This window comes from Grampus griseus (assembly GCF_964374135.1).
Source record: "Grampus griseus genome assembly, chromosome: 10".
NCBI lineage: Eukaryota > Metazoa > Chordata > Mammalia > Artiodactyla > Delphinidae > Grampus > Grampus griseus.
Window position 1 is genome coordinate 85,529,610 of NC_139004.1, and position 72,089 is coordinate 85,601,698.

The window sequence follows — 72,089 nt, forward strand, 5'->3', positions numbered from 1 at the left end:
TACCCAATGAATATGTGTCTGTTATCATGTAGGCCTTCTAGAAAACTCTTCAGAGGAGGCCCACTTAGATGGCAAGGACGCTTTTGCTCTTCTTTTCTTTTCCTTCTTTCTGCCTGGAATGCCGAGGAAATGGCTGGGGTGTCAGCAGCCTACTGATCACGAGGAAAGGGCTAAAAGATTTTCAGAGACTCAGACTTACAGCCAATAATTCCACGCCATTAACCTCCAGACTTCTTGTTTTATGAAGAAAAGAAACTCATGTACATTTTTGAGCTACCATTATCAAAATGCAATTCCTGACCAAAACACTCTCCAAAATCTAGTTCTCTTTTCTGTCAACAAATATCTGTAGACTTGCCTGGTCAGCCACTTGTCCCTGGCCACTTAGGGGTCCTAAGTCAGGCCCTCATTGGCCATCACTTAGATTTTTACAAAATGTCCAAATACCCTCAAGGTCCTTGCTAGTCCAAGTGTGGTCTGTAGACCAGAGGCATTAGTGTCACCTAAGAAATTACTAGAAAGGCATCATCTCCAGCCCCATCCAGACCTACTGAATCAGGATCCCCAGTGATTTCTGGGCACGTTAAAGGCTAAGGCTCTGGACTAGCCTTCCAGACTCTGCTCTGTCATTCCTCTTAAACACTACTGTCAAAATAATCTTCCTGACGCACATCAGTCGTTTTCTAATCACAGCACTTTCCTCAAAAACCTCCAAGGGCTCCTGACTGCCTATAGACTAAAGTTTAGACTCCTCAGTCTGACAAGGCTTTCTGTGATCTTGTGTCATCCTAAAAATGCCCATCACAGTGCCTGCCATGCCAATAAATAATATTCTGCATAAAACAAAGCAAAACATGAGTGTACCTGAGAAAGAACATATTTTTAAATTCTGGCTTCTCCATCCTAGGCATGGGGATACAGGGTTAGGAAAAACCAGACACAGTCGCTTGCCTTCCTGGAGCTTAGAGATCAGCTGAACCGACAGGATCTTCAAAAGCAATAAAAATACATAATACCAAATATTAAGTGCTAAGAAGGAAATGAATGGGCAATGGTACAGAGTAAGCTAAACTGGTCAGAAGAGTGGCCCAGAGGATGGGGAGCCCGTTGAGGGGCTGGTCCAGGCAGAGGGAACGGCCTACGCAAAGCCTGGAGAGAATCTGGTGCAGCTGAGGATCAGAACAGGGGCTGCCCTTTCGGGCTTCCCAGAAGACTGACACCCTGGGAGGAAGGTGGCATGGGATTCACCTTCCAAATCAAGGGAAAATGCTGAATTTCTTTTCCCTGACGTATGCCTTCACTGGGACCACGAATGGGGCAGAGAGCAGGGTATGCTTCAGGGTCGCTGGTGAGTCCAGCCGTGGAAATCAGACCGAGTGAAATTTGAATCTCAGCTCTACCACTTACCGGCTCTCAACTCCCTTGACCTCCAAGCCTCTGCTTCCTCAGATATAAAGCGGGTTTAAGCATAGAACCAACTTTGTATTTCTGTGACCGCTGAGGGCGTAAAGCTCCCCAGAACACTGCCGCCCACATCCGTGCTGACCTGAATACTAGAGGTTACAAGGCTGTGATCACGACGATGACTGTGAATTACTATGAGCTTGCGGGCAGAGGGCTCATCCCAGATCCTCCGGTCCCACACCCCGCCCCCACGCCCCGAGGCCTCCCGACTCTGCCATCCCAGGCAACCTCCCCCCCGCGCACGGCCACCTCAGTGACCCCAGGGCGGGCGCCGGGCACCGCCGCCGGACCCCCGTTACCTGGGGCCAAACGCGACCTGCCGCCACCTCGCGTCCTGGGCCCTGCCTCCCTCCCGGCCGCCTCCCGGCCCCGCAGCTGCTGCGGCGGCGCCCCCAGCCCAGCCCGGCCCGGGCGGCGCGGGAAGCCTCGGCGGGGCTGGCGGCGGCGGCCACGCGGCGCGCTCCGGCGGAGGGGAGGGGGCTCCGCGGCAGCGGCGGCGGCAGCGGCAGCGGCGGCGGCTGGCCCGGCGGGGGGCAGAGCCCAGAGGCGCAGCGGCGGCGGCGGCGGCGGCGGCGGAGGAAGAGGAGGAGGAGGAGGATGCAGGGGCTGCGGGCGGTGGCGCGGCCCGGTCCGCAGTGAAGCCCGCGGCGCCCGAGGCGCAGGGAGTGGCCGTCGCCTCCTGCGCGCACCATTCCTGAGATGGCGGCGACGCGGCGGCAGCTCGGGGAGCCGAGGAGGGGTTACCCAGGCGCGGGCTGAGCCCCGCCGGCCCGGGAGCTCGCCAGAGACCCGCGCGCTTGGTTGAGTTCCGGCCGGCCGGCAGGCCTGCGGAGCGGCGAGGCCGGGGTCGGCCCCGGAGCGGAGCGCGGCGCCCGGCCCGGGGAGGCCGCGATGGCGAACGCGAGCGAGCCGGGCGGCGGCGGCGGCGGCGGCGAGGCGGCCGCCCTGGGCCTCAAGCTGGCCACGCTCAGCCTGCTGCTGTGCGTTAGCCTCGCGGGCAACGTGCTGTTCGCGCTGCTGATCGTGCGGGAGCGCAGCCTGCACCGCGCCCCGTACTACCTGCTGCTCGACCTGTGCCTGGCCGACGGGCTGCGCGCGCTCGCCTGCCTCCCGGCCGTCATGCTGGCGGCGCGGCGGGCAGCGGCCGCCGCGGGGGCGCCGCCGGGTGCGCTGGGCTGCAAGCTGCTCGCCTTCCTGGCCGCGCTCTTCTGCTTCCACGCCGCCTTCCTGCTGCTCGGCGTGGGCGTCACCCGCTACCTGGCCATAGCGCACCACCGCTTCTACGCCGAGCGCCTGGCCGGCTGGCCGTGCGCCGCCATGCTGGTGTGCGCCGCCTGGGCGCTGGCGCTGGCCGCGGCCTTCCCGCCCGTGCTGGACGGCGGCGGCGGCGGCGACGAGGAGGACGCGCCGTGCGCCCTGGAGCAGCGGCCCGACGGCGCCCCCGGCGCGCTGGGCTTCCTGCTGCTGCTGGCCGTGGTGGTGGGCGCCACGCACCTCGTCTACCTCCGCCTGCTCTTCTTCATCCACGATCGCCGCAAGATGCGGCCCGCGCGCCTCGTGCCCGCCGTCAGCCACGACTGGACCTTCCACGGCCCCGGTGCCACCGGCCAGGCGGCCGCCAACTGGACGGCGGGCTTCGGCCGCGGGCCCACGCCGCCCGCGCTCGTGGGCATCCGGCCGGCCGGGCCCGGCCGTGGCGCGCGCCGCCTCCTCGTGCTCGAGGAGTTCAAGACAGAGAAGAGGCTGTGCAAGATGTTCTATGCCATCACGCTGCTCTTCCTGTTCCTCTGGGGGCCCTACGTCGTGGCCAGTTACATGCGGATCTTGGTGCGGCCCGGCGCTGTCCCCCAGGCCTACCTGACGGCCTCCGTGTGGCTGACCTTCGCGCAGGCCGGCATCAACCCCGTCGTGTGCTTCCTGTTCAACAGAGAGCTCAGGGACTGCTTCCGAGCCCAGTTCCCCTGTTGCCAGAGCCCCCAGGCCACCCAGGCCACCCTCCCCTGCGACTTGAAAGGCATCGGTTTATAAGTGGCTCTCCCTTCACCTGCACCGCAACCCGGCTTCTCCCTTTGGCTTGGACAGTGACGTCTTTTCTCCCCCTTCTGCCCCCTTTTTAATTTTCTGAGCTGCCTTCAAAACGGCTCTCGAAGTGCATCATCACTAGGATTGTACAGACTCCTTTTGGGGGGAGGGTTTCGAAGTCCCAGCCCCACCCCAGCTCCTTGCGATTGTTCTCCTAAATATATTTTCATCCTGACAGCAGGCCCTGGAGTCTTTGTACTGGCACTGATGTCTTTTATTCCATGAGTTACTCTTTTTTTTTTTTTTCAATAAAGGCTAAACTAATCTTTTTCATGCAACCTTTCCTAAAGACCATGGCCAGTTTTCTACAGAAGCTATTTTTGACAACCTCAAGTGGCATTACATTTTGCATTGAGGTAGAGGAACCCAGGGGGACTTCACAAGTTTGATTTCTTGAGGGTCTTCTGTTGGCAGCAGGAGAAAGAGGGAAAGTTGTCTCAAGTTCCCTCTGAATTGCCATCGGTGGGGTCAGTTGGACTGCTGTGGTTCTTTGAAGGCGTTGAGAATTTTGTTCAGTATTGATATTGAAGTTAAAGAGCAGAAATGGGAACGAGTAGCAAGGCAGTCATTTTTAATCAGTAACAACACAAGATTTGTTTCCTACCTTGCTTTATACTACTAGGAAATGCCCGTCAGCGACAACTGCTCTTTGTATCATACCAATCTTGAGTGGAAACATTTCTGTAAAACTGTACCTTTCAAAAGAGTAAAAAGTGTTTTGGTTAGTAATGGTGTGGAGAAAATACAGTATTGCATGTTTTTGTATGTACTGATTGTGGTTCACGGATTGGGAGGGCTCAGAGACAAGCAGAGTGCTAAATCAAAACTGTTTAGGTATTTTTTGCCAATAAAAATTAAAATAATTTTAGGGGAACAGTTTGTGCTTTGAAGAGCCCAGTTTTATTCTGTCTTATGAAAGTAATTGCCACTTTGAAAATTGTTATTCTCTTGTTCATGGTATAAATGGATGGAATATAATGATACTCTTCTATGAGACAAAGCATTTCCTTAAAATGTTTGCTAGGTTAAGCTGTGCTGTTCTCCTGATGGTTATTTTAAATTAATAATGAGAACTATAATTTTAAGTACTATTTCTTTGTTAGACACGTTGTAACCTTAAGTTGAAAGACTAAATTCTGCAAGTACTGTATTTTTTCGCTTATAATGCTACATTTTTATTAACGTATCTTCCGTTTTGAGGATTTATATCTGTATTTCTCTTTGCATTATATAAATATACCAGTATTTTCATTCTGGAGTGGGTTTTTGTTCCTGTTGTTGTTTGAGACTGTGACAGGTGGTAATATGCGTCTAAGTAAGGTACTCATGTTTTTATTATCCTTTTAGTGCATGCTGTTTCGCTGACCATAATTTCTAAGACATTTGGAGGCTTGTTAACTTAAAATGCAAGATAAAAAATCTGCAGATCTTCTCTTCAAGGGAAGAAGCAGTATATGTATATACTGCTTCAAAACTTTTTTATGAACATAGAAAACATGAATGTAAGCAAAGTAACCACTTTGATAAAATAATAATTAAAGTGGGTACAGTAAATATATTGAAATTTGAGTTGCGCATAATATAAACTATTAAATATTCGGTCCAAGATGGATAAGTCATAATAAGAGGGTGTGGCCAATTTATTGCAGGAGAATGGTCAGCATTATTTTATTTTGTCCGTAAATGTCAATCAGTCTATGCAGACAGTCTCCTATTTGGAAAGTATGAGTAACTATCAGCCTGTTTCTCCCCAGATCATACGACCGGGTAGACATTAATTATCCAAGGGCCACTCATCAGAAATCTTAGCTTATCTAAAGACAAGCCAAGGAAGTAAATCTCTCCTCATCCAACATCCCCCCACCAGCCACAAGTGATCCAGGTTCAAAAAACAGAAGTCACTAAGCCTATGTGATGGTCAGAATTTGTAGCACCTGCCATGGCATAGGAACTAGGCTGTCAGGGCTAACTCCTGTATTTTGTTTTGCTTTGTTCTGACTGGATGGGAGATTTCTAATGAGAATTCAAGTGACAAGTAATGAGAAATGACGGCCAACTGTAAAGGAAAAAGAAGAACCAAGAGATGCAGAGGAACTAGCTGTCCAAAGGAATACTGTGCAGGAGCAAAACTCCCCTTGCACCTCAACAGCTACTTTCATCACTGAATTTATTAGCCTGTACTTTGATTGTTAATTATATTAATAAAGAATCATCAAGAGAAGGTTACTTGTATTTCAGAATACTCTACTTCTTGTACCAGGACAGGAACAATGTATTTGGGGAAAACTTCCATTAAAATAGCTCATTTTCTGTCATTGACAAGTTAATTTAGCATAACTCCTCCGCCACTCCTCCCCAGGTGAAATTAATGGGTTATGTCTATACTTGAAGCAAAAGAAAATAGATTGCTTGTCTATAAATCTGTGCATGTCCTGGCATGGAATGATTGGGTCAAAAATGAGCATCTTTAGGTCTTTTGACACCATATGTCAAATCGCTTTGCAGAAAGACTTATATCTAATTTTAGATTTCCACCTGACCATGTTCACTTTTTACAAATTGAAATATCTCAAAGTGGGGAGGCGAATCACAAGTCAATAACCATGATGATGAAGAATAACCTCCATACGCACCATTCAGCCTTGCCAGACCTTGTCAGTCCTGCCATATTGGTTTCTACCTTTCCTTTTTTCTTTCCTTTTCCTTTCTTCCCTTTTTCCTCTTCTTTCTTCCCTTCCTCCCTCTCTTATTCCTTCTCTCCCTCCTTTCCTCCTCTATTTTCTTCCTTCCCTCTCTCTTTCTTCCTTTCTTTCTCCCTCTTTTTGAAAGAAAGAAAATACAACACAATCATTTCTGCCAAGGCTTTGGGCTCGCCATCAGCCATCTACAGTTTCAAACGCCCTGCCCCTAAGAGGTACCAGGGTCCCAGGTCCTGGGGCTGAGTCAGGATGGATCATTGGGTTGGCAAGATTGGTTCTACCCTTCACTGTCTTTCCATGACCCATACGAGTGCAAAATTCTGGTTTGCCACAGAAGGCCTTTTATGGTCCGGCCCCTCCACCACCCTGGCCTCATCTTCCCCTTATATTTCCACCTCTCCCTCCTCTGGTTACCTTTGTATAAGCTCTCCCTGGAAAGCCCGTCCCCCTCCTCTGCCTGGGGACTCCCTCACCACCTCCTCTAGAGCAGAGGCAACATTCACAATATGTAATAACTGGGATGACACGGGCATAACTAACCTGTACAGCTGTACCCCTGGGTCTTAGCTGAATATCAGGTTTGTGCTGGACTCAGATCCAAGACTTCTGGAAGGCCTTCTTGGCCCAGTCACCCCTCTGCTGGGCTCGCACGGTGCACACCTGGGCTCCTGGCTCCCGCGCTGGTCTCACATCCTCCCACTCCCTACTCAGGCTCTGTGCTCCAGCCACTGCAAGTCACTGGCAGTGCCCTGAACAGACCATACTGGGTCACACCAACATGCCTTTTCTGCGTTGTTTCTTGCGTCCAAAGTCCTTACTTCCTCTTTTCCCAACTCAACCGCTGTTAAGCTTTCAAACATACAGGCTGAACTCTTAGACATAAAGGGTGAACTAACCTCTACAGAGAAGGGGAGATTGTCCCCATGCAGGTCCTGAAAAATTTCCAAGTCTCCAAACACAGTCATTAGATCTGAGTGCCACGGTGGGCTGAGTAGCAGGCTTACTGGCATTTCAAGTTGTCCGTGAACTGAGATGGCTGAGGTTGTAAAATGCAGTGGACTCAAAACACTGTTCTCCATTCACCTGGTAGACGGGCCACTCTGTGTGACCCTCCAAGACCACTGGACTTCAAGACCCCCTCTGTGAGGGGCAAAGGAGGTAATGGGAAACTGTCTCCACCCATCCATATTCTAGACCCATATCATTATCCTTTGCATTGTTTATTAGCTGTTTCTCGAGTAAACAAAATTAAAAGCAAACTTGATCTGAGTCCACGGGGTTCTTTAGGCTTTTTCTCCAACGTGGACAAGACTTTTGGGATCTACCTCAGCCTAAGAACAGAGCCCTCTTCCCCTCCCTTTTCCTTCCTTTTGGGATATTTTTGATGAGGCTGTAATGCTTGGAGCCACAGCAGCCATCTTGCAACCATGAGAAGAGATACTGTCAACATGGTGAAAATAGCAGACCAGAAAGATAAAAAGAGCAGACATCTGTTTTAACATTGTTGATCTACTTACCCAAACATGCAACCTCATATCTCTAGATTTTAGATTTCTGGTCTTGAAATAAAAACTGCTATTGCTTCAGGCACTGATATTCAGAAAGCCTGTTATTTGAAGCAACAATTAACTGCAACAATAGTTAAAACAATTCCATCCTCTCCACTCCCTTGACAGATATGCCTGATATGCTGGAACTGTAGTCACAAATTTTTTTAAATTAGGCTTATTTAATTCAATTCACATTTCCAGTTATCAGATCATTCAGCCGGCTGTTAACTGTCAGATTAACCTGGCTCTGGAAAAAAATAATAAAATAGATTTGACTTGATTTCTTAGATTGAAATAAATCGAGAAGATTTTTAAAAATAACTATTACAAGGCTGGTTCTATTTAATTGCACTTTATAAAAACTGTTACCATGATCAGTGTATTTTTAAGCTTTTAGTATGACAAATTTAGTTATAGATATCTGGAAAACCACCTGAATGAATCCATCTAATCCACAGGTATTTTTTTTTTAATAAGTTTAATTTTATTGTTTTACAAGAATGACTGAAGCAGCCAGGATTCTTTTTGTTTTTCTTTTCTTTTTTTTTTTTTAACATCTTTATTGGAGTATAATTGCTTTACAGTGGTGTGTTAGTTTCTGCTTTATAACAAAGTGAATCAGTTATACATATACATATGTTCCCATATCTCTTCCCTTTTGTGTCTCCCTCCCTCCCACCCTCCCTATCCCACCCCTCTAGGTGGTCACAAAGGTATTTAAGTGAATAAGAAGCCAGTTTCTGTGTTGGGAAGTGCAGGGGAACACAGAGGATAAGAAAGGTCCAGTTCTCTTGCTGATGAGTTAGCAAGGTAATTGGAGAAACCTGGCCAATGTGCCCCAAACCATAAATCAAGGCAGAACATGAGATACGCCAGAAGAGGGATCGAGGAAAAGAGCTCCGGATAATGAGGAGAACGGACCTCACAGCTGATTGCCCGGAAAGGGCCCTTAGGCAGACTCTCTCTGGTTGCCCTACTGAGGAAAGCAGGAAAAACCAGAAGACGGAACAAAAAATTGTCCAGTTTCCACCTTCCCCATCTTTCTGATTCCCACATTCTCCTCACTCTGGGGTCCATTTTCAAAATAAGTGTTTCTAAGGGAAATAAAACCACATAATTCTCTCTTCAAAGTTTTCTGTTCCAACTCTATGCGAATGCTCAAGTGCCAGTAAGGGATGTGGTCGTTTGAATGGAGAAAGTTTGTTACCTAAAATCTTTTTGCAGGGAGAGCCAGCAAGTCAGATTAGAAATGTCAGAACCGAACAGAAATCAAACAGGTAGCTCTCCAGGAGACCACTCTCCTCTCTTTCCAAAGGAAGGAGGAGTAGTAGGCTCACCCTAGAGAAAAAGGTATTTCGAGCTTTTGCTCAAGGGAAAAGGAGAAGAAAAGTCTTAGTAAGTATTCGATTCACCCTATATACTGGTTGCAGGCATTTAAGATAAATAAACAGCTTGAAATTTATATCTGAAAGCCTGAAGACTCAAAGTCACTTCAAATTACACAGAGAAAACATGCACAAATGTTTTAAGCTGCAACGTCAAGGCATAAATGCAACTGTCTTATTTCTCAGTAACATTAAGGAGACAAGTAAATTAAAGCTATTTTACCACTTAGCTTCTAGGAGGAATAATTTAGTCATTTACAAATTAAGTTTTAAGTGGCCAGCCTATTCTGGGTAGAGAAGATGTAAACTGGTAGGAAAGTGTACATTTAAAAACATCACTCGAGATATTTTTATTACCTGAGTTATGCCAGTCTGCGTAGCTTTCTGGGATGAAAATCTTGCTTTCTGCCAGGATGTGATATCTGAGAAGCACACACTGTTTTTCGGTTAGAACCTGTGTTGGAACCTGGAGGGCGCAATAAATGGTTTCACTTTCTTGAAGATACGTAGATGTGCTGTAAGTTTGAAAGGCTTTGAAAAATTATTAAAGTTGCAACGCTGACTTAATACATGCCTTATTAAAATATTCTCTAGAGATCATAAAATTTAAAATGCATGAGGGGATGAAACTTGTCCTCGCCTTTTTCATTTAACATATTTATTCCCCCCCCCCACCCCGTTATATTTTCCCCCATAGTCCCTGAGTCCTGACCAATTTGCATTGCAATGTGCTTAGCAGAAGAAAAAGAGAACATGTTAAAAAAAAAAAAAAAGGAAGAACAGATAGGAAAGAACCCCTGTCACAGGTATTCATTCCGGAGAGTGACATACTAAAGAGTTTAACCGTATAGTGTGTAATTCTTTTAACCCACAGTCACGATCCAGTTCATTTGCATATCTATCTTGAGGAATTATGGGATACCAAAGCTATTTCTAGAATTTGATTTGCATAATTGTTCTAATCCTTTATGAGTAGGGTGACATGTGGTCTGACAGAAGATTTTTTTTTAATTTGTAAGTTACTTTATAAGTTTTATAAAGATATTAGAATTCAACACCTTTAGATATATATTTAATACCTGCTTCTATTAAAAGGAACACAATTATACAAAGGCGTGATTAGTCTTCTGCTAACGGCATGTTACTTTACTTTTTGCTAGTTGGAAAAACAGCTTCGTTCACTGAAAGTCTGTCTTTTGAAGTTTATTCTTTTTTTTCTAGTACCTCTTGGTGAGATTAAAATTCATTTAAACGTCATAAGAAAATGTGCGGTTGTAATGAGCCTCAGTGACTCTGTCTCCCAAATTTCTTAATCCGTGGGTAGATGACATATTTGAGTTTGAAACAGTAGCATCAAGAAATACATTTAGGGGCTTCCCTGGTAGTGCAGTGGTTGGGAATCCGCCTGCCAAGGCAGGGGACACAGGTTTGATCCCTGGTCCGGGAAGATCCCGCATGCCGCGGAGCAATTAAGCCCGTGCGCCACAGCTACTGAGCCTGCGCTCTAGAGCCCGCGAGCCACAGTTACTGAGCCCTCATGCCACACCTACTGAGCCCGTGCGCCACAACTACTGAAGCCCACGTGCCTGGAGCCCGTGCTCCGCAACAAGAGAAGCCACTGCACCGCGCACCGCAACGAAGAGTAGCCGCCGATCTCCACAACTAGAGAAAGCCCACGCGCAGCAACAAAGACCCAACGCAGCCAAAATAAATTAAAAAAAAATACATTTACACATTTTCCTAGTGTATGGAACAGGAATGCTCTTGTGACCAAAGAATGTGAATTTAACCATTTCTGATTTGAAGATTCTTCTTCCATTTGGCTATCAGTTTCTCATTATGATATTTTTTCAGGATTGCAATAAACATGAAAACTCCATTCTGGATGTTTAAGCACTGACCACACTCCAGCCTCACACTCTCCTCTCCGTTCTTCCCCACCCCAGCAGGTAGGAATTCTCACCCAGCCCTGCCTCCTGACCATAATAAAAGCTAAAACGAACCGAACTGCCTCGCTGTTGCCACTTTGGGCTGACGTGCACCTGCTCTGTTCTCACCAGAAAATCCCACGACGTGAGTCATCAATGTTGTCACGTCTTTCCAGTGTGTGTGGCAGCATCTGTCCCAATATCCAAACCAATTTGGGGGGTTGGGGGTTGAGTCCACCTTCTGCAGGGCAACCACTCACTGTGCAAGAACACCAGAACAAACTTTTTAAGATCACAGAAAGAGGTATTAACCAAATGATGCACTTCTGAAAAAATGATGCCGTTCATATTGATTAGGGGAGAAGCGGAAGTGTTTGAACAGAGCCCTCGAATCGGAGTGGCTGAACTGCTTCTCTGGGCTGCTGGGTGACTGCTTCAGGAAGTCGTTCAGTGACCCACTGGTGGGTTAGCCCTACCTTCACTCTCTGGGTCCAAAGGAGCCAGATTCACTGCTGCATCTCCCGGCTGGAGAGGAAGGGGAGTGCAATTTACTTTTAAGGCAGTGAGGCATATCACTTCTGCCCACGCTCCATTGCTAAGTCACATCTGGCTAAGGGTTGCTGGTAAATGCAGTCTCTAGATGTCCAGATGAGTGACCCGGTACCCAGGTAAAACCTCTTGGGGGAGGGGCAAGGGGAGGGAGAGAAAGAAGGGAGAAAGGAGGGAGGAGGGGGGAGGGAGGAAAGAGAGAAAAGAGAGGGACGGGGGAGGGGCGGGGGGAGAGAGAGAATTTGAGAATGGATGAATGAATTGTGGAAGACAATTGGAGTCTACCAGCCATAATTTCCATTCTGGGATTTTCCCCCTCCCTAACCGAATCCAGGAGAATTAACAGGGAATATTTAACATCAGTTGTCCAACGGACTAACGATAGCAGACAACATTTAACTCCCCGAACCCAATCACAATACATAGTTAGCAATATTACTGTGAAAATTTCTTACTTTGAGCAGCAAATATTTTCTTTTAAAATTTTATACAAGAGTAAATATTCATTCATATATGCACATCCTGGGTCTGAAAATATTTTGCTCCTCCATTTTGAACTCCAACTTGAGATTTCAAAAATATATCTTAAGAGGAAATGTTTAGGAGGACAGGCTGATCAGTGAAAGGGCCTTGGCAACATCTAAGCAGAGAGCCATCATAAAAGAAGGATTGATGTTACTACCAACACACAAGGCTGTGCCTGTCCATCTCACAGTGGACCCTATGGAGAAGGGATGAAACTGATCTGATTCGAGACAAGACAGGAGAGGTGAAGGTTTGAGGGTGGGGCGGGAGGTGGGTAGAGGTGAAACAAGACTGGCATGGAGATAATTATTGATAAAAAGCTGCATGATGGAGATAGAGGCTTCCTCATACAATTTGGTTTAGATTTGTTGATGTTTAAAAATTTCCATAAGAAGTTACTGTTTTGCTTGTTTGCTTTGAAGAATGAACCACACACACTCATGCCAGCCTCAGTACTGTCTCTAGGGAACAGGCCTGTTCCCAGTCATGTGAGAAAACACCACTTGTGAAAACCATTAAAATGGTGCCTGACTTTATAATCTTGTGAAAAATGAAGTGAGAAAAGAGTCGGGTGAGATTTCTGATAACAGAACCAATGCTGAGTAGAGTCTGTTTATGTGTTTCACCTATCACTGGTCTGGTTTGGTAAAACAAAAGACACAGGGATATGCTGGGAAGGATGAAGGTTTTCAGTTAGATAACCGGGTTTGTAAGGGCACAGTTTTGGCACACACTTTTCTACAGTTAAAAAAAATGCTGCTCTTAAAAAAAGGCTCAAGTCAGACATGACAGTTTTTATCAAAATCAATGTTTGCCAAGAAATCCAAAGGTCCATTTGAGTTTGGTCAGTAGCTGCTGGCATAAGGTCTATTTCTACCTTAGACAGGACGGAATCCATTCACAATATTTATATCAGACTAGATAGTTGACTTAAGTTTTCTTGCATAAATTCTCACTTTACCTTACTTTTAGAAATTCTGGCCTACGAAGTTCCAGCTTCAGTGAGAGACTGTCCCAGGGACTGGAAGAAACAGCACCACCATCTTTATAGCCCAAGACTTTGTGTGCTTTGCACAGAATTATTTTAAAGGCTCTCCATGAAGCATGATCACAAGGTTTTTGAAACAATGGTTTGATAGGTGCTAACTTTGGTAACAAGTTAAAAAATAATAACCAAATAGAAGGGTACACTCCTCAGTAAAAATAATAACGATGGAGAGAGGTAACAAATGACAAAGTTCTGTGTTTCTTTGGATCGTAGTGAGTCAGTAGGTACAGTTCTAAGTTTTCTACACAAGCTTGACATTGGTTCTCTTGGCTGTGTACATGCAGTCTAAGTTTTTAGGTAGCGATTTAAAATATTAAGTTGATATATATAAAAGCAAAATTTTATAAAAGTTATAAGTCTTTTAACCTGGGGGGAAACGGACGATGGACCCAATCAAATTTTCACCACTTATGAAAAAGGACATGTTGAACGTTATAGAAAAAGAGCATTGAGCAAAAATTACCCATAATTCCACTTGAAGTCTATTTTTCTTATCCAACAAACTGACTAAGGAATGTTTCTTGAACCCAAACTAAACTGAACCTAAATTAATCCTTCTAGGACCAAGTATGGTACTTAGTACAGCAAAATCCCATACACTTATGGGACACATTACTCCAGAGGTAAAGTTACACATAATGTGCATTTGTAAGCCCTGGATGAATAAATAATTACAAAATGGACAATTTTTTTTTGCAACTGTTAGTGGGTTAGCACAGCCACTTTAGTCAGTTAAACACATTCCAGAAGTTGTTTATTTGCAACGTTGAATCCATTTACAACACTTGGTGGGTTTTTCAAGGCCAGGCTACACTGGCATCGCTGTACGGCCAGCACCTAGCACCCTGCCTAACCACGCATGATCGACACCCTGTTACTATTTGCTGAATCTAGACAGTGAAGTCCTGTGAGTCCATTCCTGATCACAGTCAGTTTTGCACGTCATAATTTTCCTTCATGCTCCAAAACCTCACTGATTTAACACATTATTTTTATACTACCTTAAAACTCATGCAAACAGAACCTTCCAGTACATAAAATGAAAACTTACACACTGTTAGTGCTATATTACCGACTTCGGAGTCTTTACCCATTTTAGAACGTGGGCTATATAGAAATCCGCTTGTAATACGAACTGACAGCTGTGACAAAAATAAGCATATGATATTAAAAATAAATCAAATGATATATAGTACCATCATTATTCTGATACAGAATTTTTACACAGCAATATTGATACAGGTACAAATGACGGGATGTCAGGCAATCCATTACAACAGACCTTTGGGTTACAAATAAAGTTTAAATGACAACTTAATACCGATTTAAAAATGATAACTAGTGTTATACCAGATTAAAATCAATACTTCCTCTTCAAGTGACATTTTCTAGAACATCTCTAACTAGGAGACTTTCGTTAAAAAAAAAAAAAGCAACTTTATAAAAAGGAAAAGAAATAAATGTAATATTATACTGGAAAAGTCTTTTAAAAAAATCCCAAATCTAGGAATCTGGACTAAATTAATTTGACTTCCATTCTTTTTGTCCTCATACTAGTCAAACTGCAGACCTGAAACCCACTTGCATAAGCAGGTTCAGTTAAAGTTCAGAAGCACCCCTGCCTCCACTCCATATAAGAGAAGTTTGGGGGGTCTAGTTCAACTACACATTCTTTTCACTGTTTAAGTATCAGGCAAAAAGCTTGATTCTCATCAGTGATTCTGCCAGGAAGCTCAAGGATGTGGATCCCCACTTTAAAATGCTAGAGGCTCAGAGGGAAATGCCAAACAATAAAATGAGAGTCTTAAAACTCACTGAGGAGTGAGGGAAAGAGACCAAGGTGTGTGTGTGTGTGTGTGTGTGTGTGCGCGCGCGCGCGCACGCGCGCGCGTATGCGTGCATGTGTGCACACACAGTGGGGCAGGGGGTGTTTTAAGAAAAAGAAAGTTTCTGTACCAAAATATCAAATTCCTATTCTCCACACTTCTGTGAAAATGGACAAGTTATTGGCATTAAAAAAAAGCCAAACCGAAACACAAACAGGGAAATGAATGAAAACTGGCTCCATAATGCCTTGCACTTTACATTTCTATTCAAAACATAAATCCGCTTTCGATTAAAAAAAAAAGAAAAGTAACACATCACTTAAAAATCAAAGAGAAGGGCTTCCCTGGTGGCGCAATGGTTGAGAGTCCGCCTGCCGATGCAGGGGACACGGGTTCGTGCCCCGGTCCGGGAGGATCCCACATGCCGCGGAGCAGCTGGGCCCGTGAGCCATGGCCGCTGAGCCTGCGCGTCCGGAGCCTGTGCTCCGCAAAGGGAGAGGCCACAACAGTGAGAGGCCCGCGTACCGCAAAAAAAAAAAAAAAAAAAATCAAAGAGGAAAACGTTACTTGGAAAGTTGAGGAAGCAATAGCATTTCTTTCTGGCATATTAATTGTTTGGCACAATCACAGGTAAACAGACTTTACGGACATCGTGTGGCTGTTCACATTTAAAGTTTCTCCTCTAAAGTGGTTACTTTCGGGCTAAACAAGTATATCGGTTAAACGAAGTCCGTGAACAGGCTAAGCCGGGCAGGCATGGACACGTGTGATGCATTCTCCGTCCAAAAAATGGAACCTAAAATAAAAAAGAAAACTGAGTCAGAGCAGGAAATGTTAAAAAAACAAAAACTTTGTTGAGAAATCTCGTTGAATAATAATAGCTAGTGTTTACTGAGTATTAACTATTCATCAAACAACAGGCTCAGCATTTTTTTTTATGTATTATCCTTTTCCATCCTTACGACCACTCTGTGAAGATGGCAAATACTTTAATTTACCCATTTTACAGACAAGAGACTGAGGCACAGAGAGATTAGGAGCTTGCCCAAGGTCACATATCCAGAACTTGAAGCTTGGCTGGCAGGGGGAGCTGAGGGACCAAGTTTTTAAGCAGCAAGCTACACTGCCTTCTACTTGTTCTCATTTTAATTCTTTTTAGAGCGTCCTGTGACTGCAGCTCCTTGAGAAGAACATAACATTATGGGCACAACCACATGTATACAGTGAGCAAATAAAAATTCACTGATAATGAGAAATATATAAATTCATACATTTGTGCAAATATGTGAGGGAGTTCCCTGGTGGTCTAGTGGTTAGGATTTGGTGCTTTCACTGCTGTGGCCTGGGTTCAATCCCCGCTCAGGGAACTGAGATTCCGCAAGCCGCACAGCGCGGCCCCACCCCCCCAAAAAAATCTATAAAACCCCCCCCAGAAACCATTCCTCCCCCCTACCACCAAAAAAAAAAAGATGTGAGACGAAGTCAAAATTCTGGGTGGGGCAAGGGGATAATAAGAGTAAAATTAGGGAAGGAGGCAAGCTCGATTTGCAGAAATACAATAAAGCAAACCTGGGCTTAGGGAGAACCAGCAGTGAAAGGTCAGCTTCATTCCAAGAGCTGTTCAATTGCTATTTCTAAGAGCCCTGCTCATCATGTCTTGGGTGAAGCCGGGTTGAGGAGGGTCAACCAGCAACTGGGGTGGTGGTTCTCTGTGCCACGGCAAGTGGAGGACCCTCAAAACACGTATGCTTTCTAGAGGCAAAGAGCAAAAACCATTCTTCCCCCTGTAGGGGTGGTGCTCTCTTGAGAACCTGCGTGCTTTTCAAGTGATAGGGAGAAAGTTTAACCCCAGGCCTGGAGGCAATGGATATTCAATGAAATGGGATGACAAATTACCCGATCCAGGGTAATACGAGAGAGGCCAGCTCTTACACACTCACGCCTCCGGGATCCTTCTACAGTTTCCGCAAGGCACGGAAATGCATCCTTCCCGCCTCCCAACTCTTCGGTATCACTCTAGCGTATTTCCTATTCTTTCCACCAAAAGAGGCCGCCCCACACCAGTAATCTGTCCTTAGGGGAAAACTGAGATGCATCTTCCAGATGCCCTCTGAATCATTTCTTTATACATCAAACAGAAGGCTGTCTGCAGACAGTGGCAGAACCATTCTAACCTTATTGTTAGGGTGCACTGATTGGATGGACCCAATTCTATGGGTGTCCAACAACGGTCAAGGCTGATTACTCTGGGCGTTATCTTTGGGTGCTCCCATGCTCGTGTTCTTCTTACCTCCTTTTTCCTTTTTCTTCTCTTCCTCTTTCTTCTTTCCTGCCTTCCATTTCCAAAATGGTTCTGGAAGGGCCAGGGAGATGGTTGAGATCATAAATACACAGGGAAGAAAGGGAAGCAGTAGGACGGCAGGGGAGGTATGAGGTGGACAGGCAGAGCCATTCCAGTTCCGCTGTCTTTTTGCAAGAGCATTATTTTCAAGGCTCTAACGACAGCGTCTACTCGGGGGCACCTTGGCCATCGGCTCCATGCAGACGCGTGCTAGAATGGTTCTGTCACTGTGTGTGTCGAAAGGCCCACGGATAGCTGGCTCATGTGTTGCCCCCGAGACTATGTCAGAGGAGGTGGAGGCAGCAGGAATGGCCTGGACAATTACAAGTGGATGGTATGAGATGCCATAACTCATGACCTTTATGATCCTTTCGTGACCCTGAGATCTGAGAGATTCCTTTCACCGAGCCCCAAACGACTACACGAACCAATGGTTCTCAATTTGGGGTGATTCTGCCCCCAGCCCCCCAGGGGACATCTGGTAACGTCCAGAGACATTTTTGTGTGTCACAAATGAGGGGAGGGGGCAGCACTACCGGCCCCCAGTGGCTACAGGCCAAGGATGTTGCTAAACATCCCATAACTCAGGGGACAGTATCCGCAGCAAAGAATTATCTGGTATAAAAAAATGCCAAAAAAATGTCAACGGTGCTGAGGTTGAGAAAAATGAACACAGACAGCGATATCCAAGGAGCCTGGAACGAGTGAGCTCTAATTGTAATAAGGGTGTCAAACTGTATCCGTGGAGAACGCCAAGCATGTGTCTTTTATTCATTCATTCAACAGGCATTTACTGAGTGTCACCAACATATCAGACCCTACTTTAGGTGCTGCAGATACAGTGACGAACCAAACAGGAAAGGCCTCTGCCCTTCATGGAACTTAAATTTTAATGACAGATACCCAGTAAGATAGTTTCAGGTACTCAGAAGAAGTGTCCTCTTGGTTTCAGTGTGGTGCTCTGTGCATCTCGACACCATGGTCACTCTTTGGCTTGTCACGTAGGTCGTCCTCAGCAAAAGTAGCAGAAAAAAGAAATTAACGCTGGCGGCCTGCCACGGGCCGGGCCACATCAGGGCATCATGTATGAATGTCACACCAAAGCGGGAGCCAGATTTCTGCCTCGCTTTGACACAAGCCAAGTGGCCTCCTCTTGAGGTGAATTAACGCACCTGACTGAGGTCAGCCAGCTAGAAAAGGAACGTGTCACAGTCAAACCCAGCTCCATCTTCTTCCAGATACCACCAGGCCCAGACTCCAGGCTCTGGGAAGAAAGGGACTCTTGTCTCTGAGGACACAGCACTCTGCTTGGTACACAGGCATTTAACAAATATTTTCTCGAGTGTGTCCTAACTCCTGTGCCCACCACAAGCTGTGACCTCCCTGAAGGTAAAGGGGTGACCTTCTCAGGTCCTGGAGCTCCCCCTTCACCCCGAGACCCCCTGCCTGGCACTGATCAATGCCACCAAACTCGGAAGCCAAAGGCTCTCGCTTACGTAGGGTCCCTCCAGGGCCTAGGAGGGGCCCTGGCAACGTGCTCACTAGGTCGTGTGCTTTTGTGAAACCTTCAAAAATATCTTTGTGTTATTCTTTTTCTTACTGAGAGCACCAAGATTGTGGAAGCGTCAACCTAGATCTGCTCCAACTGAACTTAACATAATGATTAGATTGTCCTGCAGGTCCCTTTATACCTGAATGCCCTTTTCTTATTTTTATGCTTTTTCAAGATCCAGTCTGTGTTTCTCCCTCCTTCCTCTGAGCCCTTCTTCACTGGACCAGCCTGTAGCAGTTTCCTCCTCCATCTATGAGCTCTTAACCACACAGACCACGACTTCTGACACGATACACCCCACAGATAACTTGCCCGTTTCTTGACTGGTCCATTCACAGCTACTTCTACATTCACTGTATGACAAACCTAATAGGTGTCTGACAGTCACACATGCATGAGAAAGTGTTCATGGAAGATGCATCTTCAGATGTACAAAGAGAGCCAAGGAGCTCGTCACTCAGTACCAACTTGATGGTTTACTTTACAATCAACTATACACTCAAGCCAATGTTTCTATTAGTCTAGGTTTCCAACCAGCCAATTCTAGAAGTTACCGAGGCAGAACCTTCAGCACTCTTGAGAAGGCATGATTCCCAATACATTCGCAGCACTTTTAAAGAGAAAGCAGTCCTGATACGAAACAGAAGTATTATTCGTGCTGTCTCTCGAAACAGAGTCAATTGTGTAAAAGAAGGAAACATAATGGGACACGTGCAGAAAAGCCTAGTCACGTGACATAAAGAGTACTGGCCCTATTATAATTTTAATCTTAATAAAATCAGGCTTGCTACAACTTTTTCAATAGAAGTACACAGCTTAAAAAAATTCAAATGGTATAACAGTGCATAAAATAAAAATGACAAGTCCCACAGCTTCTGGTTTTAATAGCTACGCAGAGTGCCACCGTATCTTAATTTGGTAAAGTTCTAAATTGTTTCTTCTAATTTTTTTGGAGTAGGTATATACTCACATGACCCTAAATCATGCAGTATGTTATCTGCTCCCATCCTGTGAGTAGAGGGTTAACCTGGGGCCTGGGTTGATGGAGGCCGACCTGACATGGACCTGGGCCTCCCACTGCAGTGTGTCCCCAGAGAAAGTAAAGAAAAGCAGGGGATGGTGGGTCAGCCTCACTGGTTGGGTGAAACTGCACTTGAGTTGGGGGAGCCTTGAGCCTCTGGAACTAGGGGGATCATAAAAGATTTGCAAGAAATGAGTGGCAGTTTCTATGAGTCAAGAGGACACCCCCGACACACACACACCCTGGCAATCACGTATGGCAGCCACAGCACCTGTGTGGACGAGAGGGCAAAAGGAGCTGTGCGCTCAGGGAGCTGATGAGTTCCCAAGGAGGCGAAGATGCTGTACTTCCTACGTTGTGTCCTGTAAGGCTAAGTAAATGAAGTATTAGACAGGTGTGCTCAACCGGGGTGATTCCAGCCGCCTCCAACACCCCCGTCCTCCCTGCCCAGGGAACACGTGGCAATGTCTGGAAGCACTTTTGGTGGGCACAACTGGGACGGGGTGCTACTGTCATCTAGGGGGGTAGAGGCCAGAGCTGCTGCTAATAAACATCCTACAATGCACAGGGCGGCTCCTACAACAAAGAGTCATCCAGTCTAAAATGTCAAAAGAGCCCAGGTTGAGAAACCCCGTATTAACCTAAAGCGTATTCATGTCCTGTGAGTCTCTCTGCCAATCTGAACCTGTAATCACGGGCATGAAGCTGTCCTGAGAGAGCAAATGCAGACAGTGACTCTTGACATCTGTGACAGCAAATGAGCATACTTTGTTTCTTCCACCCATCTTTCGCTAAAGTTTGCACTTATATTAGTTATATTTTAGTCAGTATTAAAAAAAAATTTATACTCTATTCGGAAATTATAATGTTTCACCATAAGTTGGTTCTGAAATAGAAACAGCTAATAACTTTTTAATTCTTCCTTTTTTTTTTTTTTTAACATGAACAAGACCCAGGTTTTAATCAGAATTTTTTTGCTTCAGGAAAGGAAAATGTATTAGTCAAGGTTTAAAGTGCAGCTCAAAAATAAAAATAGAAAATCAAAATGAGGGCTAAAAATGTTAACATAAAAAATGGAATGAAATTTAAAAACAAGATTAATTGTTTGAAGGAAACATAGTTGTTAAACTTTTTTGATAAAATAATAAGCAATAAGAATAAAAGTACTAGTCACATAATTCTAAACTTCCAAAGCCAATGGGTAATCAGAATGGGATGGACATGGCTAATCTTTATAAACTCTAGAAGTGTGGGTATTAATAGAAACGAATGTTTCTTAAACAGCAAAGTATTCCCAGTAGACATACGATTTAGTAATGCATTCTTAATTGTTAAAAATCAATACATGTTAAAACTATTATTTGCCTAAAAATGTGTTTAGAAAACAGGCATCCTATTCTTTTTAAGTAGACATATTTTATTCTATTTTTGAATTATCAAATATGAAGTTAAAAACTTTACAATTACAAAACCGTAGCCTAGCAGTGACTGTAGACTCTACAAGTTAATTGATACATCTGAGAAACAAAACAGTAAAATGAACTCAGGGGCCACCAGTTTCTACTTAAAGGTCTCAGTTTCATTCATCAAATACTGTTCACTTTATCAAAATAAACAAACATCTGTGGCTAATGTCAAGACCAAACCAGAATGGAAAGTTTAAAATTTGAGTAGGTGTAGTCCTCACCTATTCACAGCCCGTGTTTTTAAAGCACCAATACCTGGGACCACAGTCAGAGTTAATCCACTTTATTTTTTAACCAAAGAAAAAGAAAACAGGGAGGTAAAAGTAATAAACACATCGCATTAAAAAGAATTTTCTATCTACGTTTTTACCATCTACTAATGAGCTCTAAAACTTCAGAGTGGAGTTTCACCAGGATATGTTTATTAAAAAATGTTTGTTCTTGAGTTGTTTTGAATAGAATATAATTGAAAGATACTCTGGAAGAACTAGATTTTCACCGGGATAAATTTCGCCCAAGACAAGTAACAACTCTGGGACTAGAACTCGGTCATTGAAATGACCTATGAAAATGTGTTTTCAAGACAGAAAAATAACCAATATGAAAAGCTGTAACATAGAGGTCTAGAAACACATTTCAAGTGGGCATCTGAGAAGGGGGTAAGTTCAGATCTGACATTAAAATCTTATTTTTTCAGTACTTCAGTTCTTTTATCACTTAATTCTATTAGGAAAACCCTACTCGGTTATTACAGACTTCGTTATTAAGTGTGATAAAAACACAGCACAGAGATGTCCCTGGGTTTACGGCAGGAGAACGACTTTGTTTCCTTTCAGAACTGACCTTGCACTAAACCTCAACTAGAAACTAGACGAACCCGGGGAGGCAGAATCTGGTTCTCTTGTCAAAATATCTCAGGTTTGGAAAACTCATCGGAACTACAGGATGAGACAGGGGCCAACTCTGGACCACTGTCCCTCATCTCAGTGAGCATCTTCCCCACACAAACCAGTTCGGGTTAACTGCACTGAAAAACATGTTCAAATTAAACACGACGGCAGCTTTCACGGAAGCAGAAGAATATAGTGGTTAAGACCACACAGACAATGGAGCATCAGACAGAAGTGAAATCCACAGCCTGCCCTCTGACCTATCACCTTGGGACCTCAGCCACTCACTGAGCCCCTCTGCGGCCGAACGTTGTTGCATGGAAAATAGGACAAAAGTAAATCTTTCTTCGCAGGCTTCCTGTGAATATTACCGTGAGAAACACATCCACAACACTTAGTATCCAGTGTCTGGTACACCACTGCATCCAACGAGCAGCAACTAGTACTGTGATTCATACAAAAATAGTCGCCCAGAATGTGTCACTCTTCACTCGCTTTAGCAAACTGGCCCCAAGATTCTCGTACCTGGGGCACACGTGAGGTTATACTAACACTGTACGAAGACAACGTAAGTCTTAAAGGAGGGTGAGTTAAGAGTCAACTTTTCAGCAACAGCGACTCCAATGGACAAAAGATGACTCTCGTTGGATAAGGCAGATGATAAAAACTGAGATCAAGGTCAAAGGCGGCTGGGGCTTCACCATCCCTCCCCACCTGGGGTGTGGAGGGGTGGAGTCTGGCACAGAGCCAAACAACTAATGGTTTAAAACATTTCCTGTCTCAAAATGGCCAAGAATAAAAGGTGCATATCATGCTTACAAACGACAAGACCGGCTCACAGGGAGGAAAGGTCTAAACACAACAGGAAGTATTTCTCAAGGAAACCACAGGAGAGCCCAATGCCGTCTTCAGATGGGTCCAATCAACCAGGGGCCCCACTACAGCGCACAGAGCGAAACCCAAGCCAATATACATCCTTCCTTATTTCATTCCAAGAGAGTCAAAATATTAGCTGTTATCTGTAACTCTGGAGGACGGGAAAGATGTTTGGCACTACTACAGTTTTAAACCCTAAGCCGCATGTGGGGGGAAAAAAAAAAAAAAGAAGCAGAAGGTGGAATCTAGCTTGCTTTGAAAACATTCAACCTATTTTAAGACGAGAGGATACCACGTGTAGAGAGAACACTGCAGGCGACTGAACTCGCCGCCAACGAGCCACCAGGCCTGGGACTTGTCCTTCAGCACGCACCCCTGCCCCTGCACCCCACGTAACTGTTGGGTAAATGAAGACGTACCACTAGAAGAGCAAGGCGCCTGCAACCTGGCATCCCTGGGGTATCTGGCTGTACTCATACTGTATTTCAAACGTTTTGAATCTGAAGGGCAATGATTCTCCAGGCTCCACAAACTTCTCTGCTCTCTCCTGCCTGCCACCCACCCCCTTCCAGATGTCTCGTACAGCTGCCCGACCCCTGCAGTCAAGAGAGCCTGCAACCCCTGGGGACACAACCTCTAAAGCCCTGTCCAGTCCTGCCATTGGTCCTGCCACTTCTTGGCAATCACTTTTCAAAAGTGGTGTTCAGGGCATTGTGATATTGATCTGTTAGATAATAAACTGGCACGTTAAATATCATGAACCTCCACGGTTGTGAACAAGGCATCCTGTGGAGAGAGTCAAAATAGAGGACTTTCAAGTGAAGATACAAGAGTGACTGCATCATGGATGATTTTCTGCAAAAACCAAAACACAAACTTATTTACTTCTGCCTTTTCGGCAGGTCTGATGTTAAACATCTTTTCAAGAGCGTGCATACTCTGATTTCTGCAAAGAAGCATAAACTATATATATATCTATATATCTATATATATAGATATATATATATATCTCCTGAAGTTTTTTAAGCAAATTTAACTGTTTGAAATTATTTTCATGAAATGCTTCTAATGCCACGAGAAGCATGATATGTAAATGATTAATAGAATAAGGATGGTAAAGGATACAATTCTCTCAAATGGAAAGGGAAAGGAGTGAGGAAGTGGTTTTCCACTTCAGCTTCTGATTCCCAACTTCTAGCACGTTACCCTGGGTTTCATGTCACACAGGCCTTGCTCAGAGTTGAGTTACTGCAATGTAAGAGAAGCACCAAGAACACAAATATATATACTAACTTTACGAGTCAGCGGATGGCAGCTGTCTCCCACTTTGCCCATCGGTGTGCAAATCCGTATGCTCTTAACCCAGATACTAACAGCACAGCACATGCCTCCACCACACTGGGGGTCCTTGTCGCAGGCCTGAAATGTAATAAGCAAACACATAAATACAGATAACAGGAATGACTCAGGCTAAGGGGATCTAAAATTAGCAGCAAAAAAAAAAAATGCCCTTTTAATATCCAACCGCTATGATTTTAAGAATCTTACATATAAAAAAAGAAGTGTTATCTTCATTTGCTTGAAGATATTTACAACAAAATCTGACCAGAAGTGACTTTCCCACTTGGGTTAAAAAAAAAAAAAAAATCACCTAAATAATGGCCCACACATTATGAAAATCTTAAACCACAAGATTTTTAAAAAACAAAATGAGCTCTTTTTTTCTTGCGCTTTATGGATGAACCGGCTCTGAATTTGAAGAACGTGTCTATATTAGTCTTTTACCATACATGGCCATTGGGAACTCCATAAATCGAATCACAAGATTTTATAACTATTAACTGCAGAATACATTGGGCCCAATTTTAAAAAGGGATTTAAATGGTCTCTAAATCTGGCATGAAATACTCCAGACCCATAAAGGCACTGATGTCGATTTTTGAAATACTACTCATTTTCTCTTTCAAATATTTGCATTTTGGTTCACGAGATTTGATGTTTCTCACACCACTGACTTGATTTTCACCACTTCCTTTTGAAAGAAAGAAATCTCACAGGTTGAGAATGGACAGACCAAGACTTTTTGCCTTATATTACTCTTTTCTGGGTGAGTAACCTGCAAAAAGGAAATTATTGGCTTCGGATATACATATGTGTACATTACAAAATTACCTGAACTATCCTATAAGATCCATCAGATTTAGAAATGCAAGCGACAGATGCAATTATCAACAGTGATTACTCAAGACTGTTGTTCCTGATATAAAAACTTGTAAATACATATAATCAAAGAATTAACTATGGAAGAATTTCCATACTTGACTAAGTAGAAGTAAATAATGAAGTCTAAACTTATTTGCATGAAAATAGATCTGAAGAACTATTCTTCTCTCCTAAACCAACCATAAATAGGATGCTTTGTCTGAATGGTGTGCAGTAATGTTTTGCTAGTGATAAGGTAAAAGCAACCTGTACTATATACGTAAGAAGCTAAAAAGTGTATAATTTAGACACAAATTTTAAATGTAGATTTCATGGAAACAACTAAAACACTTCTTCAGAGTTCTTGGTTTTGGGGACAGCTATAACTTCTCAAAATGGAAATATATGGGCACACTCTTATTCACTATTTTTTCGTTAAAAGTGATCAGCTATCTTGCTTTAGAGTTGGTTTTCTTTCCTCCATAAGAATTTTTTCTCGAGCTATTTAAAACAAATATCTGGATTTAAACTACAATTTTCATCTTGGGGTATTTGAACATTTATAGGAAAATATATAAACATTCCCACTTTTCCAATTTTTATTTGAATGCCAGAAATCACACATATGTAGCCATTTTACATTCCATAAATGAGACGTTCAATACTCGATCTTTTCCAATACTGCCTTAACAAATTTATGTGGCCATATAAATCAATCTAAAAATAACTACATATACTACCCCCCCCCAAAAGTAAATATTTAAGGTGGAGGTTTCAGGCAATATTTTACTTCAACAGATGCTCAAGAGCAGGAATTCTGAAGCCCCACTAGCTCTTTTAATAAGACAATCAAAATTCAGCCAAAATCTCTTAAAATTCAACCAATCACTTGGACGTTTAACAGCCTAGAGATGACATATCTAGATAAGTTATTGAGTTTTTTATTTGACTCCAGATGGTTCCTGTCATGGAAACATAACTACATTTCTTTATTGCCATGTTGTTTTAGAGAAATTTTTTAAATTCTTTTTTTTTTTGGTAGCACTGATTTAAAACAAGAAGAAAAACAGCACACATAATTATATAATAAGCCCAGTCTAAACCTTAACAGATAAACATTCAATGTGATAAAATTTCATTTTGTAACACAAAAAGCTTCAGTTCTCAGACACACAAAGAATTGCATAGGTTTATATATTTTTAATTAGACAGCTGTTTCCTAATGCCCTTCATATTTAACCCACTGCTGATCTGTTCAAATAGTGTTGTCTTGTGAATGGAACAAAAAGATACTTATATCACAAAGGAATCTGGGACTCAGAGGATTAGGAGAAATTTAAAATGAGCCAGCAGGGGAAGAGGGGGGAAAAAAACTCATCAGGTTTCAATTCTCATGTATTCGAAAGACCTGTAAAAACTCTTTTTCAACCACAGGGACTGACAAAGCTATTCAAATACATTTGTAAAAATCTCTACAAACTATTCTAATAAATATCACAATGCTTATAATTAAGCATCTCTTGGCTGTCACCCAAATATCTATTGGCTGTAACCACATACTGTTCTAGTATGAGGACTTTCAATGTGCTATAAGCCTATTAACCAACATGGAGACAATAGAGCTTAATTTTCTCAAGACGATGACATTTCCCTTAAATTTAAATGTTATTTCATTATCTACGTATCATCATTTCAAACACAGAAGTTTTATTTAAACCCTATTGTGTGCACTTAGCTATCTGAAATAATTTAATGGAGGTGTAAAATAAGTTAAGACTTAGAAGAGTAAAGCATTTAACAATCAGGAAATCGTAGCGATTTTGCATTGTTGACGTAGACTAGACATTTTTATCTTGTGCTGTAAACTCATCCTTCGGATCCACACAAAGAAAACTGTTGGTGGACGCAGAAGAGACCTGAACTAGTTCCTGCTTGTACAAATGATGAAGACATCTCTCTAAACTGCAACATCTACATGGCAACCTACTCCAGAATTAAACCAGAGCGCTGGAGGTGCTTTACCAATAACTGGAAGTGGAAAACTTCTACAGGGAGAACCTCGGGACGCTGGAAAAACAAAAACAAACAAACCAAAAAACCTGGAACCCAGAAGGCAGCGTCCACATTGCTTTTCAAAGTGCACGTATGTCCTCAGACCAAGTTATTTCCAAGGGTTTTTGCGGAGGATGCCTCGGGGAGCAAACTCCTTGACTACAGAATTCAGGCTCCCGGGATTTGGGGGTACTGGTCTTGCCCCTCTGCATTTCAGGACACTAAAATTTTAAGGATAGAGGCTGGAACGTCTGGGGAAAGTGCTTGAGAAAACCGCGAAAGGAAACTTCTTTCAGCTTAAGAGAAAAACAGACCAAACACGAGGAGAGAGGGGGAAGCAAGCGGGAGAAGGTGGTGATGAAGGTGATGAGGTGAGACTGTGGTCACTTTTTCTTACAGGGAGCGCCCGATGTCCCGGCCGTCCGCGGCTTTGGGAGCAGGGTACTTTTCCAAGTGCGCCAAAGGGCGACTGGAGCAGGAGTCCCCACCCGGGATGACCCTCCCGGTGGCCCCCGCCTCCCCGTTGCGGTCGCCACCCCGCCCCCCACCCGGTGCCTCTAGGGCGCGCGCGACCCGGGCGGACAGGTGCACCGGGGGCCGCTTACCCCGGTGATGACGGCGGCGTCCCCCGCGGGGGGCTTGAGCAGCAGCGGCGGCAGCAGCAGCAGGAGCAGCAGCGGGGCGCAGCGCGGGCTACTCATGGCGCCCTCGGGCCTGGGCGGCGGTTGGGGGGCCGTTGGGGGCGCGCGGGTTGGATCGCGGAGCGGCTGGCTGGCGGGCCGGCGTCTCACGCGAGCCTGCCGGCGGCTATAAACACAAGCTCCGCAGTGACTCACACCGCCACCCGGGCAGCCGCACGCGCGGGGGCCACGGCGCGGGCACACCTCCCGCGCCCACCCGGCCCGGCCCGGCCCGGCCCGCGTCCTCACCGCGCACGTGCTGCCGCGGGCCCCCGCGCCCCCGCCCCGGGCGCCACGCAGGCAGCGCCCGCCGCAGCCTTCCGCACGCGCCCGCATGGCTTTTGTGGTCGGGGACACCCTCCTCTGCTGTCCTGGTTTCCCCAGTCCCACGTGCTCAGCGCCGCAAACTTGCAGCTCATTTGCTCTCCAGATGTTTAAGGAGCGCCTACTACGTGCTAGGCGCTGTGGACACGGGGGGGGGGGAGCAAGGGAGGTGATAAGAACCGCTCAATTCGTTCATTTTTGTATGTCACCTACTGACCCTGGGTCCGTCCTTAGGGTCCAATAATCGAACAGAAAAAGACATCAAACAAACGCCCTGGGAACTTGGAAGACGGGGGTGGGGGGGGGAGAACAAAGGGAGGGCAAAATTATCCCACATCCCTGACGACACTGAGGGGGTCTGTGCTTCCAGCTGTGGGAGTCCAATTTCTTTCTTTCATTTCAAATGCTGTTCCTTTCTGCTCACATCTGTTCCCGACCCTCTGCTCTCTGATTTTCCTCGCATGCATTTTCTCTCTTTAACATCGCGCCAGCTTCAGGCAGAGCAATTCAGAATGATGCCAAAGCGGAATGAGATCGCCAGGCTTCGGATGCCAGCCTGAGGCCCCTTAAGCTCTGGGTAGGCAGCTCTCTCTTTTACTTCCTAGCCCAAGATAATCACCCTTCAGTCTTTGTAAGATGCGATACGGCGGTACTGGGATTCGTTCATTTGTGTCAACATGACTTGAGTGCCTACTGGGTTCTAGGCCACCTACGAGAGGACCAGTGACAGATTTGCCTTCCACCTGTGACCTCGAGCCTAGCTCCAAGAATCTCAGACTGTTCTTCCTCAACGAAATTGATTTCAAGAAATCCTAGGTGTGACCATACCAAACTTGCTGCCACCGAAGTTTTGGGAAGCCCAACTTTCTTCCTGAAACCTCAGCTTTCCCTGGTCTCAAAAGGACCACAAACTGTTGAAAAGCAGATGCGTCTTCCAGCCTCTGTAATAAATGCAGTGAGGAGAGTGGGGACAAAGTTACTTTCAGACTGTGGGGCTCCCCCATGGCAAAGCATTCAGACTAAACGTGGAAAAACAAAACAAAAAAAACCAGGCAATTATCCTAATGAAAACAGCTGAGTATTTGGAAAACTAGATCTTTGACTGATTTTAGAAAGCTTTTTCATGCGTGTTTTTATGCTTGAGAAACGTCTTGAAAGAGAAAGCAAAAAAGCATCAAACTTTTTTTTTATGTTTTAAAAAATTGTTAAAATTGGATCCACGGTAAAATAAGTGGGAACAGTAGCAAGTGACAGATTGGTGGAAAGTTTCCTTTTCCAGTCTCCATGCCAACGCTAGCATTGGAATGCTGCCGGGTAAACGTAAAAACCAGTCAACAAGGATTTTAACATTCCTACAACTTTTTTTTAATGGTCTATTTCATATTTGTTACTACTGAACGCCAGCTTGGGTATTCCCTGCTTCTCCAAGCATAGAAAACCAGATACGTATTCATAGGAAAATCAGTTTTCAAAAGTAGATGTCTTCATACACTGCTGTTTGGAAAACAATCCTCATAAGGCTGTTTTGAAACAAGGTTGGAAACACTTAACAATAGGGTTGGTTTGGTTTCATATTGATTCTTTTGATCCTGCTGTTTCTTTTAATTGTTTTAATGCTTTAGAGGAGAAATGAAGGCCTCTGATAGGACAGATCTTTGCATCCATGGCCAAGTTAGAAAATCGAAGTCTGAAAGGTAGTTCCATCTTAGAAAGATGAAAGGCTGAGTTTAATTAGTTCATAAATATCAGCTAGGAAGGCCATTACCAAACTAGAAATTGATGAGTAGTTTAACTATTCTGTTCTCTTCCTTACTGTTAATTGTACCACATGTCAATGCAGCCGTGGGATAACTATAGAAGGAGAAGCCAACTGTGTGTAGTTCGGAGTGTAGCCTCCCGTGTTCTAGCAGACCATCAAGGCTCAGCTGAATTGAAGGGGCAGTACAGGAAAGTCCACAGATGCCAGGTTTGTGAATCAGACTGACCTGGACTGGAATTCTCAGTGACGAGTGGACAAGTTGCTTAACTCTTTTAAAGCCTCTGTTTTCTTAGTTATAAAATGGATAAAAAAATACCAACCTCAAGGTATACAACCTCCATGGGGTTTAAAGATGATAATACCTTAAAGTGCTTAGCACAGTCCTTAAAACATACCGGGAGCCCTGTTAAGCACTGCCTCTTACTAAGTCTCTTCCTTGGGTGTCCTCTGATAATGTCAGCCAACACTGATAGTCTTTTCTATCTCGCCCCAGACTAGATGATACACTCGCTGGGCTAAGGATCCTTGCGTCTAATTTAGCACACACTCCTCTTGGCACACAGGCATTTGGCAGGCCCTCGGGAACTGGTGACCACTGAGAGTATATCCTATGGACGACAGTCTGGAGACGGGTTACAAGAAAGAGATATACAGTGTGGACACATTTAATTTACATGAGTCAATTAAATTTACTCATCAAAAAGCTAGAAGGATACATGCTTTACCTGGGGCAGTTGATTCAGCCTGCCACTCTACTCGGGGGACATGTGACTGAAATGAGGCAAACTAGGAGATACAAACCTCTGGTTACAGTCACTCTGGGACTCAGGCTGACCAAGCCTCCATCTCAAGATGTGCTTCATGATTGCCAGCGTAGGGTGGTGTCATGGGTTAAATTATGTCCCCACCGGAAGCTGTTTTCAAGTTCTTACTCCACGGTACCTGTAAATATGACCCTATTTGGAAGTAGGGTCTTTGCAGATGTAATCAATTTAAGACGAGGTCCTACCGAATTAGGGTGGGCCTAAATCCAATGACTGGTGTCTTTATAAGAGAAACAAGAGGGATACTTGGACACAAAGATACACAAACAGAAGGCCAAGTGAAGATGGAGGCAGAGACTGGAGCGATGCATCTACAAGGCAAGGGAGCCCCAGGGATTGCCAACAGCCACCAGAACGTGGAAGAGGCAAGGAAAGCTTCTTCCCTAGAGCCTTCTGAAGAAGCAGAAGAAGCACGGCCTTGTCGACACCTTGATTTTGGACTTTTAGCCTCCCAAACCGTGAGAGATTAAGTTTTTGTTGTTTTAAGCCCCCCAGTGGTGGTAAGTTCTCATGGCAGCCACAGGAAACTAATCCAGGTGCATGGAGCTGGAGGGTTGCACACCAGCTCTCAAATGCCTCTGCCTGGAATTGACACCTATCACTTCTGCTCACGTTTTAATGGACAAGGAGAAGTCCAAGGACTTAGTCTGTCTTCAAGGTGACAGACAATGCAAGTCTGTAATACACTCTGGTTTCTGAGGAGAACCAGAAGTCTGGTGGGCAGCACCATATTTTACAGGAAAGGAATCCTTCATGGCTTGGACTCCTTAATGAGCACGTAATAGGGAAGAACCTTTGAATTCTATGACAAGTTAATCACTAAAGGGATGTTGCCTATAAGCTTCAATTATCCATGACGGCCCATATCTGGGAACCCTGCCTTCCAGGTAATGAGCAGTAAGCTGAAATACCTTTGTTTAGCTCTCAGGGAACATCCTGACCAGGCCCACCCACGAATGACTGCAGGGAGGAAGAAATTAACACATCCCCTCCCAGAGGCTGACCGGGACCAGGAAATGTTTGACTTTACTCCCTCCCCTTTTAGTATAAAAGAAGCCTGAATTCTAACTCAGGCAAGAGGGTTCTTCGGGATACAAGTCCACCATGTTCCCGGTGTGCTGGCTTTCTGAATAAAGTCACTATTCCTTGCCCTAACAACGCATCTCTTGATTTACTGACCTGTTGTGCGGCGAGCAGTACAACTTTGGACTTGGTAATAAGCATAATGAACTTTGAAGGATACTAGTAATTATTATAAATGATAATGTATTATTTCCTTTGTGTTTTTTCCAGTTCAGTATTCCCTATACTAGAATTATACAAAGACTCTGAAAAAAAGTAAACGTAAAAACTATTTTCTTTTAGGCGGGTGGTAAACTGAAATTCATTTATTCAACAGACATCTACTGAGTACTTACGATACGCAGATATTGTGTAAGGCACTGGAGGTACAGTGGTGAGCAAAGCATGTGAATCCAGCGCCCTGGGATTTTATAGTCTAGTGGGAAGAAGGACATGAATCAAATAATCATACAATTATGTAATTACAGGAAACATGTAGAGCACTAGGAGAGAGCATATGGGGAGACCTGGAGGTTTCCTTAAGCTAATGGTGTCAAAGCTGAGATCTGAAGCTTGAACAGGATTTAACTGAGATAAACGCGGGCAGCGGGAATGCGCGGTGGCTGGCATCATTCCAGGCTGGGGAATTGCTTACTGGAGACTGGAAAGAGCATCCGTGTTCAAGGAGCTGAAGAGAGGCCAGTGTTGCCCAAAGAACGAGTCTAAAGGGAAGTCTGGTACAAATGTGAAGCCAGAGCAGTGGCAGGGACCCAATACACAGCCTTTTGTAGGCCACGCTGAGGATCTTAGTCTGAATATGGCTGGGGAAGAGAGAAAACCTAAGGATGGACCAGGCGTGACGCAAGTAGCTTTTGGAAAGGAGACTCTTTTCCAGCACCAAACTCCTCGTGCCCCTACCCCGAAGCTCTTTGGGTGAAGGCAACTCCAACCTTCTGAGGATGACCTTGGGGCCACCGTTGACCTTCTCTTTCTCCCACAACCCCTGTCCAATCCATCTGGAATCCGACCACTTTTCCTTTTGTCAGGGCCACCCTTCTTCCTTTTTTCTTTTTGGCGGTACGCGGGCCTCTCACTGTTGTGGCCTCTCCTGACACGCAGGCTCAGCGGCCATGGCTCACAGGCCCAGCCGCTCCGCGACATGTGGGATCTTCCCGGACCGGGGCACGAACCCGTGTCCCCTGCATCGGCAGGCGGACTCTCAACCACTGCGCCACCAGGGAAGCCCAGGGCCACCCTTCTTGTTTGGAGCCATCATCATCTCCAGCCTGGATGACTAGCATCGCCTCCTTACTGGCCCCCTGGCCTCACCCTTTCACCCTTGCCCTCTACACCCTATCATCCCTCCAGCTGCCTCAGCTCTTCCACTCCAGCCATACCAGCCTCCTGGAGGCTCCAAAACACACAGGCAGGCCCCCACACTGCGAACTTTGCTCTGAAACCTCTCTTTGTCAGGACTGCTCTTCCCCACAATGATAGGAACATGACTGAACCCCTCCCTCCCTCCCCCCTGACCTCAGAGGCTTCTCCCAACCACCCTGATAAACGTGCAACTGCCCCAGCTCTCCAGATGCCCCTCACTCTACTCCTTTTCACATTTTGCTTTCTCCTCTAGCACTTAGCACCTTCTGGTGCTGTTATTTACTTATATGTTATATTTACTGTCTTGCTCCACCCGCCTCACACATTACCGGAATAGAAGCTCCACAAAATTGGGGATTTAAAAAAAATATCTTTTGTTCACCAATTTAAGTCCAGTGCCTGGAAGAGTGGCTGGCACATGGCAGGCACTCGATAAACATTTGGTGAACAAATTACTGAAAATGTGGAGAAGAGATTGGATGGATGGATGGGTGGGTGGGCGGGTAGATGGATGGACGGATGAATGGATGGGTGGATGAAGATGCGTCTGATGGGAGGCTACTGCAGTGGTCCAAGGGGCTTCTGCTACTGTTACTGGCAGTAAAGAGGGAGAGAAGTGAACTGATTCACTCAAGCAGTGAACAGGCAGAGCCTACTATTGATCGAGATAAACAGTGGAAAAGGAAAGGTCAAGATTCATCACCAGGATTCATCTTGAATACCTGATCAACAACAGGTACGCTGGGGTGCAGGAAATTACCTGGATGTGGGGAAGGGCAGCCAGACAGGCCTGGGGTGCAGAGAAGAGGCTGGGCTGGAGATAAAATTCTGGCCAGATATATTCCCTTGAAATTATTTTTTATTTGTCCACTTCATACAATATAGCCAGGGGTTGGCAAACTGTGATCTACTACCTGTTTTTGTAAATAATGTTTTATTGGAACACAGCTACACCACGATTTTGTGTTGTCTGTGACTGCTTTTAGACTACAAGGGAAGAGTGGAGTGCTTTTGAGAGGAAGATTGTATGGCCCACAAAGCTAAAAACATTTATTATCTGGTCCTTTATAGATTCTGCTGACTCCTGCTTTAGGTGATAAAGAAGAGGAGTCTGGAGTTTCTCTACTGATCTTCAGGGCAAATTTATTTCTTTTTCTTTTATTTTAGGGCAAATTCATTACCACCATATTTTCCTGGGCTTGTTATGGGCTGTACTTTTGATGATCTCTCTGTTTTTTCAGTTTAATTCATCTGCTTCCTGAGTTTGGGAATTTTCCCCAAGTGCTACCTTCCTGATGGACACCTGCCATGTTCACCTTGTTAGATGTAATTTCATCTTAGTTGCCTGTTACAAAGTAGGTGCTCAATATATATTTGTCGGTAGAATTTGAGGTAGAAGGGCAATAAATGTGTGTTTGGTCTGCCATCTTGAACTGGGAGCCTGAAACCTTTTCTCACGTATATAAACGAAGAGCTCTTTCATTACTCTTGTACGTGAAGTTCTACTTTTAAAAGTGATTCCAACTTGCTTGACAACTTACTTTTTTTGTGTATCATCTTCGTATGACTTCTAATTATCACAGCATAATAGGTGGGCCTGATAATTTAATAGCTCGGCCCCATTTTTCTTTGTGTAAATGATTTTCATTGAGATGTATTCAAAAAAAGTAAAATAGGTATTCTGCTTGTTTTTTCACCCTTCATCCTTTATCATTGTGCTATTACACAGTGGCTTTTCTTGTTAATAAACCCATAATATCCGTCTGAAATATCTTTTAAAAATAATAACCATGCTTTAAATGTGACATAAGAAAAATGGAATTGCTTTTACAATTCTAAGTAGACATCTATTTTAATCTATTTCAATGCTGATGATTTCTCTTTATTTTTAAATCACTATGCTTCAATTGGAAAGCCAATTGTCTACGGAGGCACTAAAATTATTTGGTCTATTCAAGTGATAATGTACAATAAAGTTTACCTATTTTTAAATAGTTGAAATATTAATCCAGGAGAAAGAGTTTTCTTAAAACAATTAGTATAGAATACATTTGAAATAATATGAGGGGTCAGGATGATCATTTGCTTCTAAAAGATTTAGGTTTTATTCATTATAATGCCGAATGTCTTTAAAATTCGTTTTTAGCTTGAAGAGGGGCCTAAGGCTAAAGCTTATATATCATGTATTTCATCAAAAGGGAGGGATCGTTACGCACATCTGTAGCGTATTTGGTAACTTTCCAGAGTGAAAGAGAAAGTCTCATATAGTAAAGCGTTTTTTTAAAGATAAAAGACAGGGCTAGGTCATGACTTCTTTATTATTCTAGATCAACATTTATTCATTATCCCACACTAAATTTCATTTAGCAATTTGTTTTTCTCCCCTAAATGTGAATCATATTTATTTTTCTTCTGACAGAAAGGATGTGAAATAATAAGGCATCTGGGTAGAGGAATTTTTTTTTGAATTTTAGTTTTTATACAGCAGTTTCTTATTACTTATCTATTTTATACATATTGGTGTGTACATGTCAATCCCAATCTCCTAATTTATACCCCCCCTTCCCTCCTTGGTGTCCATAGGTTTTTTCTCTACATCTGTGTCTCAACTTCTGCCCTGCAAACTAGTTCATCTGTACCATTTTTTAGGTTCCACATACATGCGTTAATATATGGTATTTGTTTTTCTCTTTCTGACTTACTTCACTCTGTATGACAGTCTCTAGATCCATCCACGTCTCAACAAATGACCCAATTTCCTTCCTTTTTATCGCTGAGTAATATTCCATTGTATATATGTACCACATCTTCTTTATGCATTCAGCTGTTGATGGGCATTTAGGTTGCTTCTATGACCTGGCTATTGTAAATAGTGCTGCATTGAACATTGGGGGTGCATGTGTCTTTTTGAATTATGGTTTTCTCTGGGTATATGCCCAGTAGTGGGATTGCTGGATCATATGGTAATTATATTTTTAGTTTTTTAAGGAACCTCCATACTGTCCTGCGTAGTGGCTGTATCAATTTACATTCCCACCAACAGTGCAAGAGGGTTCCCTTTTCTCCACACCCTCTCCAGCATTTGCTGTTTGTAGATTTTCTGATGATGTCCATTCTAGCTGGCGTGAGGTGATACCTCATTGTAGTTTTGATTTGCATTTCTCTAATAATTAGTGATGTTGAGCAGCTTTTCATGTGCTTCTTGGCCACCTGTATGTCTTCTTTGGAGAAATGTCTATTTAGGTCTTCTGGCCATTATTTGATTAGGTTGTTTGTTTTTTTAATATTGAGCTGCATGAGCTGTTTATATATTTTGGAGATTAATCCTTTGTCTGTTGATTCGTTTGCAAATATTTTCTCCCATTCTGAGGGTTGTCTTTTTGTCTTGTTTATAGTTTCCTTTGCTAGGCAAAACCTTTTAACTTTCATTAGGTCCCATTTATTTATTTTTGTTTTTATTTCTATTTCACTAGAAGGTGGGTCAAAAAAGATCTTGCTTTGACTTATGTCAAAGAGTGTTCTTCCTATGCTTTCCTCTAAGAGTTTTATAGTGTCTCGTCTTACATTTAGGTCTTTAATCCATTTTGAGTTTATTTTTGTGTATGGTGTTAGGGAGTATTCTAATTTCATTCTTTTACATGTAACTGTCCAGTTCTCCCAGCACCACTTATTAAAGAGACTGTCTTTTCTCCATTGTATATCCTTGTCTCCTTTGTCATAGATTAGTTGATGACAGGTGTGTGGGTTTATCTCTGGGCTTTCTAACCTGTTCCATTGATCTATATTTCTGTTTTTCTGTGAGTACCATATTGTCTTGATTACTGTAGTTTTGTAGAATAGTCTGAAGTCGGGGAGTCTGATTCCTCCAGCTCCACTTTCTCTCAAGATTGTTTGGCTATTCAGGGTCTTTTATGTCTGCATACAAATTTTAAGATTTTTTGTTCTCATTCTGTAAAAAATGGCATTGGTAATTTGATAGGGATTGCACTGAATTTGTAGATTTCTTTGGGTAGTGTAGTCATTTTCACAATACTGATTCTTCCAATCCAAGAACATGGTATATCTCTCCATCTGTTTGTGTCATCTTTGATTTCTTTCATCAGTGTCTTATAGTTTTCTGAGTACAGGTCTTTTACCTCCTTAGGTAGGTTTCTTCCTGGATATTTTATTCTTTTCTTGCAGTGGTGAATGGAATTGTTTCCTTAATTTCTCTTTCTGATCTTTCATTGTTAGTGTATAAGAATGCCAGAGATTTCTGTGCATTAATTTTATATCCTGCAACTTTGCCAAATTCATTGATTAGCTCTAGTAGTTTTCTGGTAGCATCTTTAGGATTATCTATGTATAGTATCATGTCATCTGCAAACAGTGACAGTTTTACTTCTTCTTTTCCAATTTGTATTCCTTTTATTTCTTTTTCTTCTCTTATTGCCGTGGCCAGGACTTCCAAAACTATGTCGAATAATAGTGGCAAGAGCGGACACCCTTGTCTTGTTCCTGATCTTAGAGGAAATGCTTTCATTTTTTCACCATTGAGAATGATGTTTGCTGGGGGTTTGTCATATATGGCCTTTATTATGTTGAGGTAGGTTCCCTCTAGGCCCACTTTCTAGAGAGTTTTTATCATAAATTGGCGTTGAATGTTGTCAAAAGATTTTTCTGTATCTATTGAGATGATCATATGGTATTTATTCTTCAGTTTGTTAATATGGTGTTTCACATCAATTGATTTGTGTATATTGAAGAACGCTTGCATCCCTGGGATAAATCCCACTTGATCATGGTGTATGATCCTTTTAATGTGCTGTTGGATTCTGTTTCCTAGTATTTTATTGAGGATTTTTGCATCTATATTCATCAGTGATATTGGTCTGTAATTTTCTTTTTTTGTAGTATCTTTGTCTGGTTTTGGTATCAGGGTGATGGTGACCTCATAGAATGAGTTTGGGAGTGTTCCTTCCTCTGCAATTTTTTGACAGTTTTGAGAAGGATGGGTGTTAGCTCCTCTCTAAATGTTTGACAGAATTCACCTGTGAAGCCATCTGGTCCTGGACTTTTGTTTGTTGGAAGATGTTTAATCACAGTTTCAGTTTCAGTGCCTGTCATTGGTCTGTTCATATTTTCTCTTTCTTCCTGGTTCAGTCTTGGAAGGTTATACCTTTCTAAGAATTTGTCCATTTCTTCCAGGTTGTCCATTTTATTGGCATAGAGTTGCTGGTAGTAGTCTCTTAGGATGCTTTGTATTTCTGTGGTGTCCATTGTAACTTCTCCTTTTTCATTTCTAATTTTATTGATTTGAGTCCTCTCCCTCTTTTTTTTGATGAGTCTGGCTAAAGTTTTATCAATTTCATTTATCTTCTCAAAGAACCAGCTTTTAGTTTTATTGATCTTTGCTATTGTTTTCTGTTTCTGTTTCATTTATTTCTGCTCTGATCTTTATGATTTCTTTCCTTCTACTAACTTTGCATTTTGTTTGTTCTTCGTTCTCTAGTTCCTTTAGGTGTAAGGTTACATTGTTTATTTGAGATTTTTCTTGTTTCTTGAGGTAGGCTTGTATAGCTATAAACTTCCCTCTTAGAACTGCTTTTGCTGCATCCCATAGGTTTTGGATCATTGTGTTTTTGTTGTCATTTGTCTCTAGATATTTTTTGATTTCCTCTTTGATTTCTTCAGTGATCTCTTGGTTATTTAGTGACATATTGTTTAGCCTCCATGTGTTTGTGTTTTTTACATTTTTTCCCCTGTAATTTATTTCTAATCTCATAACATTGTGGTCAGAAAAGATCCTTGATATGATTCCAATTTTCTTAAATTTACCGAGGGTCACAAAATTGATTTGTGACCCAAGATGTGATCTATCCTGGAGAATGTTCTGTGTGCACTTGAAAAGAAAGTGTAATCTGCTGGGTTTGGATGGAATGTCCTATAAATATCAATTAAATCTATCTATTTATTGTGTCATTTAAAGCTTGTATTTCCTTATTAATTTTCTGTCTGGATGATCTGTCCACTGGTGTAAGTGAGATGTCCCCCACTATTATTGTGTTACTGCTGATTTCCTCTTTTATAGCTGTTAGCTTTTGCCTTATGTATTGAGGTACACCTATGTTGGCTGCATATATATTTATAATTGTTACATCTTATTCTTGAACTGATCTCTTGATCATTATGTAGTGTCCTTCCTTGTCTCTTGTAGTATTCTTTATTTTAAAGTCTATTTTATCTGATATGAATATTGCTACTCCAGCTTTCTTTTGATTTCCATTTGCATGGAATATCTTTTTCCATCTCCTCACTTTCAGTCTGTATGTGCCCCTAGGTCTGAAGTGGGCCTCTTGTAGACAGCATATATATGGGTCTTATTTTTGTATCCATTCAGCAAGCCTGTGTCTTTTAGTTGGACATTTAATCCATTCACATTTAAGGTAATTATCGATACGTATGTTCCTATTACCATTTTCTTAACTGTTTTGGGGTTTTATTTGTAGGTCCTTTTCTTCTCTTGTGTTTCCCACTTAGAGAAGTTCCTTTAGCATTTGTTGTAGAGCTGGTTTGGTGGTGCTGGATTCTCTTAGCTTTTGCTTGTCTTCAAAGCTTTTGATTTTTCCATCAAATCTGAATGAGATCCTTGCTGTGTAGAGTAATCTTTGTTGTAGATTCTGCCCTTTCATTGCTTTAAATATATCATGCCACTCCCTTCTGGCTTGTAGAGTTTCTGCTGAGAAATCAGCTGTTAACCTTATGGGAGTTCCCTTGTGTGTTATTTGTTATTTTTCCCTCGTTGCTTTTAATAATTTTTCTTTGTCTTTAATTTTTGTCAATTTGATTACTATGTGTTTCGGAATGTTTCTCCTTGGGTTTATCCTGCCTGGGACTCTCTGTGCTTCCTGGACTTGGGTGGCTATTTCCTTTCCCATATTAGGGAAGTTTTCAACTATAATCTCTTCAAATATTTTTTGGGGTCCTTTCTCTCTCTCTTCTCCTTCTGGGACTTCGATAATGTGAATGTTGTTGCATTTAATGTTGTCCCAGAAGTCTCTTAGGCTGCCTTCATTTCTTTTCATTCTTTTTTCTTTACTCTGTTCTGTGGCAGTGATTTCTACCATTCTGTCTTCCAGGTCATTTATCCGTTCTTCTGCCTCAGTTATTCTGCTATTGATTCCATCTAGTGTATTTTTCATTTCAGTTATGGGATTGTTCATCTCTGTTAGTTTGTTCTTTAATTCTTCTAGGTGTTTGTTCTTTAATTTTTCTAGGTCTTTGTGAAACATTTCTTGCATATTCTTGATCTTTGCCTCCATTCTTTTTTCCAGGGTCCTGGATCATCTTCACTACCCTTATTCTGAATTCTTTTTCTGGAAGGTTGCCTATCTCCACTTCATTTCATTGCTTTCCTGGGGTTTTATCTTGTTCCTTCATCTGGTACATAGTCCTCTGCCTTTTCATTTTGTCTATCTTTCTGTGAATGTGGTTTTCATTCCACAGGGTGAAGGACTGTAGTTCTTCTTATTTCTGCTGTCTGTCCTCTGCTAGATGAGGCTATCTAAGAGGCTTGTGCAAGCTCCCTGATGGGAGGGACTGGTGGTGGGTAGAGCTGGGTGTTGCTCTGGTGGACAGAGCGCAGTAAAACTTTAATCCAGTTGTCTGCTGATGGGTGGGGCTGGGTTCTCTCCCTGTTGGTTATTTGGCCTGAGGCGACCCAGCACTGGGCCCTAGAGGATCTTGGTGGGGCTAATGGTGGACTCCAGGGGGGCTCATGCCAAGGAGTACTTCCCAGAACTTCTGCTGCCAGTGTCCCTATCCCCGCGGTGAGCCACAGCCACTCCCTGCCTCTGCAGGAGACCCTCCAACACCAGCAGGTAGGTCTGGTTCAGTCTCCTATGGGGTCACTGCTCCTCCCCGCGGGTCCTGATGCACACACTACTTTGTGTGTGCCCCCCAAGAGTGGAGTCTCTGTTTCCCCCAGTCCTGTCGAAGTCCTGCAGTCAAATCCCACTAGCCTTCAAAGTCTGATTCTCTGGGAATTCCTCCTCCCGTTGCCGGACCCCCAGGTTGGGAAGCCTGACGTGGAGCTCAGAACCTTCACTCCAGTGGGTGGACTTCTGTGGTATAAGTGTTCTTCAGTTTGTGAGTTACCCACCTAGCAGTTACAGGATTTGATTTTATTGTGATTGCGCCCCTCCTACAATCTCATTGTGGCTTCTCCTTTGTCTTTGGATGTGGAGTTTCTTTTCTGGTGAGTTCCAGTGTCTTCCTGTCGATGACTGTTCAGCAGTTAGTTGTGATTCCGGTGCTCTTGCAAGAGGGAGCACACGTCCTTCTACTCTGCCATCCTGAACCAATCTTAGGTAGAGGAATGTTAGGCAAAAACCAGTTTAACAGAGTCTTCATTCCTAAACGTAAAGCCAGCTCTCTCTATGCTTTGCATATGGATGGCACTCAGTAATTCTCAATACATCTTCTATAATAGCCGCAGTTACCCTATGGGGCAGCTATCACAATCCCCATTTTACAGACAAGGGAAGTGAGATTAGGAGACAATAATTATGTTACACAGAATCACAGTAACTTCTAAGTAGTAGAGCTGGGTTTCAACCCAAGTTGGTTTGATGCCCAAAACTTCAATATTATAGCTTCCCTTCCCATTTATGTGCTTTACTTAAATATTGCCATAAAAAATTTAGGTACCAATAACCAGAAGAAGCAATCACTATGCTATGAATTTTCCTCAAACTCATCTTAAGACTTCTTCTTTCTCAACTAAGAGATCAAGACTTAAAAACAAAATGGCAGAAAATAGGTACAATTCTGGACTTTGTGTTTAGGGGGAATTTTTCCAGAGAGTTCCCTAAAAAACAGATTCAGAAGAGCTATTATTATTTTTTTTTATAAAGGAAAGAGGCAATCAACATTTCTTCTCTGCAGTTTCATTTGTCAGAGTTCGAAGACAAGACTGGTACCTCTGGTCTCACAGGTAGCCTATCAAAGGCATCCTGCTTGTATTTTTAGGCAGAAAGATCAGCAGAGTGAGCTTAAGGTTGGAGGCTCAGGGCTCTAACACAGCATTTGCCTGTGAGTGTTCCTTCTTAGAAAAATACAGAGCTTTATGATCAAATGATTTTGGACACTTCTTAAGGGTCCACAATTCATACCAACACATTAAAGGCCCTGAGAAGTCTTGCAAGAAGACACCAGCCCAACATGGTGCGACAGAGCATTTCCAAAACAGGTGGGGTAGAGCCCTTTCCCACACATCAGAGACAAAATTTTAGGCAAATCTAAATCCCCTATCTTGACCACATGCCAGCCTTAACAAAAAATCCACTAACTTTAGAATAAGTGTTTTGAATATGTAGACAGTCTTAGATGAGCTCATCAATCAAATACAAGGAATGTTCAGATACTCTGATTCATCTAACTTGCTTTACAGAAGAGAAAACTGAGAATCCAAAAGATTTCATCTCATAGGAAAAAGGAGACAGAGCTAGGAGTAGGGCATGCTTCTCTTGCTTCCTAGTTCATGGTGCTTTGTTTTGTTTTATTTTGTTTTTTGACTACACATGAGGTATGGGTACCCATCTACAAACCAGTTATAAACATATTTTCCAAATACAGGAGACTATGTTGTAGATATTCCTGCCCTGTATGTTGAGTCATGGCAGTCGTGGGTACTATCGTTCCTACAGTAAGAGAGATGGCCAGCAAATTGTGCATTCATGTTAAAGCACCCTGGTTCTCTATCCACTGGTGTCATTTGCCTTTCACCCACTTTGGCAGAGTTTGGGTTTGCTAAATGTATACATAAGTATCATCAACATTTGGTCCATGAATTTGCAAAAAGGATAGCATAGGCTGGTGGGGGGAGGGTGTTTGTTGGAAAATTAGTTTTGGTGGGATAAACTCTCACCTGGAGAATCCTAGGCGGTAAATTGGTAACTCATTTGTTTACTTCTAAAATGTTTTTGAGTTGATAGATGCAATTCACCATAACAAAAGTATTTCCAAGCCATAGCCAATGATCCATAGTAATGGCGCCTTTATGATCTCATTACAGCAATCTCCCCCCCATTTTCTCCTGGGTTGGGCTGTTTAACAGACCGCCCTCATAACAGGTGGAGATGGAGGGAGGAGCAGACAGGGAGTGTGGTCAGAGGAGTTATGGGTGATTCAAAGTATTTTCCTTGTATAGTGGGTGGGGCTCCAGAACCCCGCCTTGTCTGAGGGGCTCACAGTCCTCAAAGCTGATGAAAAACCCCAAATTTTATCCCAGCACCAAGTGCTTCCAGCTGTTATTTAAATTAATTAATGGCCAGTCTGATTTGTACATTGATCTCCGATACACTGTTTGTGTAAAAGAGTAGATTTCAATTTTTTTTTTCTAGTGGAACAGTCAAGTTTTGATCAGAATCCTGTCAGATGAAATTCTTCCTGATTTCCTTTCTTTTATATGCAGAGAGGGCAGTGGGAACTGTGAAGGGAAAGCAGAGGGAATTTTATTCACCAGAGACCCTGCTATATGCCTACAGGGAGAAAAGTGCAGTGAGAACCAGCAACCACTGCATGTTGCTACCAGATGGTTCTTTGTGGAGCCACAGTTTCACCACTACCATGTTCAAAGCCCTAAACTGTTTCCGAAAAGAAGAGCTCATCTCTTTAAGTCCACACTCCTCTGAAAAGCATGGAAGATTCCCTGTGATTTGAACCCAGCCTTCCTGTTCAGTAGTCTCACCTTTGAATTCTAAGCAAGCAGGTTTCTTTCCTGGAGTCACACAAGCCAGGAGCATCCCTCAGCATCCCTGCTTCCGCCTTCACTCCCGCAGGGTGGTCCCTCTCCTGTCTTGCTACTTATTCACTCTTCAGGGTCAAAGCTGTGCATGGTCTCCCTTACAAAGGACGGCAGTCAACATTTAACTGTCTCTTCTAAAATCTGAAAGCATGTGGCGTGTAGCCCCTGACCACTTGAGAGACACGTCTACATCTGAATGTAGGGCTCCTTCACCTGCTCTCTTTTACTTCATGGCTCTGAGCCTCAGCTTCCTCATCTGTAAAATGGGGATAATCATGGCTCCCTCCTCAGAGACTTGCTATGAGAATTAAATGAAATAAGGAGTACATGTGATCCATCAACTGCATCACTGTAAGAGTTCAATAAATGTAAGCTATAGGCATCCTTATACCTACCTAATAGGTAGGAAATGACTGGCAGGTAATAACAAGAAGAACTGAAAGTATGAAGTGAGACCATGTAAAGTGTTTAGCAGATTGCGTGGCATACAGTACGTCCCCAATCGTTGTTTGTTAGCTATTATATTACAAAGATGATAATGATGCTAATGTCATAGAGTAAGAAAAACAGGAAGTGACTTATCTAAATATCTATGTGCCTAGCACAGTGCCTGGCATATATGAGTCTTTGCAAATGTCAGCTATTACCATTGCATATCCTTCCGTATTTTTATCTACCTATTTACTAAATTTGTTTGTAATTTTTCTGTTTTCCTCTAGTGTTAGGCCTCTACTGTTTTTTTTTTTAACTTTTGAATGTATGTCCCAATTATAATGAGTCATGGTATATCAACTGATGACCTTGTTAAGTCAGAGTCTGACATGTACAACTCCCTGCAGTACACTTTATATTTTGAATGCTACTATTTACTTTTATTAAATATCATCATACATTTATTAAAAGTCGGGGCAAACTTTGGGTTTAGTAATGTGCTGTCAAAATTTGGGGGCTCTAGTCAACAGCTCCCCTTTTCCCCTCCTGAGGCAGGGCAGATTTAACAGATACTGAATCGACTCAGAGATGTAGGCTGTGAAAGGTAAAAAGGCTTCCGGTCTGACCTTTAAGGCCTGCTTGCTAAAGTTTTTCAACATTGCTTTGTATTTAAAGAGTGTTTGCTCTGCAGTCAGACTTGATGAAGTCCAGTCCCAGCTCTACCATTTCCGACCTGACTAGGCTTGGGAAAGATAGTGAAGTTCTCAGAGCTTCAGTCCTCTTATCAATAAAATGAAGCTAATAATAATAATACTCGCAGTAGAGCGTGGTTACGAGAAATAAACAGTATGCCTGATGCACTGTAAGGATCCAATAAAACATTTGCTATTATCAGAAGAAAAGGGTAATATGCCAGCCTCAGTGTCCTGGTCTTGACAATGGACTCTGATTATTTAAGACGCTATTGTTGGGGGAAGTGGGTGAAGGGTAGTAGGGAACCCTTTGCATTATTTTTGCAATGTCTTCTGAGTCTAAAATTATTTCAAAACAAGGTGTTAAAAGAAAAAAGAAAGAAAGAAAGGGAGGGAGGGAGGGAGGGAGGAAGGGAGGAAGGAAGGAAGGAAGGAAGGAAGGAAGGAAGGAAGGAAGGAAAAAAGAAAAGGAACAGCCCAGAGTTCAGTTCAGCAATGTTGACCATCATCACTCCTGAGGGCGCCTGGCCACAGAATGTGCCTGCCTGTCTCCAGTGACAGGCAGGTCTCCCTTAAGCTTGGCAAAGAGCACATTCAGACCACACAAGCCACTGCCCTGCTCACTCTGGATCCCTGCAGCCCTCTGCTTAAACAGGGGAGGAAAGGCTCTGGGAGCCAGAGGGCCTGAGCGCTGGTCCTTGGGCACTGAGGGTTTATATCCTACATCAACAGATTGGCCTTCTAACTTCATGACCCACACCAAGGAGACCTGGTTATCACAAGTGCCCTGCTCCCTCTCTGGAGGTGCAGATAGGTCAGGCTCTGAGTCTACAAGGTTCAGGGAGACCTTGGACGATCATCACTGAATCAAGGTGAGGTCAACTTCTGACCTCTTTTGGGAGACAGCCAGGAAGCCTTCCCCCCAAAATGCCTCCCCTCCTAGTTCTGCAAATGGAGGGTTTGGGGCTTTTCCAGTTCTGGTTTTAATCACTCCCGATACAGCACTGTGCAGTCCAATAGAGCTTTCCCCAGTGATGGAAATATTCCATATCCATGCAGTCCAGGACAGTACGACCAGTCACGTATGCTTACAGAGCACTTGAAATGTGGCTGGTGCAACTGAGGAATGAAATTTCAATTTAACTTAAATAGCCACATGTGGCTAGTGACTACTGCATTGTATGATACAGACACAAATTAAAATTTTTCTACACTGCTGTGAAGATGTTTGAAACATAAATCTGGACAAGAATTCAAAAAACGTACCAATATCTCTACCCATATCCTTTTTGAGCAAAATGTCTTAAGCTACGAGAGCCTGATGGTAGGAGGAAGATACACAGCCCACAAATACCATGGATGACCCACTTCTATGGAAGATTGTCTGTCAGGAAAAGATATGAACCAGCTCTGATAAAAGTGATAATAGCAAATATTAAAATAAGCACTTACTAGATGCCAGAAATTGTGCTAAGTGTTTAGTACGTATTACCTTCTATAATCCTCCCAACATCCCCAAACAGTTATTATTAGACCAACATCTAACATCTCGAGCGCTTCTCATGTGTCACGCGTGATTCTAAAGCCTTACTTGCTTTGTCTCATTTAATCCTCCCAACCCTGTGAGCTAAGGAGTAATATAACCCCACTTGTAAGCCCTGTGGCTTTGTGCAAGTTTCTTAACTTCAGAAAAATGGAAACATAGAATCTAAACATAAAAGTATAAAATATATATGTACATTAAAAAATACTAATAAACCAAGGGCCTGTGTGGCCATCATTCAGCTTCAACATTTGAACACCGCACGTACTTCTGAAGCCCCTGTGTGTCCCTCCCCAAATACACACCCTGATTTTTTTGTTAACCACTTCCTAGCTTGTGTTTTGTAGTTCTGCCAGTGATGTACAGACCCCTAAACAAACACGGGCTCTTCTTCCGCTTCATTTCACAAGCATCTCTGGGTCCTTATTCTGTACCAGGTTCTACAGAACTTGACTTCTGAATTCCTCAGGAAGCTTTAAGTTGCAAGTACTAATGAAACCCCATTCATGCTGGTTTAAGCAAAGAGAAAGATTTTATGTACTCTAGAAAGTGGAAGGACCAGGGGTGGGTCCAGGCTGGTCTTCATCATGTTTTGGGTTGAGTTGGTCTCCTCTGTCGGGCTCTCTTGAATGAGGTAGCCCCTGCAGCTCCAGGCTGACACCGTCTCTGTTTCTCATTTACTGAAAGCAGGGGCTAAACCTTCCTCTCCAATAATTCCAACAGAGATCCCAGGATTGAGTCTCGGTGGACCATTTTGGGTTAGGTGTTCATCTCTGAACCCATCACTATAGCCACAGGGACGGACTGCACTGTTGGACAGGGTTGTGATATGGGGGTGGTGGGGTGATGATGGTACACATGTGAGGGTAGTCCCACCAGACCACTTGAACTTAAGGTGAGAAACAGGTGGTTCTCCTAAGGAAGATAAAGGTGATCGTAACAAAGGAAGAGAGGATGGATATGCACAGGTAAAGGCAAGAGATGGGTGCCCCACTTCTGAGCCAAGAAGGATACTTTGTACACATCTCAGCTACTGATGAGCTATACACACCTTCCCAAGACACAGGAAGCAACGTAACTGCTCCCGTGAGAACCTTCTCGACCGCTTGGGAAAACAGACGCTATCTCCAAAATTATTCTGTTTCTAAAGGAAGACATTACCGAAGTCCTTACCTTTGGCTTTTCATTTTTATAGACCATACTCTTTGACTCTAAAAATGTACTTTATACGTTTAAATTGGATAGTATGTCTCTAACTTCCTACTTGATGACTACATATATTCTCTGTATACCAGAATGAGGTAAATGAAAAAGAAATTGGTGGGTGCTATTTCAGAGACGGATGGTACAGAGATCAGCAGAAAAAGCTAGAAACAAACACAAAGCAACCCATGATTACTCATAATAAAGATAACCACCAAACAATGAGGCTTTATGGGGCTAAAATTATGAAATATTTATAGACTAGTTCATTTTGTTTGCCACTGCAAACTAGTTTTCATTTTTCACATTTCTCTCTTTGTTTCTCTTAGAAGCCATGGAAATAGCCCCTTCCATTTCTTTCTTCTCTGCAAATGGATTCACCTCAGCATGCGCTGACCTTTTCTTGACATATTCCCTTTGACTGTGGCCAGTTGCAAAAGAGTGCAAAGAACCTGATCATGAATGCTTCCAGAGGATAACGATGTCCAGCCTGACCTTGAATCAGTGATGGCACAATCACTCTGTAGAATTTTAAAATACACACATCAACGACGATGCTTCTACCTTAGAATGATTATATTCCTCAACAAGACTTTTGGAAAGAAAAACAGTATGCTTCATTCTATAGACATATTTACCTAAAACTTGCAAGCAAATCCCACTTTTGTAAACTGAATCACTGGTTAAGGTCCAGGGTAACTTAGAAATTTTTTCAGTGAATCATGGAATACTTCTAATTTTAAAAGAGAAAAATACTTCTGAGCTATTTTGCACAAGCTTACTACGTAAGATATCTTACATGACTTATCTTACATAAGTTTCTCCATTTGTAGATGTGGAAACTGAGATATACAGGGAGAAATGACTTACCTAAAGTACCCTTAGAGCGAGTTTCTTCTGTGATTTGTACATACATATGTACACATATACGTGAGTGTGTATATATACATGTGTGTATATCTGTATAGTGTACATATGTATGTATATATTGATATGTATGTACGTATGTATGTGTGTGTGTGTGCGTGTGTGTATGTAATTGCAGATTTTGTTTTCAATGTTTACTTAAAAGAAGGTCGGTCTACAGGACCAAAAGAAGATCATTTTCTTCACCACTCTCTTGTAGTTTGGATATAATTTATCATTAATTATAAACTTGGTAGATAATTAAGGTAAAACTTATAGATTTAAAAATGGCTTTTTGAATGAAAAAGGTCATATCACCAGCGCTTTGCAACCGGGGTCGATTTTGCCCCACAGGAGATATTTAGCAATGTCTGGAGATATTTTTGTTGTCAGAACTTGGGGGAGAGGGTACACCTGGCCTCTAGTTGGTAGAGGTCAGGGATGCTGGTAAACGTCTAACAACAGGATTTCCTGTTGTAAGACTTCCTGTTGTAAGGACTTCCTGTGGTGGCGCAGTGGTTGAGAATGCACCTGCCAATGCAGGGGACACGGGTTTGAGCCCTGGTCCGGGAAGATCCCACAGGCCACGGAGCAACTAAGCCCGTGCACCACAACTACTGAGCCTGCGCTCTAGAGCCCGCAAGCCACAACTACTGAAGCCCGTGAGCCTACAGCCCGTGCTCCGCAACAAGAGAAGCCACCGCCATGAGAAGCGCGTGCCCCGCAACGAAGAGTAGCCCCTGCTCGCTGCAGCTAGAGAAAGCCCGCACGCAGCAACGAAGACCCACCGCAGCCAAAAATAAATAAATAAATTTATATACATATAAAAAAAAGTCCTACAACACACAAGACAGCCCCCGCAGCAAAGAATGATCCAGCCCCAAATGTGAATAATGCCGAGGTTGAGAAACCCTGATTTAAATGAACCCATTACTGCAGGTAAAGACTTCCGCAAAGATAACAAACCCTGTTCTTTTACTTATTTTGTTGGCGCCGTGTCCAAGCGTCATAGGAGCCCTGTATCTGTTTGAGAAGACTTTTGACCCCCTTTTGTACTTATTCTCTGTTTCTTCCTTCCTGTGAAATTGAACTTCACCTTCCTGAGGTCAACTCTCCGCCAAGGCTTGAAAGCTGCTTAGGACTAAATTCAGCTGCACATAAAAGAAAAATCCAGCTTCCTCTGGCTTCACCAATGGGGGTCTTGTTCTCCTCACTTAAAAGAAGATGGCTGTCCAGGGCTGGTGGGCTGGATCCATGATGCCATCCGCGATGGGGGCTTCCTCCTCCGTTCCACTCAGTTACCCTTAGCACTGCGGTCCTCATGCATGTCCCCGCCTGGTGGCAGGATGGCTTCTCCGCCAACAGCCCAGGGGAGGGGCGGGGAGTGCCAAGGGTAAAGACTGCCTACAGGTTGAGAATGTCTGCCTCTGGTGACCAGCCCAACTAGGTACTCATCCGTCAGTCTCTAATATAGCACTCTGTTCATTTCCTATGCAGCACTTATCACGTTTGACAACAATTTTTATCTGGTTTCTTGCTCTCGGTCTGTCTCTGCCCCCTACTCGACGATACACTTTGTAAGGAGAAGGTAGCCGCCTTGCTGAGGCTCTGCCCACCCACCCTGGCATCACTTGTACCGTTTCTGTGCTCTCCGCCCTTTGCTGTGAACGGTGAAGCTGCTCTCAGGCTCCTGGAAGGGATTTCTTCTACCTGTGCAGGGAGCCAGGAGTGCCAGAGTATTTCCTTCCGGTGGGGTGACCTGGGGCCAATGACCTGGTAACACAGGACTATGAAAGCCTAGCTCCCTTACCTTGAGTCAGGAAAAACTCAGAGGTGTCCTTTATACTCCAGAGCACCGTGCAGGGGCAGGTTGAGGCTGGGGCTTTGCCTGAGAGTACCACCTGGCTTGCCTCCTTCCTTTGATTGCTCTAGTCCCACACATCCCTCCCTTCTTCACTCCTCTCTCCTGGGAACACTGCCTTAAGAAGTCATTTCCACAAGACTTTTGGTCTCAGAGTCCCCTTCTGGGGAACAAACCATGTTGTTTTTATTCACCTGGCACCTAGAACAGTGCCTGACATACAGTGGGTACTTGACAACCTCTGCAGGACTGGTTAAAAAAATACAGCATTAAACTTGATCAAGCCACCAGTCCTAGAGAAAAGACACATTTGAATTCAGTCAAGTTCATATGAGTCAGTAACAATTAGTAACTCATCTCTGTGGAGGTTTGATTCCGTGGAGTGAAACAAATTTAAAATAATGACCAAAGTTGGTTATCACAATTCTTACTTAAATTTGAGGGCATGGATCAATATACTATGAGAAAGACGAAGTTTTTAAAATGTGTAACATTCTTCCATTAGTTTAAGTTCCCATTCAGAAGTCTGGAAGTCTCACCCTACCAAGAGGCCACAAAACTCTCCTTTTTGTAAGCAGGCTGGCTGTACTCGTATCACAGAGCAAAGCTCCAGGGAAGGATGACTGAAGTTACTACACGTCAGAGCTGGGGGTCAGGGAAGAAGGATGAATCCCTACGGGGCGCCTTCATTTCCTGTGCAGAGCTCTCAGGGCCTCAGGGCTCATGGAGTCTGCTCACGTACATAAGCCCTGGTGTGGGTGGACTCACCCCTGGCCTGCTGGCTGCCCTTCATCGTTCTGGGTACTTGTCCGTGGTGATGCTGCTTCAGGCCATGTTGCCTGGCTCCTGAACCAAATCTCCTTGAAGCCACAGAAAGCCCTCCCTCAGAAGCACAGGCTTAAAAGAAGGGAGCCCAGCACTGGCTAAGTACTGTGTCTGAATTTCAGTTAATCTCTTACCTCACACTTATATTATTTCCCCTTAGGGCCAAGTAAATGTTTTCCTGCCACAAGCCATTCCTGGCTTTGGAATTGAACTCCCTACATTCAAATCCCAGCTCTGCCACATTCAAGCTCTGTGATTCAGGGCAATTCACTCAATCCTTTTTGGTTGCACTTTCCGGTTTATACACTGTGGGGCATTTGAAGGCCAGGTCTTGGTCTTTTTTGACCATTACTATATCCCCAGTGACTAGACAGTGCCTCGATTACAGCTAGTGTTCAATATTTGCTGATTAAATGAGTGAGGGTGTTGGTGAAGGTTGAAAGAAACCGTGAATGTAAAGAACTTAACATAGGGTCTGGCGCAAAATAATCTCTCAAGAAATTATAGTTACATATATATATACTTTCACTTCTTTTTTTTACATCTGGAAACTTAATTTCTAAGCACAATGCAACATGTTAGAATTAATTCTCTTGATTAATAGGGCATCTCTGTATTTTCTGATAGCAGTAGTACATGTGGTAAACATAGATGGTTGTCCAATTAGCCTCTATTCCCTCTTATGTTTCTTCCTAACAGAAGCCACATTCTGGTCAAGTATTCACCATCCTACACATCCCCTGACTTAGGGGAATGTAACCCAAGACTAGGCTCTGAGAGTGAATCCTGAGCCATTTGAGCCAATCACATGCCGTCTGTCCCGGTATCTTTGAACTACTGATGGTTCCACCCCTTCCTCTAATGTCAAATAATATATTTCCTTATTGTTTAAGTCATTTAGGATGGACTTCTTGCTACCCTGAAGCCAGAAACATCCTACCTAATGGACTACAAAATTATTTAGGAGGTGATACTAAAAATGCCTTCTTCAAATAATAATGGTAACAGTGGCAACGATTACTCACCACTGTGTGTCAAACCTTGTACCAATACCTTTAATTATTCTACTTATTTATTCTTCTTAACAATCTTATGAGGTAGAAAGTATTATTAACCTCGTTTTTCAGATGAGGAAACCGATGTCCAGGCACATGTCAAAGTTACACACACACACAACACTCCAAAACGGGTCAATGGGAGAGCTGGGATTTAAACACAGACAGTCTGGCTCTGGAGCCAAAATTATGCCGAGCCATAAAACCTAACCATTAAACTATATAGTATTTACTGCTATGAAGGTTCACAATGAAGAGGAAAAAACCAGAATGGAACATGCCTCCGTTTTAAAAATATATATATATATATATATATATATATATATATATATATACTAAATCTTTCTTAGGAAATTTTTGAACACTAGCACAATTTTATTGCTGGTGTACCCTGTTTCATAAAATCATCCCTTTTGGAAAACATGTATTCATTTACTCAATCACTCATCAAATATTTATTGGACCCTTATGTGTCAGCCATGTGCCCGGTGCTGGAGATACAAGAGTGAATAACTTCCTGTCTAGTGGGAAAGACAGACAAACAGCAATCCCCATGCTGCGTGACAAGCACTTTCACAGGGGAGAACACAGTGCCTGCCCCATGGGAGAATGTAAATGTGGAGCCAGTGTATAATGACTGGACGGCCAGACGAGAGGAGTCTGCAAAGAAAGCTGAGAAAGCGTGATCAGAGACGTCCCCAGGGCAGGAGAGCTTTCTAAGGAAAGGCGGAACAGTGTCAGAGGCTGCAGAGCAGTCAACTCAGAAAATGAGCATGAAGTGTTCAATGGATTTAAAAACAAGGTTTTTGGTGTCCCTGTGGAGAGCCATGTCCATGAAGCAGGTTTGCTTTGGGGTGTGTAGAAGCAACCTGTGGGTAAACCACCAATCTCTTGTGCAGGGGTTACTTACAATTCAGAAAGTCACTGTGATTAGTGATGAGGCAAAGATAAAGAAATTATAGGGCAAAGGAGAGTTCCAGTGGGTTTTACTCTGCTTTACGTTTCTTTACAGGATCTTGTGCAAACTTGAAATGATGTAATTTGTGGGCTTATTTGTCCTCTGTCTCCCCTCCAGAATGGACGCACCAAGAAGGCTGAAACTTTGTCTTGTTCGTTCCCGCGTTTTCAGAGCTTGGCACAAAGTTGCCATCAAAAAATATTGGTTGAATAAAGGGTTGAAAGAATCTGATGAAAATACGTAAAGGAAAATAAAATAGAAATAGTACATTGAGCTGTAGGGACATGAGTCCAGACTACTTACGAAATAATTATAGATGAGGGTTCAAATAAGAAGCAAGTTGTGAGGATGAGTATAAGACACCTCCCAGACTTGTAATTTAAATGGAAATCGACAGTGCTCAGAGACTGTGACGCACTTCAAAAAGACTTTTCTAATCTACAGCTCTCCTATAGACTTTTATGAAGAAATTTTATTACCAATTAGATCCTACACTGCAAAGTAATCAGCTTAGGGAAAAAAAAATAAATGTATGTGTGCGTTTGTGTGTATGTATGGGTACATATATTTTTTCTTCATGATTTTAATCAAGTAAGAGAGAGAAGTATGTCTAACTTTGAAGCGTGTATATCAGAAGCTTGCATTTTTACTGAAGGTACTATCATATATAATATACAACATCTATGCCAAAGACATGTTTGGCTTCATTGTAGGAAGAAAGACCTACTTTCTACCAAATCATTTTTAGGGGAGGTAAACACTTAAATGGCACTCCCAAGAAAAGCACTTTCCTTTGCCTAATTTGCTTTTATCTCTGCTTTCTACTGCTTTCTTTATGTTAGATGTTTTAGCAGAAATCAATTAATTATACAATCATTTTAAATGAAATATTTCATAATTTTACCAGGCCCAGTTCTACCAGTGACTCGGTGTGGTAGATATGCATTCAATTTAGAGATTGAATCCTGGTTTCCAAACCCTGTGATTACAGTGATAAGGATGGAGTGCGGAGAAGTGGGATAAAGAATGTCTTTCAAATATTATGGACATTATTCTTCATGACTACACAGGAAATTAAGAAGGAAAGAGTTCCACTTAAAATATCTTTACAGTATAAGTAAAAAGCAGAACTCATAAAGTCAGAATGATTTGGGGAAATTCATTTGTCCTTGAATAGATTTTACAAGTGTGAAATGGCTGGTAATATTCCAGATTGCCCTAGCTGGCTAATTAGTCTGTTCAGGGTACCTTATGTTGAAGAACAAATATACCCTCAAATCTCAATGGCTTTCAATCAGAAAAGCTAATTCTCATTATACACCTATCTCAGAACAGGCTTTAGAGAATTCTGTCTCCAGGATGGCAGAGTAGGTTCCTGATTGACCGCTCTTCCCACAGATAACAAGGCTGAAGCCTGAACAAGATACATAAAAAAGCAACTACGTGGAGAGTGACCAAAGCAGGCAGATTTCGAAAGGAGTCAAAATTTGGAAGAGGCACCATCAGAGCACGAGTCTCCCCTTTTTATGGCTTCATCCGACAACAGGCTGCAGTCACAGCACTGGTGGGCTAAATTTAACTTCACTAGAAAATCTGCTGTCTTTCTGGCCTGAAGAACCAAAGGTTCTGGTGCTGGAGAGTGAGGAGGGAATCCCAGAAAAGAGAGAGCCAGAGCAAAGGAGCCTCAAATTCTCTGCATTAACTTTGCCCAAGTCTCTGAGCTCTGAACAATGTATGCATGGGGCAGACTCAGAATAGCTTGGAGGACGGCTAAGAGCAGAAAACTGAAATCTGAGCTTCTGTCCTTCACCGGCAACACAGAGTTCAGAGTCTGAGTCTGTCCAAGTTCACCGCCTGCTAAAACAAAATCATCAACACTCTTTGTAAGAATATGAGAGAACCAAGAGCTTCCACAACATAACCAGAAAGAAGGCATGAAAGAGAAAAAGAGGAACAGAAGGCAGAGGGGAAAACAGAAAAAATAATAAGATGCCGTAACTAAATGAAATCGTGTGGATAACTACATTAAATATTAATGGATAAACAGTCCCTTCAGATGGCAGAGATGATCACATCTGGTTCTGGCTTGTCACTCTGTAACCTAAGCTACAGGAAGACATTTCTAAAATGCAGCTTCTATGAGGGCAGAAAGAAAAGAGCAATGGGGAAAGTACATGATGACTCAGAGATTCTGCTCAGAAGTAACAGCCATCATTTTCACTAGCATTTTCTTGGATAAGGCAAGCCACAGGACCACACTTGGCTTCAACAGGGCAGGAAACTGTAATTCACTCACACAGAGGGGAAGCTGATATGTTAAAATAAATAATAAAATCTACTCATGAAGACATGTTTACTATTATGAAAGAGTAAGTATCTTAGGGTCAATGACTCCTACATAATGGAAATGTTCTTAGAAAATATAAACTCTCCTGACAAATCCATCCAATATTATCTATGTGACCACAGATAACTCAGTAGCCAACCTTCTGCTTGATCTATACCCCTTTCTCAGAGATGCTTTCTCTTGCTAAGTGGACTATACAAAGCCAGTAATTATAGACAGAGAGAAGTTTTTGCAATTTTGGTATAAAATTTTGTACTATAAAAATTGATTCTGGGCTTCCCTGGTGGCGCAGTGGTTGACAGGCCGCCTGCCGATGCAGGGGCCGCAGGTTCGTGCCCCGGTCCGGGAAGATCTCACACGCCGCGGAGCGGCTGGTCCTGTGAACCATGGCCGCTGGGCCTGCGCGTCCGGAGCCTGTGCTCCGCAATGGGAGAGGCCACAACAGTGAGAGGCCCGCGTACCGCAAAAAAAAAAAAAAAAAAAAAAATTGATTCTGACGTAGCCATATGTCATTTATAGTTATTTGATATTGCCTTTTTCTCTTCAAACATGAAAGGATATAATCCAGTACATATTTTATGTATACAGGTACCTTTCATGGACTAATTTATCTTCATATCTTATTCCTGATAGGAAATCCACATCACATAGCCTTAGTTCCTTGATTTACCTTTAAAAATTGCATAAGCACATCTCCACTAATTTTATTTTGCAAACTTGTCTTTTTATATAGTGAAATATCTAAATATAAGTTCAGAGCCTCATATATTTTAAGAATTTTTGCCTTCTTTTGCCACATAATTTAGAACTATGCCGTATAATCTTATCTCATACAATTCAAAACAGTAATACAAGATACATAGACAAAGGCTCTCCTGCGGTTTTAAACACCATTTAGCAAGTTTTATAGTTGAAGGGTTTGCAGACATAACTACCACTTTCTTATTATGGTGAGTATATGAATATTTTTTATAAACCAAAGATGCTTCTATAGCCAGGCACAGCCTGAACCTTTCAAAAGACAATTTGAAGTCCCTTGCTGTTAATCCTGTCCTAGTATTTTAGGGAAGCGGTACAGTAAGTTCTCAATTCTTTAGACTCACAGACAGAAATGTACAGCAAAGAAAGTACCTCAGTCATTCCTAGTTGGCTTTGGTTTTCATTTTTATACTTAGAAAGTGCTGTGAAATTAAAAAAAAATTTTATTACATTATCAAGTATACTATATTCATTTACTTTCATATTTTATGTCACTGGGGACTAGATAAGTGTACCAGATAGCAACATTTTTTTTTTAATATCTATCTATTTATTTATTTATTTGGCTACGCTGTGTCTCAGTTGTGGCATGTGGGATCTTTCAGTTGTGACATGTGGGATCTAGTTCCCTGACCAGGGATTAAACCCAGGTCCCCTACATTGGGAGCACAGACTCTTAAACACTGGACCACCAGAGAAGTCCTCCAACATTTTCTTTAGATCATGTTATCATCACCTAAATTATGCTTAGAAATAAAAAGACACTAACAACACTTCTTAGCATGGCCTTTTTTATAATGTGTTAGCCTGCAGTCTTGGACTATCAGTTGAAAATTATAGCACAGGACAACACAGTAGATCAGTTGATAAATGAACCTGACCATCTTTTGCAAAGTTAAAAGCACCATATCAATTTAAAGTGTTATTGCCAATAATTAAGGAGACCAAAATCACCAGCTGAGGCTAAATTCAATCTGTTACCCAGTGGAACAGATTGTAAAAATATTCCCTCACAGATCTTTTGAACTCTGAAGTTTCTTTTTAGAAACAGCTTTGCACATAAAAGGAAATTGTTTGTGAATGCCAGCTAATTTGGTTTTGCCTGATGGTACTAGCACTGGTTTAAATGTCCTTGGTGAACCCTCTGATAAGCTTCATTCAATAATCAGAGTTACTTACTGGAGAGGCCTGATTGGACTTGCTAAATCCATAATGTGCTCCACTGATGTGGAGGGGAGGTGTTGAAAGTTCATTATCAAATACCCAATCCCCTGTCTAACTCAAACAAGGTATTTCTTCCCCTCGAAAACCACAGTTGGTCTTCTTAAAACCTTGTGTCATTTCACTTAAGATGCTAACATTCCTCCCCTCTGCTAGGCAGCCCTCGTAATAAGGGGATTTGATGGTCTCCATGTTCTTTGAGGTCTACTTGGCTTCTATGGTATCGTGAATGCCTTCGCTAAAGCACTTCCGCAGTTCAATTCTGGCAAGAATTACAATTAGTGACGGGCAAAATTCATTTTGCATTTATTATTGGGCATTTAGTGCCTCTCAATAGCTTCAAAAGTATTCTAAAACAGCCATGTAATTATTCCTGTCACCCAGCCTTGTGGGCAGGCTGAAGACAAATCACTCCACCCAGAACCAGCTGTCCTAACCTTTTAATCCTAAATTAAACTCTGATGGCATTTACTTGAGGAGAGGAGTTGGGGAGGGCAACGAATTCTGCCTCAGTCACAGATTCGCTGGGATGACCTTGGGCAAGACACTTCCCTCTTCTTAGGCTGTTTTCTTGCTTGTAGAATGGGGGTCATACGGCTTTTATGAAGAATTAAGTGAGATCATATCTGAAGTGTTGAATAATATGTAGGAAGGGCTTAATAAATGGTAGCTAACATTATCCCATGGTGTAGTAGCCAGGGTCTCCAGAGAAACAGAGCCAACGGAATATATGTATATGTTGTATGTATATGTATGTATATATTGTGTATGTACGTTGATTGTGAGATTGATCTTAAGGAATTGGCTTACATGATGGCGGAAGCTGGCAAATCCAAAATCGGTGGGGTAGAATGGCAGGCTGGAGATCCAGGGAAGAGCTGCAGTTAGAGACCAAAGGCAATCCGCTGGCAGAATTCCTCCTCCCGGGGGGAGGTCAGTCTTTCTCTACTGAGGCTTTTAAATGATTGGGTGACACTCATCCACACTGTGAATAACCTGCTTTACTCAAGGTCTATTGAGTAAAATCAACAAATCAAGGTTTATTGATTTAAATGTTAATTTCATCAAAAACACCTTCACACCTAGAATAATGTTGGACCAAATAATCTGGGCACCAGGGCTTAGCCAAGTTGACACATAAAATGGGCCACCACACCCAGTAATGAGAATATGGTGCCTTGTGGATGTCACTTTGGTAAGTATTTTAAGTATATTAATTTAGTTACTCCTTCACCACAATCCTTTGAGGTGGGTACTGTTATAATATCCATTGTACAAATGAGAATGCCTGAACAGAGAGAGGCTGTGTAACCTGCCCAAGGTCAAAGAGCCAGGAATTTGAGCTCTTAATGGCTGGGCTAGACTGTCAGCCACATGAGAACAGAGCCACATGGGTGTGGCACCTGCCATATCTAGCACAATCTATATGAATATTTGTTCAACAGATACCCAAATGGCTCATTCATCTACCCTCTTGGATTCCTTTAGGCAATGGGATATTTTCTCTGAATTGATTAGCTATTTTGCTTGGTTTTGTCTCGTGGATGAAAGCTTAAAATGACATATTCTTTCATGCCTGAGATAATCCCCAGCAATTAGTGACAATGTGCTGAGTAAATGAATTTAAATGTGCAGAGTAAGTGAACTCATACATACATAGAGGCTTTAAGGAGACCGTGTAAGTTTCCAAGTGGACTTGTGTGTGCCAAGGGAATGGCCCAGGTACAGAGAAAATCTGGAATTACTGAAAAATATTTACTCATCACTATAAAATTTTTGCCCAAGCATTCCTAATATATGTATATCTATTTATAAATGACGCTGCACGCTATTGCATTGATGGATAAAGACATTATAACCATCACAAAGAATGAACTTTAAACGAGTGATATAACAAATAAATGTTAATGAAATTCTACCTTTTATTTTCCTTCTCACATCACAGTGGCTTGTCTTGTATACTCCCCACTTTGGTTTTCACTGACTTAAGAATCGCAGGTAACTGGAAATTTATCCATCTGCACAACTTAGTAAGAAAAGAGTTGGCTCTCGCCACCAGCCTCATGTATCCAATATGATAATGGGGCTTGGCAGAAGAAAATAGTGAGGATTAAATGAGATAATACGTGAAAGCCCTTGACACAGCGCGTGGCACTTGTTTTGGTCACGAGAGACGCAGTATTGCATATATATTAAGAGTACAGACTTTAGAGGCAGGCACCTGGGTGCAAATCTCAGTTCTACCATGTACTAGCTGTAACTGAATTGATGGAATTGTTACGTGGATTAAATGAATTAAAACAAACAAACAAACAAGTAACATCGTGGCATGTAGTAAGCACTATATAAACGTTACGGGGCTTGATCACAAGGGCCCAGTCAACATTAAGTGTTAATTATAAAAGCCAATGTAATGACGTATGCTGAGGTCATTATGCCTCCACCCCATTCCTCTGTCCACCCAAAATGTGATACAATAAATATTCAGAATGATGACTTTGAAATACTGCCCCAGGATTACATTCATCTGCATACCCATCGCAATTTTTACCACATCTGAGTACCATCTGTACTGTTATTTACTCAATATGTCTTTTTTTAAAAAACAAATTTATTTATTTATTGGCTGCATTGGGTCTTTGTTGCTGCATATGGGCTTTCTCTAGATGCGGGGAGCTGGGGCTACTCTTCGTTGTGGTGCGCGGGCTTCTCATTGTCGTGTCTTCTCTTGTTGCGGAACACGGGCTCTAGGCGCCCGGGCTTCAGTAGTTGTGGCTTGCGGGCTTCGCTGTTCTGTGGCATGTGGGATCTTCCCGGACCAGGGCTCGAACCCGTGTCCCCTGCATTGGCGGGCGGATTCTTAACCACTGTGCCATCAGGGAAGTCCCAATATTTGTCTTTAAATCTAGTTGGGCCTAACACCCAGAACTACTTCATTATTTCTGAGAGCAGTAATATTAGTGAAATCATGCATTTGCTATGCTAGTAATATTTGTTTTCCTAAAAATAAATGACAATAAACACATAACCACTAAACCAGTCCTCTCACCATAAGAAATACTGCATTACACAATCCTTAAATTATGAATGCTTCAATTATATGTTCATTTATTATTTGATGTCATTAAGTAGAGTGAATACGTTAGATATTAAACCATGTTTCCTTCAGAACACCCTAGTTCTCAAGAAGTTTAGCAAATTGAGATTCTAATCTTCTTGTTTTTTTTGGTATTTACTTGTCATTTTCTTTGGATGAGAAGAATTTCAGTTTCATTCTTCTTCTTTGGGTCACTTCATAATGATTACATTTTCCTTTAAATAAATAAGACCCATAAAAACTTTGATGATTGTTACCATAGGGATTATAAAAGTACCAAGTTACATTCAATTAACCAGATTTCCCCATGCATGCATATGAGAGACAGATTAAAACAAGAGGTAAGTCTAATATTAAAAAAGAAATTCAGCAATATTGAAATCAAAACTATCTCTATCAAAAGTGTGGAATCTCTACCTTGAACCTGACCATAAATAATGTCCTAGGCAAATGCATGTTACAGTGAATCAGACCCTTTGATCTTTCTGCTGTTTGCCGTCATTTTTTACTCTGGAAATAGACTCTTCTTATCTAAATCAGAATCCCAAGCAGATTTCTTTTAAACACTTTGAACCAAACTGCTAACCTCTTGAAAACCTATTAGATAATCAGATGCTTTTGATTTAAAATGGAAAAGATATCTGCTTGAAAATAATATAAATGCTTGTGCAAATTAATTTCTCTAATCTATATTCAAGGGTCCCATCTTAGCCTTCAACTCTATCATCTTTATTACAGATGTTAAAGTCATTATTACTATACCTATTAGGGAAAAAGTCATGTGAGCCAGATTCATGCTTTCCATTGGTCTTGCTCTCAATCTACGGGACAAGATGGAAAGTGATCTCTTTTAAGAAAACATTGGATTAAATGGGGTATTACTTAATGAAACACACTGATACAGGTTAGGATTTCTCAGTCTTGGCACTACTGACATTTGGGCCTGGGTAAGTCTTTGCTGTGGGGCTGTCTGTGCATATGGGATGTTTAGCAGCATCCCTGGTCTCCATCCACTAGATGCTAGTAGCGCCTTCCCCGAGCTGTGACGAGCAAAAATGTCTCCAGACGTTGCCAAATGTACCCTAGGGGCAATCCCTCCCCGCAGAAATGAAAACCACGAACAGGTCAACAAGAAGGCCTTGCCGTTGCTCTTCTGAATTGTCACTGCTGTGTTTGGGGGAAAAAGTTGATTTCTTTACATGAGATTTTTGTGTGTGTGGCTGTATTATAAAATCCAAACTATAAATAACAGGAGTGAGAAGATTGCACATTTATTACCCAAAGCCATATAAATTCAATAATAAATAATGGCTCTCTAAAACATGAGAAGCCTTTTTCAAAGTCATTAGTTCTAATCATAAATGAATTTCACGGCATTTCTTTAAATTTTGCACCTCTGTAATGAACTCTGATAAATTCATGGAACTGGATGTTAAATAAAGAGATAGAAAGGTCTAATTTGCTGCTTCATTAAGCCAGCTGATTCCAAGACATTGCGCATATTGCTTTGAATTTCATATTTCTGAGCAGTGGAGACAACGGTTGTATCCATCTTTAATGTAGTGTGGCAGACAATTAGGAGCTCAAATGGATTAAATCTCATTTCATCAGAGATACACACAGTGATTATTATTTTATTGCCAAATACCGTCAGCATTACATTTCTTCAAGAGCTACTGTGATACCTGACTCGCATGCTTACATTGCATTAAACACTGTGTGGTAACAACAACAATTTGGGCCGTTTTTCTTATAGGGCATTATTCTGTGCTTTATTCCGTGTATTCACCCAACACTAGATTTTGTTTGTTTGTTTGTTTAATTTAATTAATTAATTAATTTATTGGCTGCATTGGGTCTTTGTAGCTGCGTGAGGGCTTCTCTAGTTGCGGCGAGTGGGAGCTACTCTTCGTTGCAGTGCACGGGCTTCTCATAGTGGTGGCTTCTCTTGTTGTGGAGCACAGGCTCTAGGCCCGCGGGCTTCAGTAGTTGTGGCATATGGGCTCAGTAGTTGTGGCGCACAGGCTTAGCTGCTCTGCGGCGTGTGGGATCCTCACGGACCAGGGCTTGAACCCATGTCCCCTGCATTGGCAGGCGGATTCTTAACCACTGCGCCACCAGGGAAGTCCCCCAACACTAGTTTGAAGGGGATAAAGTGTTACACACCCTTGATTAAACTTTTACACACACTTGATTTCCAAGATACAGCTGGAGCATTGAGGGTACAGCACTGGATTAAAAAACATGTGCTCTAGTCCTCAGGCTGCCCCTTTCAACCTAGGTGACCTTGGGAAGGTCACTTTACCTAAAATAGAACTAGAAGAAAGGTAATTTTCTTTCATTGTTTTAAATATTCTTTGTCAGATTTTTCAAATTCTAAAAATAGTGCTCTTTGAAAGAAATGAAATTATACAACAAAACAATTATTCACCCCTACATCTCCTTGACCACCCTATAGCCCACCCCTCTTCAAATAACTAATATTAACCATTTCGTATATATCTGTCTTTATTTTTCCACCAGCCTCCTGTGAACACCTGCAAGTAATTTTACCCCAATACATTGTACTTTCTTTTTAAATTAAAAAATGGGATTATATTAAACAAATTTTTCTTCAACTGTTTTTTGTAACTTTAGACCTAAGCCACTGTTTAGATTTAAAATAGCTGCATAATATTTTATAGTATAGATAGTATAGGCACAAATGTTTGTTCAACCATTTCCCTCCAGATTGACCCCACCTTATTTCCAGTCCAAACCATGATGCAATCAATGTCACTGCACATACAGCAGCGAGGCTAGATTCCTTCCTGCAACTGGAAATGGAAAACAGGATGTTTCACCCAGATTGACTAACTCCTTTGCGGCCCAGTTTCCACAATTGCACGTTGAGAATCACAACGTCTGTCCTCCTTCCTTCAGACATCCAAATAAGGATGGGCTGAGCCAGCATACGCAAATGATGTGGTTCTAGAATCAGGAGGACCCTTGAGAGAAAGCCCGCTCAAGCCAGGCTGCAGCCTTTCAAAGGCACCGGGTTTTGTCTGCAAGATCTGATGTGAAATTTGTAAGCTTGTCAAAAGCTCCCCAACTCTAGAGCATTTTTATCAGTAGGTATCACCCCTTTTTCAGTAGGTAATTCACTGTTACAGGGATTGGCATTTAATTTACAAAGTATCATAGCAAGTACTATTGCAATGTAGTGCCTGAGTTCTGAGAGCTGGGGTAGACAAGATGTGTGTGCGCGCGTGTGTGCGCGTGTGCGTGTGCGTGTGCATGTGTGTGTGTGCATGAGACAGAGAGAAAGGAATCATGCATTCAGTAAACTCACTTAGCATGGAGTGAAAGGCATCCAGTAACATGTTTACAACAGTGCAGGCCTTGGAAACTGCTCATATGTTGAAGGGATATGCCATACATTTAACGTTTAACCTGGTAGCATAATTATTTTTAATTATTCTACGAAAATATCTCATAATGTGCAGTGTAACATCTCTCTCCTGGAAATAAAAGGTCTTAGAAATACATTCATATTTATATCATATTTGTTCCTCAAACTATGCTTGTATTTATGAAGCAGGAAAGTGTCGACGGACAGTGACTGTTTCACTCTTATCTGAGCGGCTGCAGAAGTGCACATGACATTCTAGTTCAAGGACTTGGGTCTAGACCAAAGGTTTTTAAACTGTGGTCTGTGATCCACTGGGTTATGAAGTAAAGTTAGAGATCAAGATTGGCATTTTTAAAATTAAACATAATAGAATGGAAAACATCAGATTTATAGTAATAATAATTATTGTTTCATAAATATAGGTGTGTACGTGCACACGTGCATGTGAACTGATCTCAGCGTTGAATGTTTTTCTCACTGTGGTCGCTATCAAAGACATTTGAAAGTCCCTATTCTAGTGACACTTTGCTCATGAGAGCCACGGCCATCACCACCTTGCTGTCTAGTGCAGCTGCCTCTGTCTGTGTAAAGATGCGACTGGAGGAGATTTCTTCCCTCTTCTCCTTTTCTTCTCCTCAACATCTTTTCTTGGAAAGTGCTTTTTGATGGGACAGGGTAAAGACACAAGAAGCTGATACTAAACCTCAGGAGGCAGTCATTGTTAGTGAGTTAAAAGTTTGTTTGCTTGGAGGAGGCTTTGCTCTGAAGAATTGTTTTTTTTTCTTCGTAGTACGCGGGCCTCTCACTGCAGTGGCCTCTCCCGTTGCGGAGCACAGGCTCCAGACGCACAGGCTCAGCGGCCATGGCCCACGGGCCCAGCCGCTCCGCGGCATGTGGGATCTTCCCAGACCGGGGCACGAACCCGTGTCCCCTGCATCGGCAGGCGGACTCCCAACCACTGTGCCACCAGGGAAGCCCTGCTCTGAAGAATTGGACCTGAAAGACCTCATCCTGGTTATCCAAGATGGAGCAGGAACCCTGGGATTCCTTTTGTTGTTATGTGAAACAAAAATTAAAGCAGCAAGGAAGATGTCCAGGTAATTACAAATCAAAGTTCACTGCTCCCTTCCTTCTGTTAATTTAATGATGAACCAGACACAGGAAGTTGGGGTTCTTGGTGACCAATGGCAGTAGCCTCAAGTAAAAGTGGCCAGTTAATTAGTGTAGACGGAGGGTCAGGTCGTCTCCTGCATTCACACTCCGGCTGGATTCAGAGCATCTCCTTCCATGAACTCTGGTTGGCATTGCCACCCCTCTGGCCCTCACCCTCACACTCTCTGCCTCACTGGGTTCTTTGATTCTCTTGCTCATTTTCCGAAGCCAGGCCTCAGATCTTGTCACTCCAAGGATCTCAAGGCCCCTCTTGCTGGACTATTGTCGTCGTCAACCCAGGAGCCAACACGGTGATTTTCTGCTGCCAATTCACCCAGCCCGCTGTGGCCACGCCATTCCACTGATTTGCTGCTTCTCCCTGTGTGGACATAAGATTCCCTTTCTCTTCTTTTCCTTTGGCAGAAAAGGAAAGAAAGCTACCCCAAAGCACCTAGTAACACTCTTCTGAGCAACCTCTGTAGGCTGAAAGGGTCACAGTCTTTCTATTGAGCTATCATGGGTTTCTCCAAACCCTGCCGTGCTATATGGGTGGGTGAGAGGCACAGACAAGCACCCCAAAGGTGGTACCCCTCACTACCCCTGCCTGATGGGGGAGGGGCATGATCAGCCCCCAATTATTCCAAGAGCATCCCCTCTGTTTGCCTTCTTCTGACTCTGGACTGTGCGCTGAGGCTCCTGTTCTGACATCCTGACCTTCCACCGATGGGAGACTGTTCTCTCCTCCGGGGCGGGGCCTGATCCCAGGCTCCGGCAGCAAATGCACGTTGTCAGGGACGTTGGCTGTGCCTGGCCCAGGTGGAGACCACCGGGTTATAGACCTTATTGTCACCGAATCCATTGCTCACAAAGCGGGAAGCGTTTTGACCATCAAGGTCGGTGCTTATAGATACCGAATTCCCTTCCCTAACACGGAAAATGTAAGTACTGTCCTGCCCTCAGAAAGGCCTTTCTTTGTAAAACCCCACTAACCTGCTGCTTTCACATTCTCAGACCAATCAGGTCAGCGATGGTCAGTCTCCCAGGAGGCAGCTGGTATATATGGAATCCTGGCTCTAGTGAATGGGATTTTGTAGGGGTACTGGTGAAGGTTAAAAAAATAAACAAAAATTAAGCTCTTGGGCTTCCCTGGTGGCGCAGTGGTTCAGAGTCCGCCGGCCGATGCAGAAGACACGGGTTCGTGCCCCGGTCCGGGAAGATCCCACATGCCACGGAGCGGCTGGGCCCGTGAGCCACGACCGCTGAGCCTGCGCGTGCGGAGCCTGTGCTCCGCAACGGGAGAGGCCACAACAGTGAGAGGCCGGCGTACCGCAAAAAATAAAAATAAAAAAAATAAGCTCTTGTGGCTTTCGCACAATCTGCAGAGCAGAAATTCACATGCCCTTTTCTTTTGTATTCAATTGCTACACTACAACTAAGGTTACAGTTCATCATAAATGGTCAGACGAGTTTTATATCTTCCTCTCTCTCTCCCATGACCATTATGCTTGCAGACAGAAAGACATTTCCTCCCCCGGGGCAGCTAAACGGCGCTGGGGTGAAGAATCCCTCAATAACCACTGAACTGACTGAACACTGATTACTAATTAAAATAATTTTTTGCATTTTAATGTTTGATTTTTCTAATCTTCATTCTTTATAAACATTTTTTTCTAACATACAGGAAAATATCTACCTACCTCCTCCATGTAATAACTCTTAATGTTTTCCTCTATTTGCTTCAGATGAATTTTTTCCCAAAGAAATAAAAATTACAGATTCAATAGAAGTTTCTTTTACACTCTTCTCCCTCCTTCCTCAGAGGTACAATGAAGCAGATACTCTGATTTGCTTTTTGGGTTTTTTAAAATCTTTTACTACATCCTGTGTGACAGTAAGCAATATAAAGTATCTTCTAAAACTTTATTACAGAACATTTTAAACATAAAGAAAATTAGGGGGAATGGTAGGAACTCTGGGTTTTTTTAACATCTGAGTAAATGGTATCATTTTCCATAAATCCTCTTGCAGTTTGGTTTTACATGCCTCATCTTGTTTCTGAGGGGGATCCAGGTTGATAGATGGAGATCTATTTCATGCATTTTAACGGCTCTGGAAAATCCCATTCTAGGAACAGCTACAACTTACTTCTCATCCCTCTGATGGTGGAATTTTACGTGACTTTCCATTTTTCCGACAAGGCTGCAGTGAGGACCCTTGTACACATTTCCTTGCATGCATGAAGGTTCCTTGAGAAGTGGAATACAGGATCGAACCATAGGCATACTTTGAATCTTACTAGGTTTTGCCCAATTGTTCTCCAAATGGTTACACCAGATTTCACTCAACACAAAGAGCCTATGATTGTATTTCCCCACATCTTCACCAATACTTGTCATTGTCTGAATTACACATTTTACCCATCTTAATGGCTGTGACATTTCTGTGGTTTTAAGTTGCATTTCTTGGACACTAGTGGGGTTGAACATTTTTTCAGGATTCCTCTGTGTCTGAAGATGTCATTGGCTATATTCAGATTGGGGTGTTTATCTGCTTCCTGTGGATTTGTTTGACTGGAATCTAATCAAGAATAAGCACTTTGTTCAGGCACGAGGCTAGGGGCTGGGAATACAAAACAAATGAGGCACGGTCTCCATCCTGGAAGACTTCTCAGTTTCATGGGGAAGAACAACGCATGTGTGAACACACATCATACAATAAAAACAAAGTCTGAGGGCCATGGGACCACAGAAGGGGAGTTACAGTATTCAAGAGACTTTCAGTTGAAAATGGTAGAAACCCAACTGAAACAAATTTATTCAAAGAGATTTCTTGACTCATGTCAACTGAACGTACAGTATGGCCGGATCCGGGGCTTGTACAGAACCTTCTGGAGTTTCTCTTTTTCCATTCTCCTCTCCTCTTTATTTCTCTTTGTGTGTTAGACTGATTCTTTGTATGCAGAGGCTCTCTTTAAGTGGCAGTGTTGGGAAGTTGTGAGGGGGGCTGGTTGGAAGATGACAGCTGAATTGTTGAGAGAGAGAGAGAGAGAGAGAAAGTAACCTGTCTTATCCCAGTTTGGAAAATTCATGGAAATGACGCCCCCTGGAATAATAACAAGCATTACGAGTGGCCCGACATAGTGATAGTATAATCCTTCTTGAGGAAGAACAGAGTAATGGGAGTGTGTCTGTGTGTGGGTGCGGCACTATAGTTGCCAGCCTTACCACAATGACATGGAAAAGACAGGAGTTTCTCATCAGAAGAATACTGAGCAGACAGAAACAAGAGCTATATCAATATATAACAGAAGGGCACTAGAAGAAGCCTATAAGAGGTGTACATTTTTGGCCCCCTTTAGAGCCCACTGAGATACAGATGCAAAAACACTGGGTTTGGAACCAGGAGATTATGGTAACAATGCCCATGTTGACACTTACCAGCTGTGTGATTAACTAATCGCTAACCACCCTGAACCCATTTCTTTATCTGTAAAATGAGGATAGTTATGTCAACTTTCTAGGGCTATGGTGATGATAAATACTATAGCCATCCACATATTTTCAGTGGATGTCTTCAAGTTGCCCCTCAAAACGGGACATTGCCAGCTGACTTCACTTTGTTACACAGAGATCTTGGTGGTGCTGGAGTTACAAGTCTTTATTCTCCTGCATTAAATATTTAATCGCTTGTGCTAAGAATGAAACTGAATGAAAATACTCTCAAAATACAATGTATATTTAATTGTTATTTCATTCTTGATACATTTCCGTTGATGCCTTTTGTAGTGATAGTTAATCTTTTTAATAAATATTCATCTTCTTTTGAGAGCAAAAGTGGATTCATTGGTTTCCAACTACATTTTAAACAGGGCATATTTTTAGGCACCAGTGATTTTTAAAAGTCTCTCTTTGAGCTCCTGGAAACTTGTTATTTTCAACTGGAATTAGAGAACATTCTGACATATTTCAGACAATTTCCCCGAAGAAGGACAACAAGGACGCAAACAAATGTATTTCACTAAGGAAAAATACAAATGGGAAAGGGCTTTTTGAACAACAGGTAATGATATTTCAAGGACGATGCAGAACTATTCATTTCCGATATTCTCATTACCATTTCTAGCAACAGGCATATACGTCTCTCAATTTCTGTGTAGTTCTGTTAACCTCTCTACACAATATTCAATTTTCTTGCAACAATTCAGCTGATTTATTATTTCCCTCTTGCCTTTTAACTGCTAAAGATGCAATGTAACCCCATAAATTCGTTTCAGTCTCTCAGTTTGCATACCCAAGGTCGTTAATACCCCCCATATATCCTTTGCTTACATCACGCCTTTAAATGTGCCCTTTCTTGCCCAATGAGTTGTTACCTAATTACATGGTGCCAGTAACAATATCATCTTATTTTTATAGTTTTATGATTAAGTATATAAAAATGAACTGAATTCAAGAAAATGTTAGAGGATATTTGCAAAATATAAGAGATTGCTACCATCGTTTATCACATATAAGTGATAAAGTATGTACATATTTAAAATTGAATTCTTAGTAGATAGATTAAAAATGTGTTCTGGAAAAATCGTTATATTAATGTGTGACCTGATGATTACGTATACATGGAGTATATCTTCTTTACAGGAGGGTTAAAATAATTGTGAAAGATTTATTTTTGCTACCACGAACCCCCCCAATTATAACCAAAAGTTTTCTATTGAACATTTACACCTAAAAGTATAGTGCTTGAGAAAGGAGAACAAATTTTTTAATGGGAACAACTCCCATACCATACAATTCTCAACCTGATTACAACTCAAAGTGTACCAGGGAGAAGTTAGGGTGACAGCTGTGTTCCAGTGTGCCAGGGACTGAAGGGTTACTGGGATGTGGGACTTCTGGTGCTAAAACTGGGAAAATCCCAGCAAAGTGGGATGAACGGGTTCCCCCACGAGGAGTCTGGCCTCAGTTCTTTATCCCTATCCCTCAGCATCCCCATTTTTGCCATGATCTCACTGTGGACAATAACACTTCCTTGTCCCTTGACTTGGGGCTTGGCCAAGTGACTTGTTTTGGCAAAAATATATGGGTCTAAATAATAGGTTTGAGGGCTCTTGTGTGTTTTTGGTTTCTCTCTTGCATCTCTGCCACACAAATGCTCTGCACTTGGCCCTGACTAGCCCACTAGCCCAAGGAGGGTCAGAGACAGGTGGAACACGGCCACGCCAGCTGACACACAGACCTGCAGTGAGAAGCAGCTTTGCCCAGATGAGCCCAGCTGAGATCAGAAGAACCCTAGCCAAACCACAGATGTATGAGTAGAAAATGCTTACTGTTATAACGTCACTGAGATTTTGTGCTTATCCACCACACAGAATTATTGCAACAAAAGCTAACTGATACAGGTGGTTAACAAGTACTCATTTAATAAATATTTATCAAGGTGTTACCATGTGCTAGGTCCAGGGCATGCAATGACAAGCAAGATGAACAGAACTGTTATTCTCATGGAACGTATAAGCTATTGCAGTGGTCCCTGAGACCGTTTCGGGAAGGTCTGCAAAGTCAAAATTATCTTCATAATAATACTAAAACGTTACTCGTCTTCTCCCCATACTTATTGTGCTGACATTTACACCAATGATACAGACAATGGAGAGTGTAACTTCTGATAACCTGATACAAATCCAGGCGGGGATGCTGAACTGCAGGAGAAGTCATTGTATTCACCACCCCTCATGCACTTTCAGTTACAAACATGTCAGTCTGGCTTATGAATGTCCTTGATGAAGTAGTAAAAATTACAGATTTGATTCAATCTCCACCCTTGAGGTTAAACTTTTCAATCATCTGTATGACACAACGAGATATGCCCCTAAAGCACGTCTGCTTATAATGGAATAGTCAATATTTGATTGAAAACTGGTTACTCCTTCGTTGGAAAAGTCAAATCCCTACCTCGCAACACACTCAAAACTATCTTCCACTCAGATTAAAAATGTAAATACAAAAAAAGAACAGAACACTACTAGAAGGAAATACACAAGGACACATGTTTTTACAACACTGGTCGCTGATTTAGGAGACTTCCTTCTCAGCACTGCAGAAAGGCCAGAAAGCACAAGGGACTTCGGCGGTTTCCTTTACATACTTCACTGTTGTTTTAATTTCTCTGAGGTTATTTTTATAATAAAAATAATTAAATTAGCCCCACTAAATAAACAAAACAAGTCTCTGCTGGCATTCTTCACCAATTGCAACACAGGATTCATTGATGTCATATGAAGAACAAGCAAGTTTTAAACACAATTATTACACAACCGATCCCAGTTTAACGGTAAATCTCATCAGAAAACAAGTCTAAACAATCCAAGACTCTT

General features: G+C 42.6%; 2 protein-coding genes across 4 annotated transcripts; one reads left to right on the plus strand and one right to left on the minus strand.

Annotated features, from left to right (window-relative positions):
* Window positions 1-2,355: 2,355 nt before the first annotated feature.
* On the plus strand, window positions 2,356-5,757 carry GPR27 (G protein-coupled receptor 27; the record flags this gene model as incomplete). The annotated part of the gene is made up of 1 exon (XM_082663472.1): window positions 2,356-5,757. The coding sequence occupies one exon, from the start codon at window positions 2,356-2,358 to the stop codon at window positions 3,490-3,492; it is 1,137 nt and encodes a 378-aa protein (XP_082519598.1). The 3' UTR covers window positions 3,493-5,757.
* A 9,990-nt stretch (window positions 5,758-15,747) lies between these two features.
* PROK2 (prokineticin 2) lies at window positions 15,748-28,157 on the minus strand (the record flags this gene model as incomplete). 3 transcript variants are annotated; one of them, XM_082663611.1, is made up of 4 exons in its annotated part: window positions 15,748-15,852; window positions 17,347-17,409; window positions 24,496-24,621; window positions 28,062-28,157. In XM_082663611.1, the coding sequence occupies 4 exons, from the start codon at window positions 28,155-28,157 to the stop codon at window positions 15,748-15,750; spliced, it is 390 nt and encodes a 129-aa protein (XP_082519737.1). The 3 variants fall into 3 exon arrangements, with proteins under 3 accessions (XP_082519737.1, XP_082519738.1, XP_082519739.1); XM_082663612.1 differs by lacking the exon at window positions 17,347-17,409; XM_082663613.1 differs by lacking the exons at window positions 17,347-17,409; window positions 24,496-24,621.
* Window positions 28,158-72,089: the final 43,932 nt, after the last annotated feature.